Here is a 72089-nt window from a genome sequence, read left to right on the forward strand (position 1 = left end):
CTGTTCAGCTGAGTGTTTTTATTTAAAGATTTTTGATGGGAACTTTGTTTTGGTAAAGTAAAGGAGTGGTCTTAATGAGGTTAAACAATGCTGGTGGGAGTCCGGAGGCTGTTATTGATTGCTACGCCTCGCATAAACACAAAAATGAGCTTAAATCTTGCTTTGTTAAATGCGTTCTAAGACCATTTTTCCAGTTATAAGTTCCTATTGATTAGATAAAGCAATGTGTTGAATTTATCGTTTTTGCTGCAAATTATCGTAATGCCACACCTGGCTTGCTACACCAAAATGGAGTAATTATAAAAACAGAAATCCAAAAATCCTGAAACATTTTTCCTTTCCTGAGTTCTCTTATGTAATGTTTCATCTCTCTTGCCTTGAACCAGCTGGGAGAACAGAGAATTTTTTGCGAGTTCTGATGGAGCTTTTCTCTGGAGGACAAGCCAAAGGGAGGTGTGTTTGCCTGAGGCAAATAAGGTTGAATCTGAGTCCCACTGATGCATTATTGGCATTGAACATCAAACAGAATGTGCTGTTGCTTTGGAAGCAATCACTGGAAGCTAGGCATTGAAGGTTCCTAATGTGTTGCTTTTATTCTACATGGTGTTTTGTACAAATAAATTTAGTGTAATTTAAATCACTATTCATACAGTGTACAAAGCTCCCTTTATTGTCAAAATACAACACACATAGAGTGACATTGGGCATAGATCTGCTGCATGTAAGAAAAATAAATGTCCACACTTATGTTGATTGACAAAAATCTGTGTTGAACATCTTTTCATTTATTTTTTCTTGAAAACTTGATGGCACACTTGGTCGGTACACGTTAACTCCTGCAAGGGAAAAAAGAACAATACATTATTTAGCACATCACCAATGAAATAGCATATTCACAGGGTCAAGCTTGGCTGTGGTACCCCCACAGATGAACAACCCCGAACACATAGGGCAGGATTTTCACTCAGGTGCGGGATGGTGTCGTGTTATCCGCATTTCGTGTTATCCACCCGAATCTAAATGGATGTGGGAGATTGATGCAATTTTAACTTAATTGTCCAATTGATTTCCAACGTGTGGGCACCCTTGGCAAATGGGTTTTTCATGACTGAAAGTTGCCTCCGATGTCATCATTGCTGCTGCATTTAAGGTCTACAGCAAGCCTTGCTTCTTCTGCAGGCTGCCAAGCTTTCTCCGTTTGGTGTGAGAGGGACCTTCAACAAGGATGACAAGTGGGAGGCTCAGATCAGCTCCTCACTTCGACGAGGTGGCTGTGCAGGTATTGGTGGATGGGCTAGGGCCCACAGGGAGGTGCTCTTCCCTTCCTCAGAGAGGAAGAGGCCTCCCAAGCAGACTAAAGCAGTGTGGTTGCAGGTGGCTAAGAAGGTCAACTCCTTGGGAGTCACACAATGAACCTGGAGTCAGTGATGGAAAAGATTTCATGACCTTCAGCGCACTGGAAAAGTGAGTATGAATTTCCCATCACCCTCAATCTGATCCCCATTGCCTTTCCTCACCAGCACTCAGCTTTAGCAATCTCTTCCTCCACATCCCACTTGACACTGACATCCATGTACCCTTACCCATTCCCTCTCTCTCTATGCTCATATTCACGTAACTATTCGACTATGCAGCCCTCAAACTCCCTATCACTGTGATGCTATGAAAACAACTGACAACACACAGGGAGGGCCCTTGGTCTTGCCACCTCACTCCTTCTTTGTCTCCTTCTAAGTATCTATGCTATGCAATCTCAACACTCACTCCTTCATTCTCACTCAACCTCCACTTGTCTCCCTCATTGCAGGAAAAGAGAGCTCACAACAAAGGAGAGCGAGCGAGGACAGGAGGAGGGACAGCCTCAATAGTCCACCTGACCCCTGGGAGGAGGCGGTACTCGAAATAGTGTGAGTCGAGGATGATGCGCACATGGGGGACGGACAGACGGATGCAACACAGCAAGCAGGTGACAGAAAAGTTTCCCATCTCTCTCTTTGACATTGCATGAGTCGCTGATAATGATTGTGAAGTTCTAACAGATGGACTTATAAGCATCTGCAAAAAGCAATGTGCATGTAGCCTTGGCATCACATCTCTGACTCTTTCCTCTACTCCCCCACAGGACCATCACAAGCATCCGTCCCCCCTAGCCAGGAAGAAGAGGCTGAGCAGCCAGACTCCTCAGAGGAAGTTGCAACCTCTGAAGGCGCAGCGTCACCAGAAATCTGCGCACCAAGCACCAGCGCAGACACTCACACCTCGGTGGGACCTTCGGGACATAGAGTAGTGTTGTCACCTGGTGTATCACAGCTCACAAGTGAGCATCAGCAGATTGTGGAGACAGGGACAGCAGTGGAGAGCCCTAGTCGGAGGGCGCAGGACTCTGCCAGCTCGGCTCAGCAGCATGTCGAACCTCTGCCTCTGGGTCCATCCAGGAGATGGACCCAGGCACAGATGCAGGAGTCTCCGGCAGGTTTTGTCTCTAGGGTCGCTGCAAGTGTGGAGTGAATGGAGGAGTCCATAGCGAACATGACCAGAGCCTTTGTGGAGTCATTGGCGCATGAACGCATCAACACGGAAAGGATGGCTACCTCCGTGGAAAGGATGGCTACCGTAGAGGAGAGGATGGCTACGCCCATGGAAGAGCTTAGTCGCCAGGGTATGGAAAACATGGTAATTGTTCAGAATAGAATGACATCTCTTGAGGAGCGATGGGCATCTATTGAACAGAGAAACCAGACCTTCATGGAAGTCCTTCTGAGTAGGACTGCCATTGCAGATACGGGTCCCCATGGCCTCCCTGATGTGCAGCAAGGTGCTCTCCAGCCACTTGCAGGTGCTGAGGGGGACCTGATCCATAAGAGGGAGGTTGGTGGTAGATCTCAAGAAAGTGGGGACTCCTCTCCAAGCGCTCACACTTCCATGCCACTGTAGAGTCGTCAGTCAGAGCCCCACCAGAGTCCACACCCAAGTGAGATAGGCGTCTCAGCCCCTGCACAGCCGCAGGAGCAGCAGACTGTTGACGAGCCCTCACAGGCTCGCAACCCCAGAGGACACCCACCAAAGGTGTCGAGACAGGAGCAGCAGCAAAGTGGGCAAGGGGCCTCCACATCTGCTGAAGCCACAGGGGAGGCACCACGTAGGAGCATGCGTAAGAGGAAAATTCTGCACAAATAGTCACAAGGCTAGTCACTTGGGTGCAATTTTGTGTTTACTGTAAAAATGCCATCACTTCGTTATTGTACATAAAAATTCTGATGGCAAATGTTGCAATTGTGGCGTCTGTCATTTCGCTATTGTGCCTTCCACGTTGAGGGCTTAGGAATACTTGCAACTGTCAGAATGGTGGTCAGAGTGATAGGAATCCTCTGGTTCTTGGCCATTGTCAATGCTCTGGTAAGAAGCTGCGAGGCAGAAGTGTTTGATTGGCTAGGCTAAGCAAATCTGGCCAGGATGAGTGCATTCCTTGCATCCCGGGTAGCAAGGTTCTCGTGTAATGCTGCCGCTGGTTGATGGGCCTCTGCAGGATGTTCGTTTTTGCACTCCTCCTCCTCCTCCTCCTCCTCCTCCTCCTCCTCCTCCTCCACCTCCTCCTCCTCATCTGAGGAGGATATGTGAGGAGCCACTTGCTCCTCGGGAATCTGCAAGCCACGAAGTTGTGCCATGTTGTGAAGTGCACAGCAAACCACGATGATTCTGGAGACCCTGGCTGCTGAGTACTGCAGGGCTCCACCTGATCTATCCAGGCATCTGAAGCACATCTTCAGCAAACCGATGGTTTGCTCGATTATGGCTCTGGTGGACATGCGGCTGGAGTTGTAGCTCTCCTCAGCTTCGTTGGATGGTCTCCTTAACGGCGTCATTAGCCACGTCCTCAGGGGATAGCCCTTGTCTCCAAGTAGCCATCCGTTAAGTTGGTCTGGCGGACTGAATAGCAGAGGCACACTAGACTGGCACAGTATGAAGGAGTCATGGCAACTGCCAGGGTACTTGGCACAAACATGCAAAATTTCCTTCTTGTGGTCACACACCAGCTGAACATTAAGGGAGTGGAAGCCCTTGCGGTTGACAAAAATACCTGGATTGCAATGGGGTGCCTTAAGGGCCACATGTGTGCAGTCAACGACGCCCTGCACCCTTGGAAAGCCTGCCAGATGAGCTACTCCAACCGCTCGGGCTGTGCCACTTGCTCGATCCTTGGTGAAATGGATGTGATTGTGCGCGAGGGCAAAGAGGGCATCGGTTACCTGCGTTATGCAAGTGTGTGCGGCCACCTGGGAGATGCCGCTGATGTCTGCTGCTGATCCCTGGAATGAGCCTGAGGCAAAAAAGTTGAGTGCGGTGGTGACTTTGACGGCCACTGGTAATGCTTTTCCACCTGGTCCTCTGGGCAGCAGCTCTTGCTGTAGCATTGCACAGATGTCAGTCACTACCTCTCGTGAAAGTCGGAGCCGCCTTTGGCACTACTGCTCAGACATGTTGAGATAGCTGACCCTGTGTCTGTAGACCCTGTTTGGGGGGTATCTCCTGCGCTTCCAGGTGCTGGCTCCTTCTGGCCTGTGCAGCTTCAGGTGGGTGAGCAGCAGCCTGGCACTCCTGCTGCTGCTGCTGTTGTTGGTTCTGCTGTTGTTCCTGGTTCTGCTGGTGCCGCGGCTGGTGCTCGAGCTCCTCTAATGCCTAGATGGGAAGGAAATAGATGGCTCCCATGCTTCTGGTATATGCCTCAGTTGAGGACGCGCTGAGTGAAGGTGGCGAGAGGGGTTTCCCAGGAGGTTACACTGGAGATGGGTGTCAGGCTCCAACCTTCCACAGGTGTGGTTAAGCCTTCTAAAAGTTGCCCCAGACCTGAGACCACTAAGTCCTGCCACCTGCAAATCATGGCTGGTCAAATCTCCTCTTTAAAGTTTGACCTGCATTTGATAGTCAACAATCCAATAGTGCTCCCGCCAGGTTTCACATTCGTGTTTCCCACCAGGCGTGTTTCACGTGGGAAAAGGGTTAACATTGCAAGGGCCTTTTAAAATAGGATTATAGAGGCCATTTAGTGCTTGTTAAGGGCCTTAACGACCAGTCCCGCCTGTTGGAGGCGGGATGGAGTCGGGACCATCAGACACACCTGAGTTAAAATTGCTCGGAGTCGGGAACCAGGCGAGGGGGGTGGGGCGGGGGGGCTCCCGCATGCCAGTTTTTGTGATTTTAACCCCCCACACGCCTCCAATCCCGCCTCCGTGGCTCAATGAAAATCCTGCCCATATTGTCTGAAAGATGGCCATTTGGACAAAGTATCAGAAAGTATCAGGGCTCCTGGTGCTAACACAACATATTCCCTTCATGAGAGGACAGGTGACCAAAGAAAATTGGGGAATAAAAACTAATGAAAGAAAAATTATAATCTTTACCACATGGACTGCAGCGGTTCAAGAAGGCAACTCACCACCACCTTCTCAAGGGCAACTAGGGATGGGCAATAAATGCTGGCCTTGCCAGTGACGCCCACATCCCATGAATTAATTAAAAATAAACATTGAAGGGGGAATTTTAACTCAGTAAGTCAGCTGGGCGAGCAGGCAGCCCCCGAGCAGCAGAGAGAGTTTGACTGATTTTAAAGGCCGGGCCTCATTTACATCCCGGTCCACTGCCCATCTGAAATGATCAGGAAGAGGTAGCTTGCTTCGTGTGTGCGAAGTGGGAGAGCCCAGGGCAGCAGAGGCCCAGACTTTCCTTGTGGGGCCCAGAGGAGCACTCCTCCTCCTCCTGGACCCACAAATGAAAGCTTACTACTGACCTCGCTGGGCTTATTCTTCCTGCAGGCCAGGTTTCACTGAGGGGTCGGCCCCAGTCAGCACCCTGCTCAGTCAGCGGTTCAAATGCCATCAGGGTCCTATCTACATCATAGCACCTACATTTGCATACATGTATAAGGCTCCTCCTGATTCAGGTGGATGCCTTGGCCACCTGAAGAAATAGGGGTGTTTAAATCGCTATGTGGCGGGAATGGAGCGGGAAATTAACCCAATCTATTTTAACTCCCACTCTTCCTGATTTTCCCTTATTTTACAATAAGTACTGGGCTATATTTGCTTCCTTTACTGCTGAGGTATGTTATTGCTGGTGAATGTAGCACTAATCCATTTCAGTTGCTTAAATGGGTGGATTTTAACTCACCTAAACCGGCATTAATGGGGCAGTAAGGGCCTCAAATTGGGATCATAGGCTTACTTCATAGCTTCATTAATGCTGACACTCTGGCTACCGCCAATTTGAAAGCCCACCTGATACGAGCACCTGAGCCCACCATCCTCCACTGGTCGGCTGCCCAAAAGTTAAAATCTACTCGATAGTGTCAGCAGCTATTGCTGCCTCATGGGCTAGATGCAAAGTAAAGTCATCTCTACTCTGCTCTGCTCCAATAGTGTGTTTTTACACCAACCTCATAATAGCACTTTCCAATTAACCTGTGTGATATTTTTCCATTTCCCATACTACTTATCCTGTGGCCTTTCTCAATGACGTACCAATCTAATGCCAAATTATGAGCGGTTTTGTGCCCACCAGGAACTGGATTCAAACTGCCAAACTCATTTTACATGGGACTCCTACAGTGAGGAAACACTTTTGGTTGGATTGAAAGGACAGTGCACCAACCTCTTTTATTATTCAGCTCTAACTCACTTTTCTTCTAAAGACACTTTTCCCCTCTCTTATTCTATATTATGTCATTTTCTTCTATTTCCATAACTTTTTTGTGAGGGGGATGTGGGGAAAGCTAGCAAGGCAAGTGCCTCTAGTAAAATTGCCCATCTCGCATTGCCCTGAGAACTCTTTGAACATTGCAGTCCTTGTTTGCCACGTGTGATACATGGTGAGTGATTTATACATCAGTGCCTCTAGTAAAATGAAATTTACAGTAACATTAACGTATATTGTTCACAGAGAGACAACTGGTGAGATACAGACAGCGCATCAGAAGAGATGCAGGAAGCAGAGCCAGTGGCAATGCTTTATTTTTACTCTCTGCAGGTCGCAGCATCCTCTTATCGTGACACGCAGATGTATTTTATATTTGAACTGAAACTATTGGACCATTAATGTCAAAGCAATTGTTCATCCATATTTTATAAGAACACAATTGAATGATTAGTTTTATTTGGCAAAGCATTTGACCCAGCATTCATGTAAATAATATTTCATCACATTACGGGCATGGCTTTAATCAGAGTGCTGTGTAATCATCCTGCATAAGGTTTCCTACCAAGTGCAGTTCATCGCCCTCGATCCAGTGCTTCCACCCTCTGTTGGCCTTCTCACCCTTCTGAACGCAGACCAGCTTGTCACCATCCCACTGCACCAGCGTCTGCAAGGAAACAAATAAGTTTATTATTGGACTTCAAGACTAATGAGTATAATTACTTTGTATAGCTGAGCAATACAGACCAGGAAGGCCCTAGGTTCAATCTCTGGTCTGTACTGAACAAGCTTATCTCAGTTGGGTTGCTACAATTGGCCTCTTTGTCCCTGGGGTAGGGAGTGGAAGTTCAGCCAGGGTTCCTGTTCTTGATTGGTGTCCAGTAACATCTGCTGTGAGCATGCATGTGTGAACATTGGTGAGGATGGGATCAGTATTGGCTCTGATGCCCCTGCAGCCAAATAGTCTGCCTACACTCACTGTCAAGGCTCAATCTTGAATGATGGCCACTTGGGTGAGGGTACCTGGCACTCGTGGAACCATATCCCAACATTTTAGGAGGGGGGAGAAGCATAAGAATTGGGTTTTTTTAATCTAGTTTTGAATTGGTATAAAACTAATCTCATTTACTCCATTGCCACAAATGCCAGCTGGACTCCAGAACACCAGTTCACCAGTAAGTATTGGTAAAAATGTTGCAGCCATGTGTTCAAAATCGCATTTGGTGCCTGACTTTACCTCACCAATAAAAACCACAGATATTTCCAGTCATTGATACCTAAACCATCGATAATAAAGAGGCATCAAACATGTTAGGGGTTTCTCTCTCCTTCCAACCTAAAAAATGTTTTGTTTGGATGGTAAGTGACTGTAGAACCTGTTCATTTGGACTTTAAATTACAGTAGTTCCTACACCTGTTAATTTGGATAGCTGAAACTTATTGAAGAGGTTTTGCCAATGCTGAGGCATAGGTAACATACAAGTCAGTATGGTGGGGTTTTTATTTATGGACCTTAACTAGAGAGAGTGATATGATTCCTACAGTAGATTCGCCTATACTAAGCAGCAATGGTAATAACTATTGACATTAACATATGAAGGAAAATAAAGAAGTGTGGGATGATAGGAAGCCTGCATTCAGTTTTTGATAGAGGCTTACAGAGGATAGGATATAAAACGTCTTTACCTTCTGGAATTTAGGGGAAGGATGGTGAAGGTCAACATTAATCATAGCTGCCTACCCCGCTTTGCCACTGGGATCTCGGAGCGACACCCTGCTCTGAGCAAGCATGGATACCATGGGAACTAACAAGCCTAAGTTGGGCAGGATTTCTGGGAGAGCCCACAACATGTGACCAAACTGCTGTCAGCACACTGGGAGGCCAGGCAGAAGAAGCGTCCGCCCACCCTCCCCCAGGTTGTGATGTTCATCTTAACTTAAATGGGGTAGAAGCCTGGAAAATCTGGGTTCCACCCCACATCGTGACTCCCCTGGCACAACTACACTGGAATTATGCCCCCCGGGGACAGACCTTCTAACCTAACATATTTATATATTGTAAACTTGTTTAGCAAGAGCAACTAATTCATAAGCATCATTGTAGAATAAAACCTTGTAAAGTTCTTGTAAAGTCTGTGGGTTGTATAGCGAAGTGATACACAGACTACAAGAGTAACTTAAACAGGACTTTACTATTCGAAGGTCAGGGCGAATCTGCCCAATAAATCCTGACACAGCACTTATATACTGGTGTGGTCACCGTCGTTATTACAGTATACAGCAGCCAAGATAAAGTAGTGCCACACCTAAAATAGTTCTCTTAAAGGTGAACGGTTACATACAATAGTTCTCTTAAAGGTAGAACAGTTACATACACTACAATCCTCCCTTTTTAGCTTACAACATACTTATTCCCCATTAACCATATCATTAGAACATATATACAAATTATGTAAAACAGTTCACAGATTCAGTCTCTCTGGAGGTCTCCTGACTCTGTCCGGATAACGCCTCGGTGGTGCAGTAGTTTTCGGTGGGGTAGTAGGTTCTTCCGGCAAGGCCGATTCAGCTTGAAGGACAGTGTCAGGATCATCTGATTCCAGTATTACCAGATCGGAGGTAGGTGCTCTGGGTATCTCTGTTTCTACATTAGCCGTGTAAGGTTGTGGAGTAGGTTGGCTCTTTGTGGATGACCCTATGATCTGGTCAACATGGCGCCTTATTATGCTGTCACCAATGTCCACTGTATACAGCAGCGGCCCTAGCCTTTTTACAATAGTTCCAGGCTGCCATTTCTCGGTACGGTAGTCCCGGGCCAAAACTTGTTGACCTGTCTGAAAAGATCTAGTTGGCCTTTCATTCATGCCCTGGAATTGCTGGTTCTCTACGTCCCTTCTGACATTTGGCTTAATCAAATCCAGCCGGCATCTTAGTCTTCTATTGAAAAACATCATGGCGGGAGTTTGATTTGTGACCGCATGTGTTGCATTCCTGTACGCCAACAAGAAGTTATCTACCTTATGTTGTAAGTTGATGTTCTCATTACCCATGGCCTTTATGGCCTTCTTGAAGGTCTGGACAAACCTTTCAGCTAAGCCATTGGTGGCGGGATGGTATGGGGCTGACGTGTAGTGCTTGACCCCATTGCTTTTTAAGAACTTCCTGAATTCTTCGGACACAAATTGTGGTCCATTATCAGAACAGACCTGTTCCGGCAGCCCATTCCTGGCAAACATGGTCCTTAATACTGTGATGGTTTTTTCCGTGGTGGTGGAGGACATCTTTATTACCTCCGGCCACTTGGAGTGTGCATCCACCGCTATTAGAAACATTGAGTCCATAAATGGACCAGCAAAGTCGATGTGTACCCTTTGCCAAGGAGATGAGGGCCACTCCCATGGATGCAGAGGAGCTTGTGGTGGCGCGTTTTGGACCTTCTGGCATCCTAGACAACTCTTGGTTATTTCCTCGATGTCTCCATCAATACCTGGCCACCACACAAACGCTCTTGCTAGGTTCTTCATTTTCACTCCACCCAGATGCCCCTCGTGAAGTTCCTTTAGCACCTTATGCTGAAGTTTGGGTGGAATCACCACTCTCGATCCACACATCAAGGTTCCTTGGCACACTGACAGCTGTTCTTTCCGTTGCGAAAATGCTGGCAGTGTTGGTTCGCCATGTGCTGGCCATCCCTCCACTGTTAGATCGTAGACCCGTGAGAGAGTCGGGTCATTTCTTGTTTCATTCTCGATCATCGAATTGGTTACTGGTAGACATTCTACTATGGATGAGTGGAACATCTCTACCGGGTCCATTGTAGCCGCCTCTTCTACTATCGGCAACGGTAGGCGCGATAACCCATCAGCATTTCCATGCTGTTTGGAGCTTTTGTATTCAATGTCATATTGGTGTGCCCCAAGTAACACGGACCACCTCTGTAACCTTTGCGCTGTCATAATGGAAACGGCCTTGTTAGGGTTGAATATGGACACCAACGGCTGGTGGCTGTCAGTAATGTGAATTTCTTGCCCTGCAGGTAATGATTGAATTTCTTTACTCCCCACACAAGGCTGAGGGCCTCCCTGTCTATCTGAGCGTAATTTCGCTCCGCGGAGGTCAACGATCGGGACGCAAATGCGACTGGCCTTTCTGAGCCATTTGGTAACTTGTGTGAAAGTACTGCTCCAATTCCATAAGGGGAAGCATCACAAGCTAGACGAAGGGGTAACGTTGGGTTGAAATGAGCCAACACTTCCTCAGAAGTAATCAACGCCTTGCTTCTGCGAAAGGCCTTTTTACAGTCCTCACTCCACTTCCATGGCACTTCTTTCCGCAACAGAGCATTCAGCGGATGTAGCACCGTGGATAAATTTGGCAGGAACTTGTGATAATAATTAATCAACCCCAGAAACGATCTCAACTGTGAAACGTTTTCCGGAGCGGGGGTCTTCACGACAGCTTCTATCTTGTCAGGCGACTTGTGCAGCCCCTCTTGGTCAATGACATGACCGCAGTACGAGATCCGTTTCTGGAAGAACTCACATTTCTGGCGATTAACTCGAAGGCCATATTCCTTCAACCTGGTGAGCACCAGTTTCAAATTTGTGAGGTGTTCCTCCTCGTCTTCTCCCGTAATCAGGATATCGTCCAAGTAACACTGCGTGCTTGGAACACCTTGTAAGACCTGCTCCATTGCCCTCTGCCAAATTGCTGGAGCCGAAGCTACTCCAAAAACCAGTCTATTATAACGATACAAGCCTCTGTGCGTGTTGATTGTGAGATACTGGCGCGACTCTTCCTCGACTTCCATTTGTAAGTATGCCTGTGCCAGGTCTATCTTGGTGAAGTGTTGCCTGCCAGACAATGAAGCAAAGATATCCTCAATCCGCGGAAGCGGGTATTGTACCGTGTGAAGCACCGGATTAACTGTGATCTTGAAATCTCCGCAGATGCGGACCTTCCCCAGTCCCCCTGGCTTGTTACTTGATGAAGACTTCATGACGGGAACAATGGGCGTGGCCCACTCACTCCAGTCCACCTTAGACAGTACCCCTGAATGTTCAAGCTCTTCCAGTTCTGCCTCCACAGCAGGTCGTATCGCGTAAGGTACCGATCTGGCTTTGAAAAATTTTGGGCTTGCATGTTCTGCAATCTTGATTTTTGCTTTAATTCCTCTCAGTGTTCCCAGTCCTTGCTGGAATACCTCTTTAGCTTCGTCCAATATTCTGGACAACCGTTCAGGTTTGACCTCTTCCTTCCCGGAATCTACCGTCATTGTGTTTAGTGAATGCCAGTCTATCTTTATTTTCCTGATCCACTCCCGTCCCAGAAGTGGTGGACCTCCCTCGGGCAGCACATACAAGTCCATCCTTTGGTGATCTTTGTCTTTGTATCTCACCTTGACTTCTATCTTTCCGATGGGGTATACTTTGTGCCCCGTGTATGTCTGCAATACTATCTCCGTATCCCGTAGGGGAATATGTTTGAATAACTTTTTGTAATCATGCTTATTCATGACCGTCAACGCCGATCCGGTGTCCACTTCCATCTTCACTTGGACTTTTGCAATCTGTAGTGTGATCCAGATAGTTTGTCGGTCAGCTTCTTTACTCACATTATGAATCCTCAGACTACCCAGTGCCTTGCTGTTGGAGTCTGAGTCCGAATTCTGTTCATCTGGACTCTTCCCAGTCACCTCATGTACCTTTCTGTACTTCTTCTGCGGTGACTTATTATTGTTGTTCTTCTTTCCTGACCGGCATACCTTAGCTATGTGGCCAAGCTTGCCACATTTCCTACAGTCCTGGTTTTTAACCCAGCATTGGTTCTGGTCGTGTGTTGTCTCCCCACAACGAGAACATTTCGTTGTACCCGAAGTCATTTGATCCACACTGAGTACCGCTGTCTTCCGCTGCATTTCCGCCGTGCCTCTCGCTGCGGCTTCGTGCGATGCTGCAGTAAGGACAGCCTTATCAAGTGTAAGATCGTTCTCTTCGAGTAGTCGTTTTTGCGTTCCTTCCTTCGACAATCCACACACGAACTTGTCTCGCAATGCCTCTGTCAGATTTCCTCTAAACTGGCAGTATTTCGCTAGTCTACGCAGCTCGACCAAGTACTCCACGTTGCTTTCCTCTTTTCGTTGCGTTCTCCCATAAAATTTAGATCGTTCCGCTAACATCAGCGGTGCGGGGTTAAAATGATCCTTCAGGACAGCAACAATATTATCGAAAGACTGATCCGCCGGTTTAGCTGGTGATAGAAGATGCTTCAATAACCCGTATGTCCTTGCACCCATTGAGTTTAATAAGGTTAGAGCTTTTTCATAATTTGCTATCTTATTAGCCGTACAATATATCTCGATGCGTTCTACATACGTGGGCCAGTCTTCCACCTCGGCATTGAAACCGTTGCTGTTACTATGCTTAGGCATCTTCACACTCTTCCTGAGAAACAACAACAATATTCTTTAACTTTCTTTTTTCCAGATGGCTGTTTCCCGCGCTTATCTTCTTTCCCCGCCCACTTTAAAAATGGCGGTTCCCGCTTCTGTCTTCTTCCCCGCCTACTGGCGGCTTCCCGCGTTTCTTCCCCTGGCAGGAGGGGTAAGCTTCCCTCGGGCGACGGCCGCTGGCTTTCGGGTTTGCAGCCTGCGCGTCGGCTTCAGCGCGTTCCCTTCTCTCGGCAGGGCAGCCGGTGCTGGGTACAACCCGTTGGCGGCGAACAGTTTCAGCCGCTGGGCTGGATCTCGCTCAGCCTTCCTCGCTCGGGCTCTGTCTCTCCCGCTCGCTCGGGCTCCCAATCGCGCCTCCAGCCCTCTCGCAGTCCGGTGCTTCCCTCCCCGGCTGCGGCTACGTTCTCCGCGGTTTATTTATTTTATATCGTCCCGCGCCTTACGATCCGGTCGCAGCGCTTCGTGGCCTCAATCACTGTCTGGCCTTTTTCACCCCAATCGCGCCTCCCAGCTTCTCGCAGTCCGGTGCTTTCCTCCCCGGCTGCGGCTGAGTTCTCCGTGGCTTATTTATTTTTATATCTTCCCGCGCCTTACGATCCCGGTCGCAGCGCCTCGTGGTCGCGGTAGTTGTCCGGCCTTTTTCGCCATCGCGGTCTAGCCGTCTCACGACGCTCCCCAGCCCGCTTGTACCGCGGCTTCTGCTCCACGCTGCCCCAGTCTCAGCGCCTCTGGGCCCGACTTCTGTCCGGCTCCTTTCCCCCTCGACCGTGGTCGAGTGCACCGCCCTTATCCTCCGTTTATTTGTTTCTATTTTCCCTTTACTCACAGTCACCGTGGCCGACTTGCTTCTCGTGTTGATCGGCTCACTCACCACCGTGGCAGAAGGGACAATCCGTGCCTGTTGCTGATGGAAGACTTCGTGTTTGAAATCTTCCTCCTTTCTTGGTCTGCAGACTCGAGTTTTCTCTCAGCAAAACGACGAGGGCGGGTGCCTCTTTTCGACGCTCGTTTACTTCTTCAGAAGTATTGTTGCCGCAGGGTAAGATCGAACTCGTCGCCACTGTAAAGTCTGTGGGTTGTATAGCGAAGTAATACACAGACTACAAGAGTAACTTAAACAGGACTTTACTATTCGAAGGTCAGGGCGAATCTGCCCAATAAATCCTGACACAGCACTTATATACTGGTGTGGTCACCGTCGGTATTACAGTATACAGCAGCCAAGATAAAGTAGTGCCACACCTAAAATAGTTCTCTTAAAGGTGAACAGTTACATACAATAGTTCTCTTAAAGGTAGAACAGTTACATACACTACAGTTCTCAGTTGACATTTCTTGTTTTTAAAAATAACCCATTTGGGAGTGACATGATGGGGCTAATCATTAGCGTGGGCATTCCTTGGTACTAGTGCTTGATTTAAAAGGGGCATTAGTGTTAGCCTGGAAACAGGTCACACATCCTCCCTTTCAGTTGCAAGGTGTTAGGCCAAGCAAATGACGAGAAAAAAGGCAAGAAAAATACAAAAAGATAGAAACACCCAGAAAAATACCCTCATTGAAAAACAACATATACCTTGACTGTTCTATCATCTAGGCCTTTTGTGTGTTCCTCGAATTCTTCTCCAATTGTGTAATCCAGGCTGTAGTTTCTGAAGGTACTTAGAGATTTAGTGACAAATTTGTCTCCTTCCTGTTTGATTTCCTTTGTCTGCTTGAGATGAATTGCAATCTTCCTAGTGGCAAAGTCTATGTCTGTATTGGAGAGACAGGAGTCAGTTCAGCATGAGGAATCTAAAGCTCTTGTTACAGTTTTATTTAAGCTCACTGACTGCTTGAAATGCTGTTATCAGGGTGAAGCATTTATATCAGAGTCTTATAGACAGTGACATGGCATTATATACAAATAGGAATGACACTTCAGGCCTACAGAGGTAAGCTTTTCCCCTGAGGGAAATGATCAAGACTCTATTTGGTGAGAACATTATTACACAGCTGAGGTCCCTTGTATTATATATGGGCAGTGATTTCACAGTTACAGTTAGAAAATTGCAGTCAATAATATTTGTTTCATTTTATCTGTGAGCTAGCTGACTTTTTTAAAAAATGGAATATTTTTGCCCAGCCCGGCACTGTGATCAGCTTTTACTCAGAGAACAGCTTGTGCTATGTTGTTTCCAATGAAACATGGTCGTGTTTAGGCTGTAGCTGATATCACATTGAAGACCATCACCAGCAGATGTCAGACAATTGGCAATAATGAAAAACTACTATCTTAAGTGATGAGGGCTCATTATCCAATCATACTTAGTAGCCTAGTTGAAGAATATAATAATTGGGAATCTTGTGCCTCTAGGCTATAATAGAGACCTTTTGTCACTGTCTGCTTATTAAGCTACAGCTGTTGGTACAACAGGACTGTCAGCGAGCTGTGCTAAGGGTACATTTTAGCTGCAGTAACCAATAAATCTGATAAAATAAGGGTTGCAGTTATCCTGAATCAATGCAAGGTTTTGTGTCGAGTGATCACGATAGTACAACAGAAATCCCCAACATTCAGTCACACCTGTAATCCACTTTAAAACTATTTACCTCCATCAGGAGCCAAAATTTAAAAGTATTTTTAATTATATATAGAATAAAGAATACCCAGGAATGATTACAAGGCAAGAATCCAGTGGAGCTACAATAAGTTTCAAGGTTGAAGCTTGAGCTGTATATATACCTGTCATCTGAAACCCAAGATTAGACTTGAGTCATTCCTGTCCATAATTTTTAAAAATCTTTGGGGGTGATTTTCCCAGCCCTGAGGAGGCGGAATTGGAGGCGGGATAGTTGGCAAAATGGCAAAAATTGAGGGCAGGTTTGGAACTCGCCTCCAACTCACCTCCGCGCAATTTTGCTGGTGGCGGGTTTGATGAGTGCAATTAGGTCCCGCCTCCATCAATCGGGAGAGGTAGTTAAGACCCTTAAATAGTAATTAAGGGCCTCTATAATCCTATTTTGACAGGCCTTCATTAATTTATCACAGTTTCAGCATGTTGCACGACCCTCCTAAACCATGCCAGCTAATCCTGGCGGGTTGACAAGTGGGTGGCCTCCTTGTTGTGTATTTTGAATGTTGTATTTGAATTGTCCCACATAGCTTACCGTAGTTGGGATGTGCAATGCACTATGGGAAATTGAGTGCATTAAGTTGAGAAGATTCTCTGGAAAGATGGCTGTTAACTGAACTCTCTCTCCTGTGTACTCTTTTAATTGTTATACAAGTAAGGTTATTAAACTCTTGAGATATAACACTCCTCACAGCTGCAGCTCCACCATTAAAACTGAGCTTTCATCAGGGAGTAGTTGCAGGTGGCAGAACATTTGTTCCAAAGGTCTTTCAGCACTTTTAGCAGGCCACCGAAGTCAGAGGTGCTGTAGCTTCTAGCTCTCAACTGTGGGGCCCCCTTGGAAGACCCTCTCCCTGCTTGGACTGAGCGCTTCCCCAATGGAGGTATCTGCCAGCAGCATGGGAACCATTTATTTCCTTTCACCATGGACTTCAGATTCGGATGAGGAGCAGCCACGTCAGCAGCAGAACCAGGCAGCTCAGCAGCAACAGCAGCAGGAGCCTCAACCTCCTGCTCACCCACCTGATGCTGCACAGGGCAGAAGGCGCCAGCGCATGGAAGCACATTGTGCAAGGAATGCACTCATCCTGGCCAGATTTGCATAGGTTGCCCATTGTGGCACATGTGTTTGGCTTCTTCTTAACACATGATAGACAATGGACATGACTCTCTGGCCTCCTTTCACTCTGACCACCAACCTGACCACGCAAGTGTCACGGAGCCCGCAATGTGGAGCTGCCTAAGCCGAAATAACAGATGCCATCACACCAACAGTTTGCCATCACCTAATTTTAATACATTCCCACAGGGATGGCATTTCATCAATAAACAGAAACAATCACCCAATCTGCACACAGATCTGGAGGTTATATCCCTTGCCAGCTGGACCCACACAGCCTTGGTTTCTTTGGGAGGCCTCTTCCTCCCAGATGAGGGGAAGAGCACCTCCCTGCTAGCTCTCACCCCCTCAACCAGCATACCCAGCGCCTCATCCGAGAACCTCGGGTAGGCCCTTGTCTTGGAGCTGGCAAGGAGATAACAGCTTGGAGGTGGTGCAGCATCGACCAAAAACCAGTGGAATGAGCCAAGACAGCAAGCAGCCTTTAAATGAAGCTGGATAAGTGACGTCACCAGAGGCGAGTTTCAGTCCCAAAACACTAATTGGCCCAGGGGAACCTACACCTCTGAAATCAACTGGCCAATTAGGGGAAAATTGCAAATTTTTCCCACCTCTCAGTGGAGGCGGATTTGGAACCCACCCAAACCGAAACCCGCCTCCAACCCGCCTCCATTGGGAAAATCGCCCTCTATAGTTTCATTTTATGTTGAAGTTTTATTAAGTTTTTAATCAATTTTTGAGCCAGTTGGCCACACATTGTTAATATGTAATGCTGCCAGGCATTAATAATTGGGTAGGAGTCAAAAATCCTAGGCCAACCTGTCATTTCTTATTAGGAAATTCTATAGCAAGTATACCTCACAGCTGAATGAACCATGAGCACTAATGGTTCAGTTGTCAGTAATATGAAAATGCAGAAATCCACTGCTTAAATACTGAGAAAAGGCTCTCAAGACAGCCTCAGTTACTTCCATGAGTTAGTTTTTATTTTTTAGCTGTTATTCAGAGTGCTTTAAATAAACTTCAAAATTATTGTATTGTACTGCAAGTTTTTTTGAGAGTTATTTAGTTGACTCCTTCACCTTTGTGGATTTAAATTATTCAAGAATAGACTTATTCAATGACTCAGTTATTTTCAACCAGAAATGCTGCAGTAAACTCCAACTAAGTTGCAGTGATACTTTGGGCTCGATTTTCCAAGCCCCGAGGAGGCGGGTTTGGAGGCGGGAGTGGTGGGGAAATTGCAGAATCGGGGGGCAGGAACCCATCCCGCCCCCAACCCGCCTCTGTGCCAATGTCCCAGGAGGCGGGTACCCGAACTGTGCTGGGAGCCGCCTCCCCGAAGCGGGAAGGGGATTAGTGCCAATTAACTGCCTATTAACAGGTAGTTAACAGGCAGTTTTTTGCCTAATCCCTATTTTTAGCCCTGAAGTGTGGGTTGTCCGATGGCTCCAAACCATGCCAAGTTAGCGAGGCGGACCGTCGGTCTGCAGGGGTTGGAGGGGTCGCGATGTCCATTGTGCAGGTGAGTGATGGGTGCATGTGTGCAGAGGTAAATGTGTGAAGTAAGTGCAAAGTGTTTTAATAAGTTTTACTTACCTTTACTTTCTCCTGCAGGCTTCATTCCTTCAGTTCTCGGGAGTCCCTCAGCTCACCGGCACAGAAAGCAAAATGGTCGCTGAACTGTCAAAAGCTGCAGCCTCTGCTCTCTGGTCTGGAGAACTCTCTAACTGAGTCTGAGTAGAAGGACTCAAGTTAGAAGACAGATTGTCAGTGTTTGACAGCTTCACAGAGCTGCCAAATGCTGATTTTTCATCTGTCAAAAGCTCTTGACAGATGAAATGTCAATCGCTGACATCACCAGTAACCAGGTGTCCCTTAGTTGGCCTGCTAAGCCCGCTGGGCGGGCTTAACAAGGTCAATCAAGGGTAAATAGCGTGGGTTGACTACAAGTCGATGGAGGCGGGACTATAACCCAAAAAGTAGGAGTCCCGCCTCCAAAAGCACCCCATTGACAAAATTGAGCCCTTTATCTCTGCTGTACAGCCACTTCATTTTAAGTTTGTTACAGCAGCTTCCATTTGTCACCAAATGTGACCATTTTGATACACCAATAAATTCACCTCTGACCATGAGGCACTGAGACAATTCCTTAAATTGCTGAAGGAATGATGATGGTTCAGCACAATGATGTTCCAACTTGTTGTGTCGCTGTGCTGTGTGGGGGAAGTTCTAAGTCAAGGATGTGGATACTCTGCCACAAAGAATGAAAGAAAAATCATGCAACGAGAGGTTTTTTGTCCTTTGATTTTTTTCACCTACTTCCCTAAGAGCATTGAATCATTGCTGCTATTTGGTTCCACAGATGTTGAAACCCTTCAGTACCTTGCCTGTGTGACCATTTTTTAATGATGTGCCTTATCAGCGAATTCCAGCTGACTATTTTATCAAGGAGAGCATCACAGCTGATTGCATCCTCACTTGATGCCCAACCATCTATACTTTCTAGCAGGAGCCATTGGATACTGATTTTTGCTTTCATCTACACTGCCATCTTTGTGACATGGCAAATTTGGATATATGACTTTCTATGCCATCATCTAAGTCGTTAATAAATACAGTGAGTAGGTGAGGCCCCAACACAGAACCCTGTGGGACACCACTAGTCACTGTAATGATCAATAACATGTCATTCTATAGTGGACACTAGGTGGAGCCGTAGAGCTGTGTAGAGCTGTATATAAGACTACACTACCCAGCTGTATGCATATTAAGACTACATTACCCATGAGGCACTAGGTTACCCACAAGGCAGTAGTCAAGATGGAAGCCTCTACAGATACTGTACCTAGTCCACATGTGCTCAGTAAAAGTGTCTAGCAGAAGCTAGCTGTGTTCATAATAAGAATGTCTATTTATTAATGAACATAAGATTCACCTCCTGCCAATTAGAGTACCTACCCATTATCCCTACTGCCTGTCTCCTGACGCTCAGCCAATTTCCTAACCAGGTCAATAATTTGCCCTCAATTCCCTGGGCTTTTACCTTAGTTAACAGTCTCTTATGTGGGACTTTATCAAATGCCTTCTGGAAGTCCATATAAATAATATCCATAGACATTCCCCTGTCCACTACTTTAGAAACCTTCTCAAAAAATTCAATCAGGTTTGTCAGGCATGACCTACCTTTCGCAAATCCATGCTGGCTCTCTCTGATCAACTGAAAATTTTCAAGGTGTTCAGTCACTCTATCCTTAATTATAGACTCTAGCAATTTCCCGACAACAGATGTTAGGCTAACTGGTCTATAATTCTTTGGTTTCCCTCTCTCGCCATTCTTAAATAGTGGAGTGACATGCACAATTTTCCAATCTAAAGGAACGGTTCCTGAATGGAGAGAATTTTAGAAGATTATAGTTAGGTCATCTGCAATGTGCTCACCTACTTCCTTTAACATCCTGGGAGGGAAACCATCTGGTTCTGGGGATTTGCCACTCTTTAGTGGCATTATTTTCTTCATTACTGTTATTTTACTTACATTAATTTTATTGCGTCCCTGTCTCTGATTCAATATTAAGTTCCATGGGATTTCTGGTATGCTATCCTCTTCCTCTACTGTAAATACTGACGCAAAGTAATTATTCAACACGTCTGCCATTTCCTTATTATCATTGACAATATCACCGCTTTCAGCTTCTAAGGGGCCAATATTGCTCCTGACTACCCTCTTTTTCCTAATATAATTGTAAAAATTATTTGTGCTGATTTTGATATCCCTTGCAAGTTTCTTTTCATACTCCCTTTTTGTAACTCTTCCTATCTGTTTTATGACCCTTTGCTGTTCTTTGTATCTTTCCCATTCGCCAGGATCTGTGCTATTTTTTGCATTTTTGAATGCTTTTTCTTTTAGTTTTATGCTGTCCTTTACCTCTTTAGTCGCCCATGGCTGGGTTTTTTTGGCAAGTAGAGCTCTTGCCCCTCAGGGGTATAAACTGATAACATGACTAAACCTGAAAGCTTCCTGTTCTGTATGGCACACTATCACACTATGCAGTGCATCTAAGTGAGAGCTTCACAGATCCCATCACCAATCAAAATTGCACTTAATGCTTCTTCTGTTTCAAAACCATCACGGGCATTCCCACATATAAAAAAAACTTGCAGCAGCCAATAACAGAGCCAATCTGATCCTCAAGACAGTGATGGTTTGTGAACTGCACTTTGATGGGGTAAAGCTCAAATGTTGTGCTCAGCTGAGAATTCTCTGCGCTCTGTCAACAGATGATAACATTGATTAGTCAGTAACTGGCTGCTGCTGTTAAGTGTTTTTTCTGGACCACTTATTACTGTGAGGAATTGTCCACATAAAAACATGGGGCTGTTATTAGAAAGGAGGAGAGCAAAATAAACAGAGCAAAGATTAAGCAAAGATTAGTGGAGGGTATATTTTGCTCTGTATGTTAGTTGAAGAAAAATTCCCATTTAGTAAAATAATTTTTCTTTAATTTTACACACAGAGCAAAAAAGTTAAAGTAAAGGAGAAGATATCCTCCGAATCCTATTTATAGCAAAATAGTAAATGGCCCAGAAATTCGTGTTGGGGGCTTCCCGCGGGTGCAAGCCCCAGACCTACACTTACCTAGCGCACCAGCAGTTGAGGCCTGGGTCTGCGTGCATTTCCTCTCTGTGGCCCGGTCCAGCTCCCGGCATGCTGTGCTTGCGTGATCCAGCGGCGTACTTAGCGCGATGCGTCGGCTGGGATCACGTGAGCACTGGGCAACCAATCGGAGGAGGGAAAAGTCCATTCATGAGTTTGACAGAAAGAACTGTCAAACTCATGAAAACTCCGGGCGCCCAAAACAGTACTTAACCTTAAAATAAATTTGAAAAAAAATCACACTATTTAAATCAACTATAAATAACATTAAATAACTATTTTAAACAATAATTTAAATTTTTGAAAAAAATAATTTTATAAAAAATCAGGGCTAAAAATACACTTACCTTACTGTAAAGTATTTAAAAATAATAAACCTGTGGAAAAAATGTTCTAATTTTAATTAATTGACCACTTACCTTTTAAAATGAAGTTCTTATGCCTGGCTTTTAAATGTGCAAAAAGTAGAGGCCTTCACGTACGGGCAAACCTGTAAAAAAAGAGGAAGTTCAACGCGCACGCGCAGACTCCTGCGCGCACGCGTTTGACCTCTGAACCCCTTAGTTCAGAGGATCAGAAATGCCGGTTTCCCGCGCATGCGTAGTGCTTGCAAGAAACCGGCACTTCCATCGGGTCCACGCGTGAGTACTCCATCCGTACTCACGCGTTGGGACCTGAATTTCTGGGCCAATGTGTTTATAAAGAATTCCTTTATGATTCCAACAAAATTGCACAAATATTAAATTTCCCTATAAAACTCTGAGAGACTGAATAGAGGTTTGGAGAGTCAGTTTTTCCATATTTACAGGAATTCTTGAATTTTACCAGAAAATTTAGTTGTACACAGATACATAAGTCATAAAAATAAAAAAAAGATCATTCCGAACCTACCCTATCCATGTACCAAATGCAGTTAGCATTTTCATTGATTTATCCTAATTGTTTCAATCAACAACCATAGCTAAAAGGATGAAGTTATGTGTCATTTCTGTCTAACCCCTACTGTATTTGAATGAAACTCAAAAATATCAAAAGAAAATCACAACCTGTACTATGTAACAATTACCATACACTTTCCACAGATGTCTCATCCATTGACTCGGATGCACAGAATTCATCATCTTCCACAGGGCAAATGTTCACTTACATCTATACTTATCTGCACAGTATTTACTTCAATCCTAAGAAGAATGAATCATTATTAGTTGGAGTCTCTTTAGCTATCCGCACTGTGGGTTATCTCAATCTCGAATGTGGCTTATTTTAAGAAGAAAAATAATAAAACTTTGTAATTCCACAGGGAAAGTTGAGAGGTTATGATGGCCTTGAAAGAAAACAAGAGAGTATTTGGGTGAAATTCAACTTTGGCGGGTACGCAAAATGGGCGATAGCAGATTGGCCACCCGTTATACATTCCGCCCGTTATACACTCCGCCCGAATCAGGCAGCATAGCTGATTCTCGGCCACCCATTTTGTACTCCGCCAAAGTTGAATTTCCCCCCCCCCCCCCCCAACCCCTATATATTTTCATGTGTTTTATTTCTTACAGGGACAATCTTTTTAAGAGGAGACTGAAGGCTGCAATCTACTTTATCAAAGGTTGGCATCTGTGCTGCATGCATTCATATTATTTTGGCAGTAGTTTAGTTTTGGTGCTCGTGTGTCAGATTAGCACTGATGCAGCAGAAGATACATTCCAAGTTGCACTTGAGTATGTCAGTAAAATTCCAGCCCATGGTTCAGTTGGTAAAGGCAAGATGTAACTGACCCAAGCAGAAAAGAAAGTCTCAGGTTTGATTTCTAATCTATCCTGAGTTAGCTGATCTCAGACAACATGGCAGCTGAGGTGCTAAAATTGGCCTCAATGATCCTGGACTAGAGAAGGGAAAATGAATGAGGATTTCCACTTCCAGTGGCCCATGCTGAGGAAATGAGTGAGGACAGGATCAAACATGGCTACTGCCCATGGTCAAATAGCCTGTCTAGGCTCAAACTGTGAATAATGCAGAGGCAGCACAGAGTGACTGATACCCATGGAACCATACTCCAAAAGGAGTTAGTGCCTCTAGGAAAAGAGGAGGAAAAAGGAGGGAGGAAATTGGCAACAAAATAATTCCTGAGCATTTTGTTGAAATACAAATCTCCGAAAGATATACGGAATATTTTTTAATAAGCAAGTTTTCCTAACCTTGAGCAAATGACTCATAATGCAGTAATGAGATACTGAATGACTCACTGATAGCAGTCATACTATTGCTCTGATTGTACTGGCACAGACTGGCTCCAAAATCAGATGCACTTCGACCTCCAACATGGCATATAATACGTTCAAATTGGTGCTAATTTCAACCACACCTGCCTTGTGAGTTAGGTTCATACCAGTACTAATTCAGATGCATATTAGTCCCTTTTGACAGTGGACTTGATGACAAATCCTCTTTCAAAATCATGCAATATATTTTTCCTTATTTATTAAAAATATTCTTAACTATATGTAAGTAGATGTAGCACATGTGTACATATGAATTGTGCTATTGTTAAGTTTCCCAAGAATCTAATTTCAAAGGAATTAAGTGCTTAAATCCAGGTACTGAAAAAAGTGTTGCAATTCTTATGATTTCCAGTAATTGTGCAGAAGGTTTACATTTAACTCCATATCTGTGGGAGATGTTTCAATTTACACAGTGCTAATATTGGAAGTGTTACAATGGCCCGGAATTTTCTGGCAAGTATCGGCATAACTACAGCGGTGCACCATGTTTTTTGCTGTTGAGGAAATTCGCATGTAACTGATTGACAACAGTTTTACGCTATAACTTCCCAACAAGCAAATTTCCTTGATTGTTTGCACCGCTTCTGAGCTACGTCCGGCAAAACCCTCTGCTACTCGTTTACATAGTCCCACTCCCATGTAAAAGATCTGCTCACATGAGTATACTGGATTTACGCAAATAATGCATTGGTGTAGGTTTACTCCTAAAAGGATAGGCGCAGCATGGCCCAAAGTCACCTGAAATATTATTCACGCTCTTTTGGTTGTACGAACTGCCCGAGTGAGAAGGTTGGAGAGGGGGAGTATTCACCTAGCATCATGCCTGCATCCAGATGGTAAGGAAACTGCAAAATGAACACAAATTCTCCAAGATTCCCACTATAGGGTTCTAGTCCCTGCTCGTGTACTACCAGGGGTGTAGTGGAGGGTACACCAGAGTATTCTGAGTATACTCACTGACTCTGGCCTTATGTGCAGCCCTCCCCCACTTCGTCGCAGCATTGGATCCTGTCTTCAGCTGGCTAGACCCCATACTCCGGAGTTGCCTCCCTAAAATCCTCCACCTGCCCACCTCCCTCTCCTTTTTTTAGGTCCTCCTTATAACCCACCCCTTCAGCCAAGTTTTTGGTCACCCTTTCTAATATCTCCTCTTTGTCTCAATGTCCATTTTTATCTGATTATGCCTTTGTGAAGCATCCTGGAACATTTTTCTGTGCTAAACATAGAAACATAGAAACATAGAAGATAGGAGCAGGAGTAGGCCATTCGGCCCCTCGAGCCTGCTCCACCATTCAATGAGATCATGGCTGATCATCCAAATTCAGTACCAGGTCCCTGCCTTCTCCCCATATCCCTTGATCCCTTTAGCCTTAAGAAATATATCCAACTCTTTCTTGAATATACTTAATGAACTGGCCTCCACCGCCCTCTGTGGCAGAGAATTCCACAGGTTCACCACTCTCTGGGTGAAGAAGTTCCTCCTCATTTCAGTCCTAAATGGCTTACCCCTTATCCTTAGACTATGACCCCTGGTTCTGGACTCCCCGGCCATCAGAAACATCCTTCCTGCATCTAGTCTGTCCAGGCCTGACAGAATTTTATAGGTTTCGATGAGATCCCCTCTCAATCTTCTAAACTCCAGTGAGTATAAGCCCAATCGACACAATCTCTCCTCATACGTCATTCCTGCCATCCCAGGAATCTTCGCTGCACTCCTTCCATGGCAAGAACGTCCTTCCTCAGGTAAGGTGACCAAAACTGCACACAATACTCAAGGTGTGGTCTCACCAAGGCCCTGTATGTTGTTGTTGTTGTTTTATTTTAGAGTTGTTGTTTTATTTTAGAGGGTAAGGTATGAATGAGGATTCAACATAATGTGTTATGCTTGATCCTCACCAACATATCTTGCACATAAAAATACACACTGGTTCAGATTTTCTATTCCCCTTTGATTGGGAGACATCCCCACCGGGGCAGGGACTCTGCCTGCCATGGACATATGCCCATGACCCTAGATGAATGTTCAACCTCAGGGTCATTTACATTTTGAAGGCAGGCTTTCTGGCCTAGCTGGAGAGTCACACCAAAATGGATGTGGAAAATTCAAGGGCCCGGTCACAGTGGAAGGATATAAGGAGCCTCCAAGCTGCCTGAATAAATATGCCAGTAAATATGTCAGATGGCATATTTTTCTCATTTGCATTTATTTAACATACGGCTGTCACATATGGGTGGACTCTAAGAAATGGGGGAAGACACACAAATACGGTGGTATGATGGAGGGCATATCTGAGCAAATTTCCAATTGCGCCTGCTCTAGATCTGCTGAGGTGGGAGGGGCAGATTAATCTAGGTCACTATGTTTAATTTTCATTCCTACATTGTCCCCATTATCATCCTTTACTACTTGTAATCCTTATTCATATATATTCTATATTTCCCCCTCATCTACATAATTATTATTAATGCAGTTAGGTAAGAAATCCCATCCCACTATTAAATGGATAATGATTGCATAAATTTATCTTTCCCTACTTATTGTTCAAATCTGGCATTTGATCAACTATTTGGGCACAGCTCACCTTAGCCTATATCAGTCCTCCTTGGAAGACAAGATTCTCATTATTTAAGATTTTTGCAGATGAAGCAAAATTGCCCACTTTTAATTTTGATCAAACTCCCTTGACATTCAATTCATCATTTCACATGACTGAATTCAGCTTATATAATTTTGAAGATTTACATATTAATGAGGAGACAGAATAATTATATGATGAGGAATAAAAAGAAATGACAATAGGAGAAAAATGTAAGAAATACATTCTTAATATTCGCTCATGGAAAGGTTAATAATATGAGTGATTTATCATGCATTTTGTTATTTGACAAGTTCGGACTTGGGTGGAAGATGGTGTGTACACAATCACATGATGACTCAAGTAATGTGAGAACGTCACTATAGGGTTTGTTCACATCCTGATAACTTCAGCCTGGAATATTAAATAACTTATCAACTGTCAAGAAAGAACAGGTAGAGCTGGGCCACGGCAGCTTTAACCTGTTAGTTGGTAAATAACCTAATTGTTGGCATTAGGGTAGATTTTCTGAGTTCCTTGTGGTGAGGTATTTTGGATGCCATGAACACACATTGGAAAATAACGAGCAGTGGACCTGTGGTTTACCGATGCATGTTTTTGGCATGTGAGGTACCTTGCCACAGGAGAAGATTTGGAAAATCTACACTTACAAATACAGGAATGTCCATAATGACGGCAAGAACTTAGAAGCCCAAATTCAGGTATTTTGCATTCATTCTTCGGATGTGGGCATTGCTGGCAAGGGCATTTATTGCCCATCTCTGGTTGCCAAAGTGGTGTAGTTCCGACCGGCATAAGCTAGAGTTACACACATTCCAAAATACATACTAAAGTGTGGTAGAATTGGCTGCTGGCAGAATATGTGCCCACCTGAAAGTGGTGCATGTATGCAAACAGGATAATGAAGGCAATAGGTGCTGTCTCCGAAATTCTGTCATTTACATTGGACTTAAATACGCTTGTCGAGAGTCATGGGGCAGGATTTTCATTGGGCCGTGGAGGCAGGATTGGAGGTGTGTGGGGGGTTAAAATCTCGAAATCAGGGGGCACGAACCCATCCCTCCCCCAACCCGCCTCCATGCCAGTTTCAAAGGAGGCGGATGCCCGACCTGTGCTGGGACCCGCCACCCCGAGGCGGGAAGGGGATTAGTGCCAATTAACTGCCTGTTAACAGGTAGTTAACAGGCAGTTTTTAGCCTAATCCCTATTTTTATTGCTGAAGTGTGGGATTCCCGATGGCTCCAAACCACGCCAAGTTAGCGAGGTGGGCCGTCCGGCTGAAGAGCTTGGAGGGTTCGAGATGTCCAGTGCTCAGGTGAGTGATGGGTGCATGAGTTCAGAGGTAAGTGTGTTTGGTGTGTGTAAAGTGTTTAAAGAAATTTTACTTACATTTACTTACCTTTACAGCCTTCCTTCAGGTCTCGGGAGTCCCTCATCTCACCGGCACAGAAAGTGAAATGGCCGCGAGCTGTCAAAAGCGGCAGCATTCAGCTTTCTGTTCTGGAGAGATCTCTAAATCAGCCTGAGAGGAAGGAATTAACTTAGAGAACAGATTGTCAGTGTTTGACTGCTTCAAACAGCTGTCAAACGCTGATATTTCATCTGGCAAAAGCTTTTGACAGATGAAATGTCAATCTGTGATATCACCTGTTGTTGGGTGGCCCTTAATTGGCCTGCTGAGCCCGCTGGGCGAGCTCAACAAGGTCAATCAAGTGAAAATTGCGTGGGTTGGCCACAACTCAATGGAGGCGGGATTACAACCCTGAAAGTTGTAGTCCCGCCTCCTACACGCCACCTCAATCAAAATCCAGCCCATAGAGTTTTACAGCAGAGAAAGAGGCCCTTCGGCCCATCGTGTCTGCACGGCCATCAAGCCCTGTCTATTCTAATCCCATGTTCCAGCACTTGGCCCGTAGCCTTGTATGCTATGGCGTTTCAAGTGCTCATCTAAATGCTTCTTGAATGTTGGGAGGGTTCCTGCCTCTACCACCCTTTCAGGCAGTGAGCTCCAGATTTAAACCACCCTCTGGGTGAAAAAGTTTTTCCTCAAATCCCCTCTAAACCTCCTGCCCCTTACCTTGAAACTATGCCCCCTGGTTATTGACCCCTCTACTAAGGGGAAAAGTTCTTCTATCTACCCTATCTATGCCCCTCATAATTTTGTACACCTCAATCAGGTCCCCCCTCAGCCTTCTCTGCTCTAAGGAAAACAATCCCAGCCTGTCCAGTCTCTCCTCATAGCTGAAACGCTCCAGCCCAGTTAACATCCTGGTGAATCTCCTCTGCACCCTCTCCAATGCAATCACATCCTTCCTATAGTATGGCGACCAGAACTGCACACACTATTCCAGCTGTGGCCTAACTAGCATTTTGTACAGCTCCATCATAACCTCCCTGCTCTTATATTCTATGCCTTGGCTAATGAAGGCAAGTATCCCATATGCCTCCTTAACCACCTTATCTACCTGTCCTGCTGCCTTCAGGGATCTATGTACATGCACACCAAGGTCCCGCTGATCCTCTGTCCTTCCTAGGGTCCTACCACTCATTGTGTATTCCCTTGCCTTGTTAGTCCTCCCAAAATGCATCACCTCACACTTTTCATGGTTAAATTCCATTTGCCACTGTTCTGCCCATCTGACCAACCCGTCTATATCGTCCTGTAGCCTGAGGCTTCCCTCCTCGCTATTTACCACTTCACCAGCTTTCGTGTCATCTGCGAACTTACTGATCATACCTCCTACATTCATATCTAAATCATTAATGTACACTATAAACAGCAAGGGACCCAGCACCGATCCCTGCGGTACCCCACTGGACACGGCTTCCAGTTACAAAAACAACCTTCAACCATCACCCTCTGCCTCCTGCCACTAAGCCAATTTTGGAACCAATTTGCCAAATTGCCCTGGATCCCATGGGCTCTTACCTTCTTGACCAGTCTCCCATGCGGGACTTTGTCAAAAGCCTTACTGAAGTCCATGTAGACTACAGCAACCGCACTACCCTCATCCACACAACTAGTCACCCCCTCGAAAAATTTAGTCAAATTGTTTAGACATGATGTCCCCCTGACAAAGCCATGCTGACTATCCTTGATTAATCCTTGCCTCTCCAACTGGAGACTAATTCTGTCCCTCAGAATTTTTCCCAATAATTTCCCTACCACTGATGTTAGGCTCACTGGCCTGTAATTCCCTGGTTTATCCCTACTACCCTTCTTGAATAATGGTACTACGTTAGCTGTCCTCCAGTCCTCTGGCACCTCCCCTGTGGCCAGAGAGGTTCTGAAAATTTGTGTCAGAGCTACTGCAATCTCCTCCCTTGCCTCACACAGCAGCCTGGGATATATCTCATCTGGGCCTGGGAATTTATCCACTTTTAAGCCCGCTAAAACCACTAGTACCTCCTCCCTCTCGATGCTAATTTGTTCAAGTATATCACAATCCCCCTGCCTGATTTCTATGCCTACATTGTCCTTCTCCATAATGAACACAGATGCAAAATATTCATTTAAAACCTCACCTATATCTTCCGGCTCTACACACAGATAGCCACTTTGGTCCCTAATGGGCCCTACTCTTTCCCTGGTTATCCTCTTGCCCTTAATATACATATAAAAAACACCTTGGGGTTTTCCTTTATTTTGCCCGCCAGTGTTTTTTCATGCCCCCTCTTCACTCTCCTAATTTCTTTTTTAAGTACCCCTCTGCACTTTCTATACTCCTCTAGGGCTTCCACTGTTTTTAGTCCTTTGTATCTGCGAAAAGCTTCTCCTTTTTTCCTAATCCATTCTTGTATATCCCTTGACATCCAGGGTTCCCTGGACTTGTTGGTCCCACCCTTGACCTTTACGGGAACATGTTGGTGCTGTACTCTCTCTATTTCCTTTCTGAATGACTCCCACTACACTGATGTGGATTTTCCTACAAGTAGCTGATCCCTGTCCACTTTGGCCAGAACCTGCCTTATCATATTAAAATCGGCCTTCCCCCAATTTAGAACCTTTAATTCCAGTCCATCTTTGTCCTTTTCTGTAGTGTATGTGCCTTTAAGTCAGAACTACTTTTACAGCTCCTGTATACTGTAGTACCGGCAGTGACCACACCGGTATATAAGCTTTGCGCATGCCTCTGTACCCCCAGTCTAGAGATTACCCTCCTCCAGTAAAGACCTGTTATTTGTTAATGTACAGCATCCGTGTGATTATTTATCCATTGAACCACGGATCCAACAGCGGCAACGAGTGTCGATTCGAATCTACCTGCAACATAAAAAATAAAAAAAATAGTCGAGGCCAGGAACACGGGCGTTGACCACGAGCAACCGCCCAGCAGTCAGGGAGAGATCCAACTTCGCAGGGGAGGCTGTGGAGAGCCGGGCTTGGTTCCCCAGCCACAACAAGCAGTAAGAGACCGACGACAGGTCCAGCGCAGACCCTTCCCGAGCAGTGGCGGCTGGAGCCGACCGACGGTGGAGAGAGAGCCGAGCAGCGTCGACGGGGTAAGACAGAGGGTGAAGAACGCAGAGCGCAGCCAGGGGTTGAACACCGAGCGGCGTCGAGGAAAATAAAACAAACCGGAGAGAGAGAGGGTAAGAAACAGCCGGGTTCTAGACTGAGCGGCGTCGAAAAATATCAAAAGAAGAACGCGCAAAGCACAGCCAGGGATCACGGGCTGAACAGGGTCCGCGGGGCGAAGAAAGGGGAGACGCCATTGAGCCGCGGACAAGAAGGAAAAGCGCGGGAGGCGCCATTTTGAGAAGTCGCAGCGGAGAAGAAGGGCGAGCGCGGGAAGGAAGGAAAGCGCGGGAGACGCCATTTTGTGCCAGCGGAGAAGAAGGGGAAGCGCGGGAGGCGCCATTGGTGATAGTTAACGCACACCCAAGGATGCCGAAGAGTGTCAGTATCTCTACGTTCGACAATGAAGTTGAAGATTGGGCGACATATGTGGAACGTATTGAGGTATACTGCAGGGCGAATGAAGTGCCAGATGCTAATAAAGCACTGGTTCTGTTAAATTCCATGGGTGCAAAAACCTATGGGTTACTGCGAAATCTAATAACCCCAGAGAAGCCGGTAAACAAGAATTTTGAAAGCATAGTAGAAATCCTACAGGACCACTTAAACCCCACACCGCTGCTGATAGCAGAACGATTTAAGTTCCATAAAAGGAACCAACACAAAGACGAAAGCAATGCTGAGTACCTAACAGAACTGCACAAGCTATCGAAACACTGCCAGTTTGGAGCGGGACTAGCAGACACGTTAAGGGACAAGTTTGTGTGTGGGCTACAAAGTGAAGGAACACAGAAACGGCTTCTATCAGAAAAGGACCTTACGCTGGACAAAGCTTTCAGTATGGCAGTATCACACGAAGCAGCCGCAAGGGGCGCTGCAGAGATACAACGGAGACCGCAAGAATATGGCACCAATGAAATGTCCTATGGAACAGGGAAGTGCTATCGCTGCGGCAGAACAACACATGACCAGAAAGATTGTTGGTTCAAGGACCAAGTGTGCAGACAGTGTGGGAAAGCAGGGCACATAGCAAGAGTCTGCAGGTCTGGGAAGAAAACCAACAGTAAGAAATCTCCACAGGAGAAGTACAAAAAGGTACACCAGGTGATGGACAATGGTTCAGACGAACAGAAAAGTGACACAGACTCCGGAAGCAAGGAGCTGGGTTGTCTGAAACTACATAAGGCAACCGAAATGGAGGATCACCAGACTATCTGGGTTACACTCAAGATAGACGGAGTCCAAGTGGAAATGGAATTGGACACAGGGTCAGCTCTAACAGTCATAAATCAAAGAGACTACAAGCGGCTATTTTCACACATACCCTTGAAAGCTACAAAGATTGTCTTGAAGACGTATACGGGGCAAAAAGTCTACCCCAAAGGAAAAATAAGGGTGAAAGTGACATATAAAGGCCAGGAAATACCTAAAATGGATATATATGTATTGCCAAATGGAGGACCACCACTACTAGGATGTGAATGGATCCGGAAGATACAATTCGATTGGCATTCCATACAGGCACTGAAGGTTGAGGCCAAAAAGGATGACGACGACACACCTGGACGACTGTCAAAAATGCTAACTGACGCAAAAGAAGTGTTCCAGGAGGGACTAGGAACACTAAAAGGAATAACAGCAATGATTAAAATAGAGGAAAATGCAAGCCCAAACTTTCTGAAGGCCAGACCAGTGCCTTATGCGATCAGACCAGCTGTTGAAGCAGAGCTGGAAGGGTTGGAACGTTCAGGAGTACTGTCAAAAGTGGACTGGAGCGAGTGGGCTACACCCATCATTCCTGTAATGAAGAGGTCATTGAGTAATACGCCTGGGGAACCAAAGAATGTCCGCATCTGTGGGGATTTTAAGGTGACAGTGAACCCAGTCCTTCACACGGTGCAATATCCGCTTCCACGAATTGAGGATATTTTCGCCTCGCTATCTGGAGGTGAACGCTTCACCAAAATTGATCTAGCCCAGGCGTACTTGCAAATGGAGGTAGAAGCAGCTTCGAAACATTACCTTACGATCAACACTCATAAAGGTCTCTATCAATACAACCGGCTGGTGTTTGGAGTAGCCTCGGCTCCGGTTATCTGGCAAAGGGCAATGGATCAGGTCCTGCAAGGGATTCCAGGGACCCAGTGTTATTTGGACGACATCTTGGTCACGGGCGAAAATGACGGTGATCACCTCGCCAACTTGGAGAAGGTGCTCACCAGATTAAAGGAGTATGGGCTACGAGCTAATCGCCACAAGTGCGAGTTTTTCCAGAAGCAGATCTCATATTGTGGCCACGTCATCGATGAAGAGGGGTTACATAAGTCCCCTGACAAGATTGAGGCAGTAGTCAAGGCTCCAGCATCGGAAAATGTGTCACGACTGAGGTCGTTCCTCGGGCTGGTAAACTATTACCACAAGTTCATACCAAATTTGTCTACGGTATTACACCCGCTGAACACCCTACTGCAAACAGGGGTACCATGGAAGTGGGATGACGAACATAGACGAGCTTTCCAGAAGTGTAAAGAATTGATCACATCAAAAGAAGTGTTGGCCCATTTCAACCCAGCACTAACAATTCGTTTGGCATGTGATGCATCACTCTACGGTATTGGAGCGGTGCTGTCGCACAAATTCCCAGACGGGTTGGAGATGCCAGTAGCTTTTGCGTCTCGGTCACTAACCTCAGCCGAGCGCAACTACGCCCAGATTGACAGGGAGGCCCTCAGCCTAGTATGGGGAGTAAAGAAATTCAACCACTATCTGCATGGGCAGAAGTTCAGCTTGCTGACTGACCACCAACCACTTGTCTCCATCTTTAATCCTAAGAAGGGCATTCCAGTAATGACTGCACAGCGGTTACAAAGATGGTCCCTGTTTCTAGGGGCGAATCAATATGAAATAGAATATAAAGGCAAGAAACAGCATGGGAACGCTGATGGGCTATCGCGCCTGCCGCTGCCTACTGTGGAGGAAGCACCAGCAGTGGACCCTATCAAGATATTTTATTCGTCGATAATTGAACGATTGCCAGTAACAAACGCGGATATAGAGAAGGAGACCCGCAATGATCCGACGCTGTCCTGGGTATATGAATTGACGGTGAGGGGATGGCCAACACATGGCGACTCACTGTTGCCAGCATTCTCATCCAGAAGAGAACAGCTGTCAGTATGCCAGGGGACAGTGATGTGTGGATCCAGAGTGGTGATTCCACCCAAGTTAAGGGAGGGAGTGCTAAATGAGCTACATGAAGGTCATCTGGGGGGTGTGAAAATGAAAAGCCTTGCTAGGGCTTATGTGTGGTGGCCGGGAATCGATCAACAAATCGAAGACCTAACTAAGATCTGCTTAGGATGGCAGAAGGTCCAAAATGCACCACCACATGTCCCTCTACACCCATGGGAGTGGCCCTCCTCTCCATGGCAACGGGTGCATATTGATTTCGCTGGTCCATTCATGGACTCAATGCTCTTAATAGCAGTGGATGTTCATTCAAAGTGGCCTGAGGTGATAAAAATGTCTTCAACCACTACAGAGAAAACGATTACAGTCCTACGGACCATATTTGCCAGAAACGGTTTGCCAGAGCAGATTTGCTCTGATAATGGACCACAGTTTGTGTCCGACGAGTTCTAAAAATTCATGAAAAGGAATGGGGTAAGGCATTACACATCTGCCCCGTATCATCCAGCCACAAATGGATTGGCTGAGAGGTTCGTACAAACCTTTAAGAAGGCGCTAAAGGCCATGTGCGATGATGAAATTCCACTACAGCATAAGATGGACAATTTCTTATTCGCCTACCGAAACGCGACACATGCAGTTACCAACCAGACCCCGGCCATGATGTTCTTTAACCGAAGGTTGAGATCTCGTCTGGACTTGCTCAGACCAAATGTGCGAAGAAATATTGAGGACAAACAATTCCAGCACATCAATGAGAAGCTGACAAGGAGCTTCAATGTAGGGCAACCAGTCTTGGCCCGTGACTATCGAACAGAGAAGTGGCAACCCGGAACGATATGTACAAGGCAGGGGCCATTAATGTACACAGTGGATGTCGGGGAGAACATTGTGAGACGCCACGTCGATCGGATCTTAGCATCCCAGGAACGCGTCAACCCCATGTCTCGAGTACCTGGGGATGAACCCGACACACCGGTAGCATCTACTTCAGACCCAGTAGCAGTGGAACCCGATGAACTACCCGATGAAAAGGGGTCAGAATCGCCTCTGCACCAAGAACAAGAACCTCTGGAAAGGCGCTATCCCGAAAGGGTCAGGAAGCCGCCCCAAGACTGAATCTATAAATGGACCTTTGTTGTTTAATGTACATGTAAAAATGTTAATTGTTATTTGAATATTAGCGGGTATTGTTAATCTAAAAGGGGAGGAATTGTAGTGTATGTGCCTTTAAGTCAGAACTACTTTTACAGCTTCTGTATACTGTAGTACCGGCAGTGACTTCACCGGTATATAAGCTTTGCACATGCCTCTGTACTCCCAGTCTAGAGATTACCCTCCTCCAGTAAAGACCTGTTATTTGTTAATGTACAGAATCCATGTGATTATTTATCCATTGAACCACGGATCCAACATTTTCCATGACTACCTTAAATCTCACTGAATTATGGTCACTGTCAGCAAAATGCTCTCCTACTGACACTTCTACCACTTGCCTGGCTACATTCCCTAGAATTAGATCCAGTACCGCCCCCTCTCTTGTAGGACTTTTTACATGCTGGCTCAAAAAGCTCTCCTGCATGCACTTTAAGAATTCCGCACCCTCTAAGCCTTTCACACTCTGACTATCCCAGTTAATATTGGGGAAGTTGAAATCCCTTACTATTATTACCTTATTATTTCTACACTTCTCTGAGACTTGCCTACATATCTGTTCCTCTATCTTCCCCTGACTGTTTGGGAGCCTATAGTACACTCCCAGCAAAGTGCTTGCCCCATTTTTGTTTTTAAGTTCTACCCATATGGCCTCATTAGAGGAACCTGCTAAGATATCATCCCTCCTTACTGCAGTAATTGACTTCCTTGATTAATATTGCGACACCCCCTCCTCTTTGACACCCTCCTCTCTCTCGCCTGAAGATTCTATACCCTGGAATATTGAGCTGCCAGTCCTGCCCCTCCCTCAATCATTTCTCTATGATAGCAACAATATCATACTCCCATCAACACCTTCAATTCATCTGCCTTACTCGTAAGACTCCTTGCATTAAAATAAATGCCTTCCAGCCTTGCCATGCTCCCTTGTGCCATTACATATTTGCTCTGCCTTCCAGACTGACTTGTTTTTTCCTCTATGTTTGGCTATGCATCACCCCCTACTATAGCTCCACTCCATATCCCATCCCCCTGCCAAGTTAGTTTAACCCCCCCCCCCCACCCCAACAGCACTAGCAAACCTCCCCGCAAGGATGTTGGTCCTGTTCGGTTCCGGTACAACCTGTCCGACTTGTACAGGTCCCACCTTCCCCAGAAACAGACCCAGTGATCCAGGAAACTAAAGCCCTCCCTCCTGCACCAACTCTTTAGCCACGCATTCACCTGCTCTATCCTCCTATTCCTATACTCACTTGCACGTGGTACCGGGAGTAATGCAGAGATTACAACCTTTGAAGTCCTGCTTTTTAATCTGCGACCTAGCTCCCTAAATTCTTGTTGCAGGACCTCATCCCTCTTTCTACCTATGTCGTTGGTACCAATGTGAACCACGACCTCTGACTGTTCGCCCTCTCCCTTCAGAATGCCCTGCAGCCGTTCAGTGACATCCTTGACCCTGGCACCAGGGAGGCAACATACCATCCTGGAGTCACGTCTGCGGCCGCAGAAACGCCTGTCTGCTCCCCTCACAATTGAGTCTCCTACCACTATTGCCCTTCCACTCTTACTCCTCCCCCCTTGTGCAGCTGAGCCACCCACAGTGCTGTGAACTTGACTCTGGTTGCACTCCCCAGAGGAACCGTCACTTTCACCGTTTTCCAACACAGAAAAACGGTTGTTGAGTGAGATGCACTCTGGGGCTTTCCTGAGTGGAAAGGTAAGTTACTAACAGGAATTGCTAAACCAGGAAGTGGTTGAGTTCAGAAGTTTTGAATATCCACACTCTTTGTCCATAAGATCAGTTTGGACTGAAGTGATTAGAAAGATCTGTTCTTAGCTGTGCAACTAAGAAAGGATTTTGCAAGCTTCCTTTCAGCAGTTTCAGGAAAGAAAATCATGTTCTTCCCACCCTCCTGTCATGGAGCCTTAACCATGAGGTTCATTATGGACATTCCCACATTTGTGTCCTTATAATGGAGGTAGACAAGAGCAGGAGGAAGATAAAATGGCGGAGACAGGCAGAGTAATGCTGTACCAAATGAGAAAGAAGACCAACTAGAAGTTTACAGACCATACAACTCTCTCAAGGTCTACAAAAGGAGGCAGTGCTGACAACGCCCACATCCCGTAAATAAACAATAAAAAAAAGAGAAAATGCCAAGCGTTATGGATCATGTGACTGGAGTCCATTGATTAATCAAGAGCATGCCATGACAGTTATGGGCCCACAAGTAACCACGTGACGAAGGGTATAAAACTTTATTAATTTGATAAAAATAGAATTGTTGTCATGTTTTCTGTGTGTAGGCTCTCAGAAGAAACACATTTGAAGTTAGGCTGCCAGAACACTTCAGAAAATGGTTTATTCATGTGGTTTCAATCCCTAAAAGTCAAGTTCAGACTCAGAATTATTCTTGTAAAGTAGCTGCCTGTCAGTCTTGACAGATTATCACACGTTCCCACTCTTACAGCTTTTCCCCTCTGCAGTCTTCTTTCCCTGTGAAAAAAGCCTTTAAAGAAAGCACACCACAAAAGCCTTTAAGGTGCTTAGCTTGTGCATCGTGTTCACTACCTTATGTGCATTAGGGGAGACAAGAAAATGAGCATAGAGAAAAGGTAATCTACATCTGCCTTTTCATAAGCATAATTTTAAAAAGGACATGTTGCTTCCTTTCCTACTGAGTGCTCACAGTAGATGAAAGGCAAAACAATGCCATTGATTTACTTGTAAATACAAATTTGATTAAGCAATTTATTATGATCATCGGATAACATTTAGTGAATGAAGCAATATTTTGTCAATACCTTTTGCAATATAACTGCACTCCCAGTGTATCAATACAGGAGTTCAGCTTATTATGTGCAATAAATTATGCAGGAGACATGTTCATTGCAAAATGGGACATTTCAGACAATTGAAGCATTTTGTGTGAATTTTAAAAGGGTAATCTTTTCAAATAAGCACCTATTGTCATATACACCCTGCTCCAGTAACAGAACATATGGCCTGGCCTAACCTTTGTTATACTAAAAGCTTGCATGCTTGGTCTGGCAGGCCTGATCTACCAGAAAACATTCTTCCTAAAATTTTAACAAAATCAAAACCAGTATTTTTCTTTCAATATGACAGACTCATGGGATTATTCACTTTTGTATTCTGACTGTATTAGGGATGCACAAGGGGCAGTGACCAAGGACATGCTGCCAAGTTTGCAGGAAGGTGAATGATCCATAACTACAATATACATAAATATCAACCTAGAAAACTAACAAGTAGCTTCAAGAACACAGACACAGCCTGCAAAAAGTTGACAACTCAAGATCAGACTGATTATAAGCCTAGGCCATGTGAAAACATGTGAATACAGGGGCTTTGTAACCTAAGCTGTAGAAATACACTACTGTATATTCCTTCCATGTATTGGAGAAAAAAAAATGTAAATGAAAATTGGAATGAGAATCCAAATGTTGAAGGCACAAAATAGGCTGGACATTTCTGGGGGGTGGTGGGGTGGTGGCGTGGGGGGGCAGGGGCCGCATGGGGTGGGGGGGTGTGTGGGGGGGGGGACGCATGGGGGCGTGTGGGGGGTGGGGGAGAGAGGAGGGTCAGAGGCTAAGCTCCCCAGAACATTTTATAACCTGGTCAATTTTAACAATTTTTATACTTCACAATCATTGATTGGTAGATTTTTAATGCTCCCGTGCCCCAGCTGCCCTTGTCCTTCTAGGTGGCAGAGGTCACGGGTTTGGGAGGAGCTGTCGAAGAAGCCTTGGCGAGTTGCTGCAGTGCATCTTGTAGATGGTACACACTGCAGCCAACGGTACGCCAGTGGTGGAGGGAGTGAATGTTGAAGGTGATGGATGGGGTGCTAATCAAACGGCCTGCTTTGTCCTGGATGGTGTCGAGCTTCTTGAGTGTTGTTGGAGCTGCACTCATCCAGGCAAGTGGAGAGTATTCTATCACACTCCTGACTTGTGCCATGTAGATGGTGGAAAGGCTCTGGGGAGTCAGGAGGTGAGACACTCACCGCGCTACTCACTTCAGACCCAGTTCGCAAAGATAACATACATCGTCCAACTCCCCAACTTGTCACAGACCTTCTCCAACCCTCAATTCAAACTAGTACTCTTCTTCCCTCTTTCCCAGAGTTCAACCTGGTAGTCTTTCTTCTCAGCCCTCACAGTTCATGCTGGCACTTTCTCCCCCCTCCCCCCACCTCTTTAACTCAACGAATTACTGCTCCCTCAGGAGGCAGGAATTCCTGTTCTTACAAAAATTCCCACCTGCAGTATACAGCGATGGGAATTACTTCTATTAGCAGTGTCAACTCAAGTAACGGTGCTCAGGGGAGTGTATTCTAGTTTGCAGACATATTTGCTGGTAAATGGAGATATGTGGATACGGCTGCCAAAATGCTAATGGTTGACTTGTATTAAATTAGAAGGAAAGAACTTTTTATAGTGTCTTTCATGTCGTCAGAACATCCCAAAGTGCTTCACAGCCAATTACTTGCTTTTATGAAGTATTGTCACTGTTGTTTTGTAGGCAAACATGGCAGCCAATTTACACCAGCAAGGTCCCACAAACAGCAAATGAGATAAATGATCACGAAGTTTATCATTTTATAAACCGATAATTTAACTTGACTCACAAGTAGATTACAACGTGGCAACATTTTCTGTGTAACACTAATAAAATACCTGTTTAGAAGATATATGCACTGGTTCTTTTATTACCTATATAAAAACTCCTGCCATTGCTCTTGATTACCCACACGCTGTTCACCTGTACAGGCAGATTATCACAAAATGCAAGGCATTTTTCATGAAGAGAAGCAACAATTAAAGGAACTTGTATTACAGACATTAAACAAAATTGGTGGCATTGATCACTTATAGGCACATAAAAGTCTTGAGTTGTAATAACAACAGAAAATGCTGGAAAAACTCAGCAGGTCAGGCAACATCCGTGGAGAGAAATTTGAGTTGACGTTTCGGGTTGGACCCTTCTTCAAAACTGGAAAGAAAAGAAACTAGATCGGAGGCAGGGCTGCGATCGGACAAAAGAATAAAAGAAACAAAAGAAGTAAAAGAGATTAGAAGCTAGACGAGATGGTAATAGGCTGGGATTAGGTGTAAAGTGTACTGGCAGGGCAAAAGATAGCTGCCAGGTGTGAGAGAGAAACAAAAGGAAAGGGGGGGGGAAAAGGAGTGGAACAATTACAAGAGAAAATGAAATGGGGGCCGAGCTTATGATCTGAAATTGCTGAACTCGATATTGAGTCCGGAAGGCTGCAGACTGCCTAATCGGAAGATGAGGTGCTGTTCCTCGAGTTTACGTTGAGCTTCCGTGGAACAATACAAGAGGCCAAGGACGGTGAGGTCCGAGTGGGAATGGAGCGGTGAATTAAAATGACAGGCGACCGGAAGCTCGGGGTCACCCTTACGGACTGAACGGAGGTGTTCCGCAAAGCGGTCACCCAATCTGCGTTTGGTCTCCCCAATGTAGAGGAGACTGCATCGTGAGCAGCGAATACAGTATACTAGATTGCGAGAAGTACAAGTAAATCGCTGTTTCACCTGGAAGGGGTGTTTGGGGCCCTGGACAGTGGGAAGGGGGGAGGTATAGGGGCAGGTGTTACATCTCCTCCGCTTGCACGGGAAGGTGCCAGGCGAAGAGGAAGGGCTGTTTGAGGTGATAGAGGAGTGGACTAGGGTGTCTCGGAGGGAGCGGTCCCTGCGGAATGCTGAAAGGGGAGGGGAGGGGAAGATACGTTTGGTGGTGGGATCACTTTGGAGGTAGCGGAAATGCCGGAGGATGATCCGTTGAATGTGGAGGCTGGTGGGGTGAAAGGTGAGGACAAGGGGAACCCTATCGTGGTTCCGGGAGGGAGGGGCAGGGGTGAGGGCAGAAGTGCGGGAGATAGAACTGACACGGTCGAGGGCAGTGTCAACCACAGTAGAGGGGAATCCTCGGTTGCGGAAAAAGGAAGACATGTCTGAAGCACTGGTGTGGAAGGTGGCGTCGTCGGAGCAGATACGGCGGAGGTGGAGAAACTGGGAGAATGGAATAGAGTCCTTACAGGAAGCGGGGTGGGAGGAAGTGTAGTCCAGGTAGCTGTGGGAGTCAGTGGGCTTGTAGTAAATATTGGTCGATAACCTATCCCCAGAGATGGAGACGGAGAAGTCGAGGAAGGGAAGGGAAGAGTCCGAGATGGACCATGTGAAGGTGAGGGAAGGGTGGAAATTGGAGGCAAAGTGAATGAAATTGTCACCCCACCAGCCTCCACATTCAACGGATCATCCTCCGGCATTTCCGCTACCTCCAAAGTGATCCCACCACCAAACGTATCTTCCCCTCCCCTCCCCTTTCAGCATTCCGCAGGGACCGCTCCCTCCGAGACACCCTAGTCCACTCCTCTATCACCCCAAACAGCCCTTCCTCTTCGCCTGGCACCTTCCCGTGCAAGCGGAGGAGATGTAACACCTGCCCCTATACCTCCCCCCTTCCCACTGTCCAGGGCCCCAAACATCCCTTCCAGGTGAAACAGCGATTTACTTGTACTTCTCGCAATCTAGTATACTGTATTCGCTGCTCACGATGCGGTCTCCTCTACATTGGGGAGACCAAACGCAGATTGGGTGACCGCTTTGCGGAACACCTCCGTTCAGTCCGTAAGGGTGACCCCGAGCTTCCGGTCGCCTGTCATTTTAATTCACCGCTCCATTCCCACTCGGACCTCATCGTCCTTGGCCTCTTGTATTGTTCCACGGAAGCTCAACGTAAACTCGAGGAACAGCACCTCATCTTCCGATTAGGCAGTCTGCAACCTTCCGGACTCAATATCGAGTTCAACAATTTCAGATCATAAGCTCGGCCCCCATTTCATTTTCTCTTGTAATTGTTCCACTCCTTCCCCCCCCCCCTTTCCTTTTGTTTCTCTCTCACACCTGGCAGCTATCTTTTGCCCTGCCAGTACACTTTACACCTAATCCCAGCCTATTACCATCTCGTCTAGCTTCTAATCTCTTTTACTTCTTTTGTTTCTTTTATTCTTTTGTCCGATCGCAGCCCTGCCTCTGGTCTAGTTTCTTTTCTTTCCAGTTTTGAAGAAGGGTCCAACCCGAAACGTCAACTCAAATTTCTCTCCACGGATGTTGCCTGACCTGCTGAGTTTTTCCAGCATTTTCTGTTGTTATTTCGGATTTCCAACATCTGCAGTATTTTGCTATCGTAAAAGTCTTGAGTTGTGTCCCTCTCACATTATAATGGCTTCAAGTTTACAACCTACAACTCCATTATTCTGTGTATAGATCTCGCACCAAAATAAAAATGAGAAAATTTTCATCTTCGTGATTGCCAGTCCTTCAGTAAATTCTATCGAACAATCAAAACTTACCCAAAGCTTTCAGGTAGCCTTCAAAATTCTCATTTTCTATCATTTCCCATGTACCGTTGTAATCTGCTGGCATTTTGTCTGTTTTCTGAAGCAAAGACTCAAGGAAAAGCAAATGTTCTTTGTTGAAAGATCTATTAAGGTAGCATAATGAATGCTCTTGCTTTTATACTGTTCCTAGCAATCTCAGGAAGGACCATAGTTCAACAGATTAGGGAATATTATCACATAAGGGAAGTGCAAAACTATTACCCATTGCACAAGCTCTTTTCATCTTTGCTTAAGTGGCAAATTCATAAACCAACTTAACTTAAAAAGACTAGCTATTTTAGTTAATTTAACACAACTTTAGAATGTAACTGAGTTAGAATTGCAATGTGGGTAAATCTTCTAAAGTAAAGCAGTTAAATAATCAAAAGGGAAATATAGATATTATGGCTATTAATATCTGTGACAGAGGCGGAATTGTTTTAGAAACATAGAAGATAGGAGCAGGAGTAGGCCATTCGACCCCTCGAGCCTGTTCCGCCATTTAATGAGATCATGGCTGATCATCCAAATTCAGTACCCTGTCCCTGCTTTCTCCCCATATCCCTTGATCCCTTTAGCTTTAAGAAATATATCTAACTCCTTCCTGAATATATTTAATAAGTTGGCCTCAGCTGCCTACTGTTGTAGAAAATTCCACAGGTTCACCACTCTCTGGGTGAAGAAATTCCTTCTCATCTCAGTCCTATATGGCTTACCCCTTATCCTTGGACTGTGACCCCTGGTTCTGGACTCCCCCGCCATTGGGAACATCCTTCCTGCATCTAGTCTGTCTAGTCCTGTTAGAATTTTATAAGTTTCAATGAGATCCCCTCTCATTCTTCTAATCTCTAGCGAATATAAGCCTAATCGACCCAATCTCTCTTCATATGTCATTCCTGCCATCCCAGGTATCAGTCTGGTGAATCTTCACTGCACTCCCTCCATGGCAAGAACATCCTTCCTCAGATAAGGTGACCAAAACTGCACACAATACTCAAGGTGTGGTCTCACCAAGGCCCTGTACAACTGCAGCAAATCATCCTTGTTCCTGTACTCGAATCCTCTCGCTATGAAGGCCAACATACCATTTGCCTTCTTAACCTGCATGCTTACCTTCAGTGACTGGTGCACAAGGACACCTAGGTCTCATTGCACTTCCACTTTTCCCAATCTATTGCCATTCAGATAATAATCTGTTTTCCTGTTTTTGCCACCAAAGTGGATAACCTCGCACTTATCCACATTATACTGCATCTGCCCAATCACCCAACCTGTCCAAATCATACTGGAGTTTTTCTGCATCCTCCTCACAGCACACACACCCGCCCAGCTTTGTGTTGTCTGCAAACTTGGAGATTTTACATCTAGTTCCCTCGTCTAGATCATTAACATATATTGTGAATAGCTGGGATCCTAGCACCGATCCCTGTGGTACACCACTAGTTACTGCCTGCCACTCGGAAAAGACCCATTTATTCCAACTCTTTGCTTCCTGTCTGCCAACCAGTTCCCTATCCAAGTCAGTACCTTACCCCCAATCCCATGTGCTTTAACTTTGCATGCCAATCTCTTATGCAGGACCTTATCGAAAGCCTTCTGAAAGTCCAAATACACCACATCCACTGGTTCTCCCTTATCTATTCTACCAGTTACATCCTCAAAAAATTCCAGTAGATTAGTCAAGCATGATTTACCTTTTGTAAATCCATGTTGACTTTGTCCGATCCTGCCACTGTTTTCCAAGTGCTCTGCTATTACATCTTTTATAATGGACTCTAGCAATTTCCCCACTACTGATGTCAGGCTTACTGGTCTATAATTCCCCGTTTTCTCTCTACCACCTTTTTTAAATTGTGGGGCTACATTAGCTACCCGCCAATCCATGGGAACTGTTCCAGAGTCTATAGAATTTTGGAAGATGACCAGCAATGCATCTACTATTTCTAGGGCCACTTCCTTAAGTACCCTAGGATGTAGATTATCAGGCCCTGGGGATTTATTGGCCTTCAATTTCCCTAACACCATTTCCCTACAAATACTGATTTCATTCAATTCCTCCCTTTCATTAGACCCTATGTTCCCCGACATCTCTGGAAGGTTATTTGTGTCCTCCTTTGTGAAGACAGAACCAAAGTATGTATTTAATTGATCTTCCATTTCTTTGTTCCCCATTATGAATTCCCCTGAATCTGACTGCAAGGGACCTACGCTTGACTTCACCAATCTTTTTCTCTTCACATATCTATAGATTGGAATGTTCAAACTGTGTCGCTAGCAGATGGCCTAATTAATTTAGTTAGAAGGGGCTACCTGTGACATATAAAATCAAATTTTAATCTGGAGCAGGAATCGGGCAGATGGGCTGCGTGCCAGCATGAGGCCCCAGATGCTCATCCAATAGCAACCTGCCCATTGGGAAATGAGCAGCCTGCCCATTTTTGCGATGAAATTTCTAGGAGGCTGCCCGAGGCCTACTTAAAGCGGAAATGCACCTTTAAAGTGAGGTTGCATTTACTGCTGTCAGATTTTTGGCAACCCTATGGACATAATTCCCTTAGCAGTAATGAGTTGTAGGGCAGTCCCTCAGTCTACCTGATGTCTTCTGGAGGTCCTGGTGTAGGAGGTCAGGGCAAGGAGGGAAATAATGTTCCCTAGCATTTGCAAGATGATACCTAGGACTAATACCCAGCAGGCTTAGACAGAGGTGACTAAGAGAATCAGTGCCAGGAGCATCAGCCCCAGGACTGGGGTTCAATGTAGGAAGAGGTTTAATGACCTCACGAGAGCAGCAAAGGTGAGTTCAGCTCTTCATCTCTGCATTCCTCTCAACAACACCTGCCAACACTCCTTTCACCTCTCCACTAGCACTCAACAATTCACTCCCTTCCATCACCTCATTCAGCATTAAATCACACTAGGGGAGTGCTTCATAGGAGTAGTAGTTACTCTTCTTTTATGAAAGGCACCATGGGTCAACACAAGGATGAGAAATGATTTCAAGGCAGTTATTGTGTTTGGCATTAAATTAATCATCTTGATCACATTTGCCACTTTGGTCTGCTGTGATTTTATAGCAGCTTCTGAGTCTGCATTGTTAGTACATCATTGATATGGAAGGTGACTGAATGGTTTCAAAGCTGTTTAATGTAGGATTAAAGGAGTGGTAAATGTGGTCCACCATCTTCTGCTCCATCCTCACCTTCATCATGGACTTCCTCATCCAATGAAGACTGCAGCTACTGCTGAACCTCCTCCAAATGCAGTCCTCTCTGTGTGGCGAGGTTGTGCAGCATGCAGCCCACCATGATGATGTGCAAAACTCTTTTGTGAGGCATAATGTAGAGAGCCCATAGTCCTGTTGAGACACCTGAAGCTATGTTTGAGGAGCCCTATAGTGTGCTCAATTCTGATCCTGGTGTGCCCATAGCTCTGATTATACCTGTGATGCACTGCTCTTCAGATAAATCCTTGAAACTCATTCTTGGTCTATAGACCCTGTGGAATGAGTATGGCCTCCCACAAGCGCACCCCCCTCCCAACTGCTGTTCGTCCTGGGTGTTGAGGCTGCTGCTGCTCTTCTTGCTCCGCCTCTCCCTCTATCCAAGTCAAATGGCTATAATGGCACCCATGATAAGCTGTGAAAGCTTAATCAGGGTAAGGCAAAACATGTCAGAAAGAAGCAATCTGAAAGCTAGAAACTCTCCTGGCAATACAAACAATGGCACACATATCCCGGCTCAAAAACTGGTGTGGGAGAAATGGGTTTCGATTTGTGGGGCACTGGCACCAGTACTGGGATAAGAGGGAGCTGTTCCGTTTCGACAGGCTTCACTTGAGCCGTGCTGGGGATAGAGTCCTGGTGAATCAAATAACTAGGGCTGTAGAGAGGGCTTTAAACTAAATAATGAGGGGGGGAGGACCCAGGTGAGCGGGAATTTAAAAAGTCAATGAGAAATGAGAAAGCAATAAAGCAGGATAGAGATGGGGGAAATAATAACCAGAGTGTGACAGGAAGGGACAGAATGTTTAAAAATAAGAGTGCAACAGAAAATGGGGCCAAAACAAGGGGAAATGGTAAAAAGACAAAGTTAAAAGCTCTATATCTGAATGCATGCAGCATTCATAACAAGATAGATGAGTTGACGGCACAAATAGATACAAATGGGTATGATCTGATCGCCATTACAGAGACGTGGTTGCAAGGTGACCGGGGCTGGGAACTGAATATTCCAGGGTATTTGACAATTCGGAAGGATAGACAGAAAGGAAAGGGAGGTGGGGTGGCTTTGTTGGTAAAGGATGGGATCGGTGCTGTGGTGAGAAGTGATATTGGCTCAGAAGATCAAGATGTAGAATCGGATTGGGTGGAGATAAAAAATAATAAAGGGAAAAAGTCTCTGGTGGGCATAGTCTACAGGCCCCCGAACAGTAGCAATACTGTTGCACGGAGTATAAATCAACAAATAATGGAGGCCTGTAAAAAAGGTGCGGTAATAATCATAGGTGATTTTAATCTCCATATTGATTGGACAAATCAAGTTGGCCATGGTAGCCCTGAGGAGGAGTTCATAGAGTGCATCCAGGATGGTTTCCTAGAACAGTATGTAATGGAACCAACCAGGGAGCAGGCTATCTTGGATCTGGTACTATGTAATGAGACAGAATTAATAAATGATCTCATAGTAAAGGACCCTCTAGGAAAGAGTGATCATAGCATGGTTGAATTTCAAATTCAGTTGGAGGGTGAGAAAGTTGTATCTCAAACCAGTGTCCTGATCTTAAACAAAGGCAATTACAGTGGTATGAGGGCAGAACTGGCTAAAGTGGACTGGAAAAATAAATTAAAGGGTGAGACAGTTGAAATGCAGTGGCGGACATTTAAGGAGATATTTCATAGCTCTCAACAAAAATATATTCCAGTGAGAAAGAAAGATTTTAAGAGAAGGGAGCACCATTCGTGGCTAACTAAGGAAGTAAAGGATGGTATCAAATTGAAAACAAAGGCATACAATGTTGACAAGATTGGTGGGAGACCAGAGGATTGGGAAATTTTTTAAAACCAGCAAAGGATGACTAAAAAAATAATAAAGAGAGAGAAGATGAATTATGAGAGTAAACTGGCAAGAAACATTAAAACAGATAGTAAGAGTTTCTACAGGAATATAAAAAGGAAGAGGGTAGCTAAAGTAAATGTTGGTCCCTTAGAGGATGAGACTGGGGAATTAATAATGGGGAACAGGGACATGGCAGAGACTCTGAACAAATATTTTGCATCTGTCTTCATGGTAGAAGACACTAACAACATCCCAATAATGGATAATCAAGGGGCCACAGGGAGGGCGGAACTAAAGACAATCACTATCACTAAGGGAATAGTACTTGGTAAAATAATGGGACTAAAAGATGACAAGTCCCCTGGACCAGATGGCCTGCATCCCAGGGTTTTAAAAGAAGTGGCTGCAGAGATAGTGGAAGCATTGGTTGCAATATAACAAAATTCCCTGGACCCTGGAGAGGTCCCAGCAGATTGGAAAACTGCAAATGTAACACCCCTATTTAAGAAAGGAGGGAGACAAAAAGCAGGAAAATGCTGGAGTTCTTTATTAAGGAAGCAGTAGCAGGGCATTTGGAAAATCATAATGCAGTCAAGCAGAGTCAGCATGGTTTTATGAAAGGGAAATCATGTTTAACAAACTTGCTGGAATTCTTTGAGGATGTAACGAGCAGGGTGGACAAAGGTCGACCAGTGGATGTGGTGTATTTAGATTTCCAGAAGTCATTCGATAAGGTGCTACGTAAAAGGTTACTGCATAAGATAAGAGCTCACGGAATTGGGGGTAATATATTAGCATGAATGAATAGAGAATTGGCTAACTAACAGAAAGCAGAGAGTCGGGATAAATGGGTCATTTTCCGGTTGGCAAACGGTAACTAGTGGGGTGCCACAGGGATCGGTGCTGGGGCCTCAACTATTTACAATCTACATTAATGACTTGGATGAAGGGACCGAGTGTAATTTAGCCAAGTTTGCGGATGATACAAAGATGGGTGGGAAAGCAAGTTGTGCAGAGGACTCAAAGAATCTGCAAAGGGATATAGACAGGCTAGGTGAGTGGGCAAACATTTTACAGATGGAGTATAATGTGGGAAAATGCGAGGTTATACACTTTGGCAGGAAAAATTATTATTTAAATGGCGAGAGATTACAAAATGCTACAGTTCAGAGGGACCTGGGGGTCCTTGTGCATGAAACACAAAAAGTTAGCATGCAGGTACAGCAAGTAATCAAAAAGGCAAATGGAATGTTGGCCTTTATTTCAAAGGGGTTGGAGTATAAAAGCAGGGAAGTCCTGCTACAACTATGCAGGGTATTGGTGAGACCACACCTTGAGTACTACGTATAGTTTTGGTCTCCTTATTTAAGGAAGGATATACTTGCTTTGGAGGCAGTTCAGAGATGATTCACTAGGTTAATTCCAGAGATGAGGGGGTTGACTTATGTGATGAAATATTCCATTCATCACTGCCTGTGACTGTGGTTGGTTTCAGGTTTCCCCTCACCATTGTATTGCCTGTGACTGTGGTTGGTTTCAGGTTTCTCCTCACCATTGTATTGTATATTGGAATGTATGGAATGTGTTGTGTGTAGGGCTCCGCCCATACCTGGCCTCGATGTAAGCCAGCTCAGTCTGGCCTCATATCCAGTACTGCAGAGCTCCAGATGGAAGATACCTCTCTCCACTGCGTGTTATCTTCTAAGTTAATAAAAGCCTTGTTTTGTTCCGCCAACATCGAGTCTCGGGATTATTGAGGCACATCAATTTTATTAACTTATTTTTCAACACAATGGATCAACTCCTGAAACCCGAACGTTTGGATTTGGATCAGCATGCTCTGGACGCATCAGCATGCTTCGGACACTGGTTTATGTGTATGGAATTCTTCCTGGACAATTCCGCAGCCGTCAAAGACGCTACGGACGCTGCGAGTATGAAACTCGGAATTCTGCGGAATTGGGTAAGCCACCGGGTTTACCCCCTCATCCAAGACGCCGACACGTACCTGGCCGCCTGCGACATCTTAAAGGCGCATTACCAGCAGCCTACGAATGAGGTGTATGCTAGGCATCTGCTCGCCACTCGCGCACAGCGACCTGGGGAATCGGTGGAGGAGTTCCTAGGCACCCTGAAAATGCTTGGCAAAGACTGCAAGTGCCGAGATGTAAAAGCCGCAGTGTACACCGACGAGCTTGTTCGCGATGCCTTTATCACAGGCCTCAGCTCCACTTACGTCCGGCAAAGACTGCTGGAAAAAACGGGATTGGACCTGAAACAGGCTGCGGACACCGCGCGATCCCTGGATGTGGCCCAGAGAAACTCGGACGCCTACTCTTCAGCGCGCGCCGTCCACGCCGCCACGTGTGCACCAAGGGCGCCGCCATCTTGGAAGGCACCTTCCCCGCCCGGCAGCCCGACACCGTCGGGGCCCCGCTCTCCCCCCAGAAGCCCTACGACAGCCGCGACGCGTCGGGGACCCAACTGCTACTTCTGCGGGCAGCCAAAGCACACCAGAAACCTGTGCCCGGCGAAAGGCACCACCTGCTTTAAGTGCGGTAAGAAGGGGCACTTCGGGAAGGTGTGCAGAGGGAACCCCGCGGAAAACCAAAACCCGCCACCGCCGCGTGTGCGCCGTGGGAGCGGCCATCTTGGACGCCATCTTGTCTCGATCAGGGCCCTACAGTGGCATCGGTCACAGTGGACCAGACCAGGCCCCACCCGCTATCCAAATCAATGGTGGACATCGAGGTAAACGGGTGCCGGGTTAAATGTTTAATTGACAGCGGAAGCACGGAGAGTTTTATCCACCCTGAACTGGCACAACAACTCTCCCTAAAGGTGGTCCCTACTCGGGGTACCATCTCTATGGCTGATAAAACCCAGACATCGACCATTCTGGGTTACTGCACGGTACAATTGTCCGTTAACGGGACTGTATACGATAATTTTAAAGTATTAATCATGAAGAATCTATGCACGAGCGTGATCTTGGGCCTGGATTTCCAGTGCAACCACCAAAGCATCACGCTCAAGTACGGTGGGTCCCAGCCGCCCCTCACAGTGTGCGGCCTGGCTACCCTGAAGGTAAAGCCGCCTTCGCTATTCGCGAACCTTACCCCTAACTGCCGGCCAATAGCGACCAAAAGCAGGAGGTACAGCTGGGAGAACAGGCGGTTTATCGCGACCGAGGTAGACAGGCTCCTGAAAGAGCGCATTATTGAATGCAGCAATAGCCCGTGGCGCGCCCAAGTGGTGGTGGTAAGGGGTAGCGAGAAGAAACGGATGGTGATCGACTATAGCCAAACGATCAACAGGTACACCCAACTAGACGCCTACCCGCTACCCCGCATATCAGAAATGGTGAACCAAATCGCCCAATACCGGGTGTTCTCCACCATCGACCTCAAGTCAGCGTACCACCAGCTCCCTATCAGACCAGAGGACCGCCCGTACACCGCCTTCGAGGCGAACGGACACCTCTACCAATTCCTCAGAGTCCCCTTTGGGGTGACGAATGGGGTCTCGGTCTTCCAGAGGGAGATGGATCGCATGGTTGATGACCACCACTTGCAGGCAACCTTCCCCTACCTCGACAACGTCACCATCTGCGGTCACAACCAGCAGGATCACGACTCGAACCTCGAGAGGTTCCTGAAAACCGTACAAAAACTCAACCTCACCTACAACGAGGACAAGTGCGTTTTCAACACCACGCGCCTCTGCATACTAGGCAGCGTGGTGGAGAATGGGGAAATCGGACCAGACCCCGATCGATTGCGCCCCCTACGGGAGCTGCCCCTGCCCAACACTCCCAAAGCCCTGAAATGGTGCCTGGGGCTATTTTCTTATTATTCCCAATGGGTCCCCAACTACTCCGACAAAGCCTGCCCCCTCTTGAAAGCATCCTCTTTTCCGTTCTCTGCTGAGGCCCACGCCGCCTTCAAAAGCATTAAGCAGGATATTGAGCGGGCCACGCTACAGGCAGTGGACGAGAACACTCCATTTCAAGTGGAAAGTGATGCGTCTGACTTTGCCTTGGCGGCCACCCTCAACCAGGCGGGGCGGCCCGTAGCTTTCTTCTCGAGGACCCTCCAAGGGCCCGAGATCAGACACTCCTCCGTGGAAAAGGAGGCCCAAGCCATCGTGGAGGCAGTGCGCCACTGGCGCCACTACCTAGCCGGCAAACGCTTCACCCTACTTACCGACCAGCGGTCGGTAGCGTTTATGTTCAATAATAAACAGAGGGGGAAGATCAAAAATGATAAGATTCTTAGGTGGCGGATCGAGCTCTCCACCTTCGAGTATGACATCATTTACCGGCCAGGGGCCCTTAACGAATCCCCAGATGCCCTCTCACGAGGGATGTGTGCCAGCGCCACCGGGGATCGGCTACAGACCCTCCACAACGACCTCTGCCACCCAGGGGTCACGCGGCTGTTCCACTTCATAAAGTCCCGCAACTTACCCTACTCGATTGAGGAAGTTCGGTCTCTGACCAGGAACTGCCGCACTTGCGCTGAGTGCAAGCCTCGGTTCTACCACCCTGATAGAGCCCACTTAATCAAAGCTACACGGCCCTTTGAGCGGCTCAGCTTAGATTTCAAGGGCCCCCTCCCGTCCGTCGACCGCAATGTTTACTTCCTGAACATTGTGGACGAATACTCCCGGTTCCCATTCGCCTTCCCCTGCCCAGACATGACCAGCGCCACGGTCATTAAATGCCTCAACAGCCTGTTCTGCCTGTTCGGTATGCCGAGCTACATCCACACGGATAGGGGGGCGTCCTTCATGAGTGAAGAGCTACGCCAATACATGCTGTCCAGGGGTATCGCCACGAGCCGTACCACCAGCTACAACCCCCGGGGTAACGGTCAAGTGGAGCAAGAGAACGGGACAGTATGGAAAGCAGTCACTCTAGCTCTAAGGACCAAGGGCCTCCCTATCTCCCGCTGGCAGGAAGTCCTCTCAGATGTGCTCCATTCGATACGGTCGCTATTGTGTACTGCCACTAATGCCACGCCTCATGAACGAATGTTTAGCTTTCCCCGGAAATCCACCTCAGGCGTATCCATGCCGTCATGGCTCTCCACCCCAGGTCCGGTATTCGTGCGAAGGCATGTGAGGGGCCATAAGACGGACCCTCTCGTGGAGCCAGTGCACCTACTCCACGCCAACCCCCAATACGCGTATGTCCGGCACGCCGACGGAAGGGAGGACACCGTGTCAATAAAAGACGTCGCCCCAGCCGGTAACGACAACAACCACGGCAATAGCAGCAACAACGACCACAGCAACTCTTACCCACCCACTACTCTTTCATCACCCCCGGAAGAACATCGACCAACGGCACCCCCACCAACTACCCCTTCAACAACCCTGGCGGCACCCCCGGCAGAGACCCAGGAGGCCACCGGGGACACCCAGCCGACACCCGCGACACCACAACAGCCACGTCGGTCGCAGAGGACTACCGATCCCCCGAACAGACTAAATCTATAGAAGGGGTGAATGTGATGAAATATTCCATTCATCACTGCCTGTGACTGTGGTTGGTTTCAGGTTTCCCCTCACCATTGTATTGCCTGTGACTGTGGTTGGTTTCAGGTTTCTCCTCACCATTGTATTGTATATTGGAATGTATGGAATGTGTTGTGTGTAGGGCTCCGCTCATACCTGGCCTCTATGTAAGCCAGTTCAGTCTGGCCTCATATCCAGTACTACAGAGCTCCAGATGGAAGATACCTCTCTCCACTGCGTGTTATCTTCTAAGTTAATAAAAGCCTTGTTTTGTTCCGCTAACATCGAGTCTCGGGATTATTGAGGCACATCAACTTATGAGTAAAGGTTGAGCAGGTTGGGCCTATACTCATTGGAATTTAGAAGAATGAGAGGTAATCTTATTGAAACATATGATACTGAGGGGGCATGACAAGGTAAATGCAGAGAGGATGTTTCCCCTCGTGGGGAAATCTAGAACGCGGTGGCAGTTTTAGAATAAAGGGTCGCCCTTTTAGAACTGAGATGAAGAGGAATTTCTTCTCTCAGAGGGTCGTAAATCTGTGGAATTCTCTGCCCCAGAGAGCTGTGGAGGCTGGGTCATTAAATACATTTAAGGTGGAGATAGACAAATTTTTGCAAGATAAAGGAGTGAAGGGTTATGGGGAGTGGGCAGGGAAGTGGCTTTGAGCCCAAGATCAGCTATGATCTTATTGAATGGCAGAGCAGGCTCGAGGGGCCAAGTGGCCTATTCCTGCTCCTATTTCTTGTGTTGTTGTGTTCTTGTGTGTGCAGCTGAATGGCCCTTTAAATAGTGCTTCCAGTGGCTCTGAGACCAATATATGATAGATTTTACTAATGGGTTGGGCACTAGGTGGACTGCCATGATTTTGCATTCAAATTGCATTGTAGTCCTAATGACACCATAGGACCCTGATTTACATATAATTATGAGGGTCCCGCCTGTTTCTGGTGGGTACCTTGGCCTACTAAACAAAAATGCACAGTTAAAATGGCGGTCAGCAAGAAAGCAGCGGGAAGGGGTTGCTAAGTACTCTGAAGCAGTTCTAGCAGCAGGCCAGCCCTGTTCCTGCCGGATAGGGTGAGTTAACCTTGCCCCTGTAGAGTGTTTTTTTTCAATAGTAAAAACAATCATCCAATAAGCCCATTCATCTTGTACATGTGAATTGATTTTATCTCTCACCAGGCACTCTTGGTATTTGTACAATGAGTCTACCATCCTTAATTGGATCTACACATGAAGTATTGCTTGCACAACCAGTTTACTGTCTCCTATGTCACCCAGAAAGTTGTACTAAAGTGTTTGATTCCTCTGAGAACCAATACATCTGCAGTTGACAGAGGTATTGTTTCCTTAACACATAAGAGGCTTTTAAAGCATAGGGGCTATCACAAAAGCTGTTGGGAGAGATTGTGAACACTCTGGCCAGAAGATTGTGCCAGAGTTTAAAATGGAAGCTGAATTTACAACATAGTAACAAAAGCTTAGTTCATCAATTTGATACAGACTATTGAACTAAATCAGAATTGTGCTTACAAAGGATAATTAACCCATTATGCATATTCTCACTGTGCTTATATTATACTAACATAAGAACTTAAGGAATAGGAGCAGGATTAGGTCAAACGGCCCTCGAGCCTGCTCGCCATTCAATAAGATCATGGCAGATCTTCTACCTCATCTCCAGTTTCCCGTACTATCCCCATATCCCTTGAGTCCCTTAGTGCCCAAAAATCTATCGATCTCTGTCTTGAATTATACTCATCAACTGAACATCCATAGCCCTCTGGGGTAGAGAATTCCAAAGATTCACAACCCTCTGAGTGAAGAAATTCCTCCTCATCTCAGTCCTAAATGGTTGACCCCTTATCCTGAAAATATGACCCCCCAGCTCTAGACTCTCCAGCCAGGGGAAGCAGCCTTTCAGCACCTACCCGGTCAAGCCCTCTAAGAATTTTATACGTTTCAATGAGATCACCTCTCATTATTCTAAATTCCAGAGAATATAGGCCCATTCTACTCAATCTCTCCTCATAGGACAGCCCTCTCGTCCCAGGAATCAATCTAGTAAATTAACCAATCTAACATTGTTCTTTAGGTATTTGCCATTTCTTTTGCTTTATATATATAATTTTTTTTTCTTTATTCATTCTCAGGACATGGGCGTTGCTAGCAATGCCATCATTTATTACCCATCTTTAGTTACCCAGGTTTGAGTGGCTTGCTTGGCAACTTTACAGTGCAGTTAAGAGTCAACTATGTTGGTGTAGGGCTGGAGTCACATATAGGCCAAACTGGGTAAGGACGGCAGGTTTCCTTCTCTAAAGGACATTAGTGAACCAATTGGAGTTTTACGATAATCCAACTTTTAATTAATCTGGAAAAATTGAAAAATCTGAATTCAAATTCTCAAATATGAACTCACATTCTGTGGATCATTAGTCCAGGCCTCTAGATTACTAGTCCAGTAACATAACCACTACACTACCACACACCAGCTATTTGTTTGTAAATAAAGTTACTAATTGCTTAGTCTAAACATCTAGTTTAAGTAGTAATATCTACCATTTCAAAGAGAGGTTTGTGGTGCGGTACAAAACAACATAAAATCTAGTATGCAGATTCTACATGTGGGATCATTGTTAGGCCTCAGCCTGCAGGGGCAGTATATATTAAAGGGTACAGCTTCTGGAATGTAGAAGATAAAAGCCTGGTTACGGGGACAGCTTTAGATATTTGAGAGAAAAGATGGCCAAAAGCATAGCATGCCCTTCAAACTGAAAGAAAATTGATGCATTTTAAAACACTAGAGCCGCCGTTATTAATGTGGAGTCGGGGAGGGTGTGGGGGAGTGTGATAGCACGGGCAAAATCCGGCAAGGATGGAAATGTGGGGTCCCCGCCGATCTTAACAGATATGTGCAATTACTTTGAACTTAGAATCATAGAATCTTACAGCACAGAAGGAGGCCATTCGGCCCATCATACCTGTGCCGGCTCTTTGAAAGAGTTATCCAATTAGTCCCACTCCCCCACTCTTTCTGTTCATTTTATATCAGATGTGGAATCATTGTGTGGTTATGAAATAGTTTTGACATTTTGGAGAGGCGGATATTGAAAGTCTGTCCTCTGTCTGACAGTGTATGCAAGACATCAACTAATTAGTAAACATAACTCACAAAATGATGTTTGATCGTTTTAAAATACACTATTGCATTTACATTTGTTAGAAATGGATTGTAACCTGACACAAATACTGAACCTGACTGACAACTCAAAAGGACTTTGAAAGATGATCGGTAACTTTCAGTTTTGCTGGGGTAATTGCTAACCAGATAAACACAGGGCGTACTCAGGATGATTTGATACAGTTGCATTTCATGCAGATGCACAGGCTTCAATCTTGCTCGACAACATCGAACTTTGTAATTGCTTGGCCACGCAATGCCAAAGACACAGTTCAGTTGTGCAAACATCACTGCCGTTTACAGTTCAGATGACAACTATTACTTTTCCATGGACTTTAACCCAAGAGGATTTATTCAGCTCTGCCCTTGACTTCTACCTCATTACAAATAGATTATTTGCCATTGTTCTGAGACTGGATATTAAGGTCAGAGACCTCAATAAATTAAAATTGCAGTAAGACAAATGCTTTTCATATGGGGACTCCGTAGACCTGTCACATTTGATCAAATCTGTCAAAACATTTAATCAAGTCATTTAATGTGGGTTATTGCTTTCCAAAACCTATTGTCAGGTGGGATATAATTGACTGCGGATAAACATACACATCTGGTTTAAGCACGGAATGTCAATGTACCAAACCAGTTACTGTCATTATACACAATTCCCAATTGAGACAGAACACTTCAATATGTAATTTCAATCAAAGAATAAAGTATTCCCCAGTTATTCACATTTTCAGCTTCTAATTGCTCAGCACCAGGGCTATCATTCCTGCACGTCAGTCATCTGCTACACACAAAGCAGGCAGAATTTGATTTTTACTACTTGTGTCAACAGTAGCGCCCCATAAGTGCTAAAAATGTATTCTATTCCATAGGTGTAAAGTGGATATTAGTGCAACTGGATGATAGCTTTTATTCAAATTTAATGTTCTTTAAGCACACTTCACATTGCCACAGTATAACTTCACATTGCCACAGTATTATTACCATTTTGGATTTAACTTTAGCTGGTAGGGTTTTGCACACCTTGCGAAACCAGACGTCGACGACGAAGTCCAACACCGCCTTCAGTGTGCCAGTGCAGCCTTCGGTCGCCTGAGGAAGAGAGTGTTTGAAGACCAGGACCTCAAACCCGGCACTAAGCTCATGGTCTAAAGGGCAGCAGTGATACCTGCCCTGCTGTATGCCTTAGAGGCATGGACCATGTACAGCAGGCACCTCAAAGCACTGGAGAGGTACCACCAATGCTGCCTCTGCAAGATCCTGCAAATCCATTGGCAGGTTAGGCGCACCAACGTCAGTGTTCTTGCTCAGGCCAACATCCCCAGCATCGAAGCTCTGACCACACTCAATCAGCTCCGATGGACGGGTCACATTGTCCGCATGCCCGATACGAGACTCCCAAAACAAGCGCTCTACTCGGAACTCCGGCATGGCAAGAGAGCCCCAGGTGGGCAGAGGAAACGCTTCAAGGACACCCTCAAAGCCTCCTTGAAAAAGTGTAACATCCCCACCGACACCTGGGAATCCCTGGCCCAAGACCGCACAAAGTGGAGGAGAAGCATCCGGGAAGGCGCCGAACTCCTCGAGTCTCTTCGCCGGGAGCAAGCGGAAGCCAAGCGCAGGCAGCGCAAGGAGCGCACGTCAACCCAAGCACCCCACCCATCCGCCCCTTTAACCACCGTCTGTCCCACCTGTGACAGAGACTGTAGGTCCCGCATTGGACTCATCAGTCACCTGCAAACTCATTTTTAATGTGGAAGCAAGTCATCCTCGGTTCCGAGGGACTGCCTAAGAAGAAGAAGAAGAAACCTGCCAGCGAAAGCAAGGTGAGGACTGCTGGATCGAGGAGGTCTCCTTGATCCAGGGCCCCTGCCTAGCGCCACCCCCCGCAATTGGAGAGTCCCCCGCCATGAGGCCTCCGACCGCACCCCCTCCCCAGCCCTGCCACCCTCAGGCCTCCGATCACACCGGCCAGGCTTCCCCCACCCAGGGCCTTCATCACTCCCTCCCCCCCACAGGCCTTCGATTCCCCCATGAGGCCTCCCCCACCGGATCTTCTTGAGACAGCATCCCCGCTCATCCGGCCGGCCCACGATCTTGTTGACCACCACCCGCCGTGCTCCTCTGGCTGTTCCCAGCACCCACGTGATCCCTCTCTCCCTCCTCTGTGCAGCCAAGTGCCACGGGTCAGCCAGCCTCTCAATCTGGCTGGCTGCGGGTAGGAAACAGAGGCTTCGCATTCATTAAATTTGGCAGGGCCTGCAGGAAACCGCCTCCACCCCCCCGACCCGCCTTCACCATTAAAATTCAGCCCAATGTTTCAAGTCGATGGGCAGGATTTTCATTGGGCCGTGGAGGCGGGATTGGAGGCATGTGGGGGGTTAAAATCTCGAAATCGGGGGGCACGAACCCATCCCACCCCCAACCCGCCTCCATGCCAGTTTCAAAGTAGGCGGATAACCGACCTCTGCTGGAACCCGCCTCCCCGAGGCGGGAAGGGGATTAGTGCCAATTAACTGCCTGTTAACAGGTAGTTGACAGTTTTTAGCCTAATCCCTATTTTTATTGCTGAAGTATGGGATTCCCAACTGCGCCAAACCATGCCAAGTTAGTGAGGCAGGCCATCGGGCTGAAGGACTTGGAAGGTTCGAGATGTCCGGTGTTCAGGTGAGTGATGGGTGCATGAGTGAAGAGGTAAGTGTGTTTGGTGTGTGTAAAGTGTTTAAAGCAGTTTTACTTACATTTACAGCCTTCCTTCCTTCAGGTCTCGGTAGTCCCTCATCTCACCGGCACAGAAAGCGAGCTGTCAAAAGTTGCAGCATTCAGCGTTCTGTTCTGGAGAGATCTCTAAATCAGCCGGAGAGGAAGGAATTAACTTAGAGTACAGACTGTCAGGGGTCGATTTTCATTCAGCAGTCAGGAAGGAGGCGGGACTATAACTTTCGGGTTTTAGTCCCGCCTACATCAACGTCCGGCCAATCCACGCGATTTTCCCTTGATTGACCTTGTTGAGCCCGCCCAGTGGGCTCAGCAGGCCAATTAAGGGCCACCCGGCAACAGGTGGCATCACAGACTGAAATTTCATCTGTCAAGACGTCTTGACAGATGAAATATCAGTGTTTCACAGCTGCTTGAAGCTGTCAAACACTGACAGTCTGACTTCTAACCTGAGTCCTTCTCCACAGACTCAGTTAGAAATCTCACTGGCACTGAAAGCTGAAGGCTGTCACTTTTGACAGCTCGCAGCCATTTTGCTTTCAGTGCCGGCTGAGTGATGGACTCCTGAAACCTAGAGGAAGAAAGGCTGTAAAGGTAAGTACAGGTAATTTAAACTTCTTTACACACTTTAGACGCACCAAACACACTTACCTTTGCACTCATGCACCCATCACTCACCTGAACACCGACATCGCGACTGTGGTAAACCACTGTTGTTAGTATTGTTGTTCACCACTGTTGTTAGTACTATTGTTCACTGTTAGTACTGTTGTTCACTCTTGCATATTGTTGTACTTGTCTGTGCATGCCTCAGCTGACTCCGCCCCTGGCTCCACCCTCATGGCTGGGTATAAAGGTCGCTGCTCAGAAGCCTCCGGCCCTTTTGGATACCAGGCAACCACAAGAGGCATGCTCTGTTCTTTGGTAATAAAAGCCTGTTTAGTACTTTCTCAATCTCCAGTCTTTTGTAGCAATTGATAGTGCATCAATTTTATTACCAAAGTTAAATGTTGGCTGCGGATGCTGATCAACCGATGGCGCAAAACGCTGAGCAGCAGGCGCTGCTGCGAGCCCTCAGACAACATGCCTGGACCTAGACCCCCAAGAAGCGGGTTCGTCGACTAAATTCGCACAATGGCTGCGTTGCTTTGAGGCGTATCTGGAAGCCTCGACCGTGACTCTTGATGAAAATAAACTGAAAATCCTGGCCTCGAAGGTGAGCCACCAAGTCTATACTTTAATCCAAGATGCGACGACCTACGCGGCGGCTATTGACCTACTGAAAGGGCAGTATGCACGCCCGGTTAACACGGTCTATGCCAGGCACCTTTTAAGATCTCGCAGACAGCAGCCCGGGGAATCGGTGGAAGCCTTCCTACAGGCACTGCGGGTACTCGGACGCGGCTGCGACTGCAAGGAAGTATCGGCCGCGGCACATGCGGAGGGACTGATACGAGACGCTTTCGTTGCGGGTCTAAGGTCCGACTACTCCCGGCAGAGGCTGCTGGAGAAGGGTGAAATAGACCTGACAAAGGCAGTGTCCCTCGCGCTCTCGCTCGACGCGGCCCACAGAAATATGGACGCTTTCTCCCCTCATCGCCCCGCGCCGTGGACGCCGCAATCTTGGGCCATGGGACCGCCACCTCTGACTGCTGCAGCGATGTCCAAGGCACAAAAATGCTATTTTTGTGGCCAAGCTAAACACCCTAGAGCACGCTGCCCCGCGAAGAATGCTACCTGCTCCGGCTGCGGGAAGAAAGGTCACTACGTTAGCGCCTGCAAAGGGAAGACCGCTAACGCCAGCAGCGCTGCGTGCGAACCGTGGGCGCAGCCATCTTGTCCGCCATCTTGGGCTCCCCCAGCCACGTGGGGATCGGGACCGTGGGCGCCGCCATTTTGTCCGCCATCTTGGACGCCTCCGACTTCGGTTATGGGGGACCCGGACTCCACCACCGCCTCATCGGACGACCGCATCGACACACTTGAACATACGCTGGCTTCCGTGACGCTGGATCAATCTCTCCCGCATCAACTGTCCAGGTCCATGATGGACATTACGGTAAACGGCCGCGCCACTACCTACCTTTTTGACAGCGGGAGCACGGAGAGTTTTATACACCCCGACACGGTGCGCAGTTACTCTCTCCCGGTCCTGCCGACGCGTCATCGCATCTCTATGGCTTCCAAAGCCCAGTCAGCGGACGTCGGTGGCTACTGTATGGTGACTCTTTCAGTGCGGGGTACTGAATACAAAAATTTTAAACTTCTGGTCCTGCCCCATCTCTGCGCTGCCGTCCTACTGGGGTTGGATTTTCAGTGCCACCTTAAGAGTGTCACTTTAGCGTATGGTGGACCCCTCCCCCCTCTCACAGTCTGCAGCCAGCAGTTTTTAAATCACCCGCCGCGCGCCATTTGCAGCCTCTCCACCCTTAAAGTCTCCCCCCCCTCCTTGTTTGCTAACCTCACCCGCGACTGTAAGCCCATCGCTACCAAAAGTAGGCGTTACAGTGCCGGGGATAGGGGTTTCATTAAATCCGAGGTAGCGAGACTCCTGAAGGAAGGGATTATCGAGAGCAGCAATAGCCCATGGCGAGCACAAGTGGTGGTGGTGAAGGCTGGCGGCAAACAGCGCCTAGTTATTGACTACAGCCAGACGATCAACCGCTACACCCAGCTGGATGCATATCCACTCCCCCGCATATCTGACATGGTCAATCAGATAGCACAATACCGGGTGTTCTCAACGGTTGATCTGAAGTCGGCATACCACCAGCTCCCCATCAGGGCTGAGGACCGCCAGTACACAGCTTTTGAAGCTGACGGTCGGCTCTATCACTTTCTCAGAGTTCCCTTCGGCGTCACCAACGGAGTTTCTGTCTTCCAACGGGAGATGGACCGGATGGTTGACCAGAACGCGCTCCAGGCCACTTTCCCATATCTAGACAACGTCACCATCTGCGGCCACGACCAGCAGGACCACGACGTTAATCTAGAGAAATTCCTCTGGACGGCCCAGCGGCTGAATCTCACATACAACAAAGACAAATGTATGTTTCGTACTACGCGCCTTGCTATTCTTGGCTGCGTAGTGGAGAACGGAGTCATCGGCCCAGACCCCGATAGAATGCGCCCCCTTATGGAGCTCCCCCTCCCCCACTGCCAGAAAGCACTGAAGAGATGCCTGGGGTTTTTCTCTTACTATGCTCAGTGGGTGCCCAACTATGCGGATAAAGCCCGACCCCTCATCAAGTCCGCCTCCTTCCCCCTGACAGCAGAGGCCTGTGCAGCCTTCACTCTCATAAAAGGAGACATTGCGAAGGCCACAATGCACGCTGTGGATGAGTCCCTCCCTTTTCAAGTGGAGAGCGACGCATCCGACTTTGCCCTAGCTGCAACCCTTAACCAGGCGGGGAGACCCGTGGCCTTTTTCTCAAGGACCCTCCAGGGCCCCGAGATTCGACACTCCTCTGTCGAAAAGGAGGCCCAGGCCATTGTGGAAGCCGTGCGACATTGGCGGCATTACCTGGCCGGAAAACGATTTACCCTGCTCACTGACCAGCGTTCAGTGGCTTTTATGTTTCGTAATAAGCAGCGGGGCAAAATCAAGAATGACAAGATCTTAAGGTGGAGAATCGAACTCTCCACCTACAATTACGATATCTTGTACCGGCCCGGGAAACTCAATGAGCCCCCAGATGCCCTATCACGTGGTACGTGCGCCAACGCGCAGGTTGATAGACTACAGACCCTCCACAATGACCTCTGCCACCCGGGGGTCACCAGGTTCTTCCATTTTATCAAATCCCGTAACCTGCCCTACTCCATCGAGGAGGTCAGGACCATGACCAGGAACTGCCAGATCTGTGCCGAGTGCAAGCCGCATTTTTATAGGCCAGACAGAGCGAGCCTGATCAAAGCCACGCGCCCCTTCGAGCGGCTGAGCATCGATTTTAAAGGGCCCCTCCCCTCCTCTGACCGCAATGTGTACTTCCTCAATATAATTGATGAGTACTCCCGTTTCCCGTTTGCCATCCCTTGCTCGGACATGACCAGTACCACGGTCATTAAATGTCTGAATGACCTCTTCGCCTTGTTCGGTTTCCCTAGCTATATCCATAGCGACAGGGGCTCATCTTTTATGAGCGACGAACTTCGGCAGTACCTGTTCGCGAGAGGCATTGCTACAAGCAGGACCATCAGCTACAACCCCCGGGGTAACGGCCAGGTGGAAAGGGAGAATGCGACAGTCTGGAAGGCAGTCCTTTTAAACTTAAAATCTAAGGGCCTTCCGACCTCCCGCTGGCAGGAGGTCCTCCCTGCGGCGCTCCATTCCATTCGGTCGCTGCTCTGTACACCCACCAATGCCACTCCTCACGAGAGAATGTTCTCCTTCCCCAGGAAGTCCACGTCGGGGATTTCGCTACCAACATGGCTGACTTCTCCAGGTCCCGTCCTACTGCGGAAGCACGTGAGGACCCATAAGGCGGACCCCCTGGTCGAGAGGGTGAGCCTCCTCCACGCCAACCCGCAGTATGCTTACGTGGTGTACCCGGACGGGCGGGAAGACACAGTCTCCATTCGAGACCTCGCACCTGCAGGTGCTCCTGAAACACCCTCTTCGCCACCCACCGCTACTCCTGCCTACCCCCAGGACACAGTCCCCGCATGAGACCTCGCACCTTCGGGTGCCTCTGAGAGACCACCATCGCTACCTCCCATTACCCATGCTCTGACCCCTGTAGACGGCATGCAGCAGCCCCAGGGTCCGCCACCTGCTACACCTCCTCTGAACGAGACACCGGGTTCACCGTTGGATGCTGCACCATCACCGCCGCTGCTGCGACGCTCAGGACGGCTTACAAGGCCTCCTGATAGACTTCAGTACACAAATTTTTAGTGCACTTCACCCCGCCGGATTCAATTCTAAACAAGGGGTGAATGTGGTAAACCACTGTTGTTAGTATTGTTGTTCACCACTGTTGTTAGTACTGTTGTTCACTGTTAGTACTGTTGTTCACTCTTGCATATTGTTGTACTTGTCTGTGCATGCCTCAGCTGACTCCGCCCCTGGCTCCACCCTCATGGCTGGGTATAAAGGTCGCTGCTCAGAAGCCTCCGGCCCTTTTGGATACCAGGCAACCACAAGAGGCATGCTCTGTTCTTTGGTAATAAAAGCCTGTTTATTACTTTCTCAATCTCCAGTCTTTTGTAGCAATTGATAGTGCATCAGCGACCCCTCCAAGTCCTTCAACCCGACGGTCCGTCTGCTCTAACCTGGCGTGGTTTGGAGTCGTCGGGAATCCCACACGACACCCCTCAAAATAGGGATTAGGCTAAAAACTGCCTGTTAACTACCTGTTAACAGGCAGTTAATTGGCTCTAATCCCTTCCCACCTTGGGTCGGCGGGTCCCAGTGCGGGGCAGGTACCTGCCTCCTGTGAAACTTACGTGGAGGCGGGTTTTGGGCGGGATGGTGTCGGGACCCCCGAATTCGGGATTTTAGCCCCCCGCATGCCTAAAAGCCCGCCTCAGGGCACACTGAAAATTGAGGTCTCAGTGTTTGACAGCTTCAAACAGCTGTCAAATGCTGATAATTTCATCTGTCAAAAGTTCTTGACAGATGAAATGTCAATCTGTGATGTCACCTGTTGCTGTGTGGCCCTTAATTGGCTTGCTGAGCCCATCGGGAGGGCTCAACAAGGTCAATCAAGTGAAAATGGCGTGGGTTGGCCACATCTCGATGGAGGCGGGACTACAACCCCGAAAGTTGTAGTCCCGCCTCCGACACGCCTCCAGAATCAAAATCCAGCCCGATGACTTCTCGACAGAACTGGAAAAAGTTAGAGAAGTAACAGGTTTTAAGCAAGTACAGAGGCAGGGAAAGGGGGAGGGGTGGAAAGAACAAAAGGGAAGGTCTGTGATAGGATGGAAGGCAGGAGAGATTAAAAGACAAAAGGGATGATGGTGCAAGGCAAAAGGAGATGGTAATGGGACAAGTAAAGAAACAAAACGGTGGGTCTGGAGAAGGATCTGCTATTCCCACTTATACTTCCTCTAGACCAATCTTTTGATCCATTCTGATGCATAGTCATCGACCTGAAACGTTGGCTGGAATTTTTCTGCAGGTAGGCGGGCTGAGGAAGGGTAGCCTCCAAAGGTGGGCGAGAAACCCGGGAGGCTGGGTTTCCCACAGGCCCTGCCGACTTTAACAGTCAGGTCTGATTTGCATACGAGGCCTCAGTTCCCCACTTGCAGCCATCCAGATTGAGAGGCTGGCTGACTGCGGGTGGGTAGGCCTGCAGCTGCAGAGAGGAGCGAGGGTTCGGTCTGGGGAAGAATGGGGGGATGGGGTCAGGGATCGCGGGGGGCGGCCAGGGATCGTTGGGGGAGGGTCGGCTGGAGGATCGGTGATCCGTGATGGGTCAGCCGGAGAATCGGCGGGAGTCGGAGGTCGGCCAGGTATCGGCGGGGGTCAGAGCCTGGGGAGGTGATCGGAGGCCTCGTGGTGGGGTGTCCGATCGTGGGGGGGTTAGGTAGGGGCCCTGGATCCAAGAGGTAGGTATAAAGCCACTTACCTCCTGGATCCAGCAGTCCCCGTCTCGCTTTAACTGTCGGGTTTCACGAATTGTGTGAAACCGGTCCACATAACAACATAAGAACATAAGAAATAGGAGCAGGAGTAGGCCAATCGGCCCCTCGAGCCTGCTCCGCCATTCAATAAGATCATGGCTGATCTGATCCTAACCGCCAATCTACTATCACAGAACCATCTCCTGAATCTAACAGAATTAGACACACGAAATAGGAGCAGGATCAGGCTACACGGCCCCTGGGCCCGCTCCGCTACCCACAGGGCCATGTCCGATCCGAACCTAGACTCATGTCCAAATTCCTGCCCGCTCCCCGTAACCCTTAATTCCCTTTACTTCTAGGAAACTGTCTATTTCTGTTTTAAATTTATGTAATGATGTAGCTTCTACAGCTTTTTGGGGCAGCATATTCCATGGACCTACCACCCTCTGAGTGAAGTAGTTCCTTATCTCAGTTTTGAAAGAGCAGCCCCTTATTCTAAGACTATGCCCCCTAGTTCTAGTTTCACCCATCATCGGGAACATCCTCCCCGCATCCACCCGATCCAACCCCTTCACAATCTTATATGTTTCAATAAGATCGCCTCTCATTCTTCTGAACTCCAATGAGTAGAGTCCCAATCTACTCAACTTCTCCTCATATGTCCATCCCCTCATCCCCGGGATTAACCGAGTGAACATTCTTTGTACTGACTCGAGAGCAAATATGTCTTTTCTTAAGTATGGACACCAAAACTGTATGCAGTATTCCAGGTGCGGTCTCACCAATACCTTGTACAACTGAAGCAATACCTCCCTATTTTTATATTCTATCCCCCTAGCAATGAAAGCCAACATTCCATTGGCCTTCTTAATCACTTGCTGCACCTACATACTAACCTTTTGAGTTTCGTGCACCAGGACCCCCAGATCCCTTTGTACTTCAGTACTTTCCAGTTTCTTGCCATTAAGATAATAACTTGCTCTGCGATTTTTCCTGCCAAAGTGCATAACCTCACACTTTCCAGTATTGTATTCCATCTGCCAAATCTCTGCCCACTTACATAGCCTGTCTATGTGCCCTTGCAGGATTTTTATGTCCTCCTCACTCACTACTTTCCCTCCCATCTTAGTATCATCTGCAAACTTTGATATGTTACACTCGGTCCCCTCCTCCAAATCGTTAATATAGATTGTAAAGAGTTGGGGACCCAGCACTGACCCCTGCGGAACACCACTAGTTACTGATTGCCAGTCTGAGAATGAACCATTTATCCCAACTCTCTGCCTTGTTAGATAGCCAATCCTCTATCCATGCCAGAATATTACCCCCAATCCCATGATTTTTTATCTTAAGCAATAATCTTTTGTGTGGCACCTTGTCAAATGCCTTTTGGAAGTCTAAATACACTACGTCCACTGGTTCCCCTTTATCCACCCTATATGTTACTTCCTCAAAGAACTCCAGCAAATTTGTCAAACATGACTTCCCCTTCATAAAACCATGCTGACTTTGTCCTATTAAATTATGATTATCCAAATGTCCTGTTACTGTCTCCTTAATAATGGACTCCAAAATTTTACCTACCACAGATGTTAGGCTAACCGGTCTATAGTTTCCAGCCTTCTGTCTACTGCCCTTTTTAAATAAGGGTGTTACATTAGCAGTTTTCCAGTCTGCCGGGACCTTTGCTGAGTCCAGGGAGTTTTGGAAAATTATTACTAATGCATCCACAATCCCTACCGCCACTTCCCTCAAGACCCTAGGATGTAAGCCATCAGGTCCAGGTGATTTATCCGCCTTGAGTCCCATTATTTTACCGAGTACCACTTCCTTAGTGATTTTGATCGTGTTTAGCTCCTCCCCCCCTATAGCCCCCTGTTTGTCCAGTGTTGGGATATTCTTAGTGTCCTCTACTGTAAAGACTGATACAAAATATTCATTCAGTGTTTTTGCCATCTCCATATTTCCCACCATTAATTTCCCGGTCTCATCCTCTAAGGGACCAACATTTACTTTAGCCACCCTTTTGCTTTTTATATAACTATAAAAACTCTTACTATCTGTTTTTATATTTTTTGCAAATTTACTTTCATAATCTATCTTCCCTTTCTTCATCAATCTTTTTGTTATTTTTTGCTGTCTTTTAAAGTTTTCCCAATCCTCTATCCTCCCACTAGATTTGGCTACCTTATATGCCCTTTTTTTTAGTCGAATACTATCTTTAATTTCTTTACTTAGCCATGGATGGCTGTCTTTTCTTTTACACCCTTTTCTTCTCAGTGGAATATATATTTTTTGGAAGTTGTAAAATAACTCCTTAAATGTACACCACTGATCATGTATTGTCTTACCCTTTAATCTATTTTCCCAATCCACTCTACTCAATTCCACTCTCATACCTTCATAGTCTCCTTTATTCAAGCTTAGCACGCTTGTTTGAGATCCAACCTTCTCACCCTCTAATTGAATATGGAATTCAACCATGTTATGGTCACTCATTCCAAGGGGATCTTTTACTAGGATATTTTTAATTAATCCTGTCTCGTTACACAGGACCAGATCTAAGGTTGCTTGCCCCCTGGTTGGTTCAGTGACATACTGCTCAAGAAACCCATCCCTAATACACTCAATGAACTCATCCTCAAGGCAGCCCTGCCCAATTTGATTTGTCCAATTAATATGATAGTTAAAATCCCCCATAATTATAGATGTTCCCTTATTACAAGCCTCAACTATTTCCTGATTGATACTCCGTCCAACAGAGTTGCAACTGTTCGGAGGCCTATAGACTATGCCCACTAGTGTTTTTTTCCCCTTATTATTCCTTATCTCCACCCAAACTGTTTCATTATCCTGATCTTTTGACCCAATATCATTTCTCTGTATTACAGTGATTCCTTCCTTTATTAACATAGCCACCCCACCTCCCCTTCCTTCCTGCCTGTCCTTCCTGATCGTTAAATAACCTGGTATGTTTAATTCCCAGGCATTGTCACCCTGCAGCCATGTTTCTGTAATGGCCACAAGATCATCCCCATATGTAGTTATTTGTGCCATTAACTCGTCTATTTTGTTACGAATGCTACGTGCATTCAGATAGAGAACTTTCAAATATGTTTTGTGACACTTAGTTCCTGCTTTTGCCCTTTTTATTACTTTACCTTTTACTGCATACCTTCTGCCCCTTCCTGACACGCTCTGGTTTTTAATTTCCCCACTGCTACCTAAGTCTATGACCTTCTCTGTTGTCATTTTTATTATTTGCTCTCTAGGAACCTCCCCCCCACGAGTTAGTTTAAAGCCCATTTAAAGCACATACAGTTAAATTCAAAATGGAGGAGAAAAAAGAGGCTTCCAGCCTCATTATAATATTTAAATTGACGTCCCACCTCCTGGGAGCGGGTTGGTCGCCCGCTCCCCGTCCCGCTCCGTTAAAACCGGAAGTGGGCGGGTTGGAGGCGGGATCAGGTCGTGAATCTCATTTTTAACAATTTAACTGCCCCCATGCTCCAAACCCACCTGTTTTTAGTGGAAAATTCCGGCCGTTAACTCTGTTTCTCTCTCCACAGATGCTGTCTGACCTGCTGAGTATTCCCAGCATTTTCTGTTTTTATTTCAGATTTCCACCATTTGTAATATTTTGCTTTTGTAGTAAGGCATGTATAATACTGAAAGTTTGTTACTAACATTTACCATACAGCACTAATGTGTGTCCCCAATCCCCTTCATGGCAATGTGTGGTATAATACAACAACCTTGCTTTATCCCTTTGGGAAAGCAATTAACATATAACGCTTTGGTGTGGATCATGAGCATTCGTGGCATGAAGCATGTGTTAACATATTTAGCAATGACCACAAAAAATAAATCTTGTCATAAAAGACTTGGAAGAGCTATAATGAAGAGATTTTCCAATTTAGTTGAAATCAAATGGACCGAAGTACAATACTATAAATTGGTCTTTTATAAACAACCTATAGAAATTCTGATTTAAGCTTACAGTGCCTTAGCAAACTGTCGATACGTTTAAATAGAAATGAACTGTAACAGCAACAAAGATCAATCTAACATTCAAGTGCTGAACTAATGCTGTTGAAATATGCTGACTAATAAAATATATTTACTTGTAATTCATTTATGTTGCAAGGTTCAAGTCACAAAAGCAGGGGAAAGTGCAGTTCTAAGGATAAAGTGCACCACATTGGGAAATGGGGGCGAAGATCGTGTTTCCAACAAGGCAGTTCTAGTAAATGATTCCCTGATCTGCACTGACCGGAGTGGGTGGATTAGGAGTGAGAAGAAAAAGAGAGATTTCCTTTACATTCACACAATTGAGTGGGTGAATGAGGAGAACATGAGTAAGAAAGAGATTTGAAAACAAGAGAACGATAGAAAAAGAGATAGACAAGAAGAGAGATAGAAAGAAAGATAGGAAAAGAGGGAGATAGAAAGAGTGATAGAGATAGAAAAGAAGATAAAAGGAGTGAAAAAGCACACACCACAGAGGAAACCTTGTAAATTCAAACACAATGTTCAGTTTAATAAACATTAATTGTAGAAAGACAGAATGAGACAACTAACAGATCAAATTAGTTTTCAATCAAGGAGTAATATATTTGGACAAGTCACTGCTAATAAAAAATGGCATTTAAACTACTGTAATATTTTAAAAGGTGACCATGTTACTGTCTCCACTGATATTATGAACAGGTTTAGTCTTCATATTAAAGGGTATAGAGGCTTTAGAGATCCTCCAACTTTAGTCAACATCGCTCCATTGTTTTTTGTCTCCAGTCACATGCTGAGGTTCTTCACTGCACTTTCTTAAAGACTTGTTTACTTGTTACATCTCCAACCCGCAGTTCCTGGAAGGGGGTGAGGAAGAGAGCAAGAGGGAAAATAAAACAGTTAAAATTAATTGATTTCTTTAAGCATTTATAAAATGTATTTGGAAGATCATTTGATCTAGGATATTACATATACTTTTAAACAATAATATTTTGGGGTGCTCCCTAATTGGCCAGAGAACAAATTCACTGCATGATGTCTATATTAGGGTGAACACATTTCCTAAACCGAATCTAGGGACACATAGGGTGAGAGCACAGCGAAGTAGCCATGTAGGTTGTGCAGCGTAGCAAGGTAAAATTTTATTAACAGCCAATATTTTAACAGTTGCACGTATACACTACAACTGCAAAACAAATGTGCATATAATTACCGTGGATGTGACATCACACTATTGAAGCGCATTCAGACACTGTTTATAAATAATACAGTAACACTGTTCAGGAACGCCAGTTTTTCGTACTCACTGCCTATATGGCCTATTCAGAAAATCTCTTTGTTCACATCACTGCCCAAGTCATTTATTGCCCTGGCACAGTAAGGGTAAAGGGTCCTCCTGTCACAAACAGACTGGGGAAGAAGGCGGGGGGGGGCGGTCACCCTGACACAGAGATGGTTAAGGTGGTGGTTACTATGCTGCATGCCTATGGCAGTATTATAATGGAAACGGGGTGCAGCAGTTCCGCTATCCTCAGACATAATATACACATACACACAGAGACATGTTTTAGCCTCAGACTGGCACTGTTCTCATAGGACTTAGTGAGACTGAGGTATCGAGCCCTGTCTGCCGGGTTACAGAGGCAGACACTAAAACCCTTCCACTCCGCGCATTAACACACCTTCAGTGTTACCTGTCCCCGGGTTCCAGCTCACACAGACAACACCGCCATCACACCTCCCGTGCAAACACAGCCGCCCTCACCCCCCACTCTGTCCTTTCATTGGACCAAACCGAATCCAATCCAGTCAAAGCAATTCAGCAGACAACAAATGGTGATCCTCCCTTTCATTTGTCCATCACTGCCAATGGGGTGGGAATCTGTCAATCAACAGTGGGCCCGGTTGATCGGTCCATCTCTGAGTCCCTGAGTGTGGGCATGGATTTACATGAGCTGCAATTAGGCTAAATGGAGCTTATTCGAATAAAATGGCAGCAAGGGTATTCGGGGATGAGTTTCGTGAACTGGAGATTCTTCCGGGGCTATTGTTTGCCCAGGGACACAGTACCTCATCCGGGGACTGTCCCCAGAAGACGGGGACGTATGGTCACCCTAGTCTATATCAGGAGGATCCAGGATCTGTGCTGGTCTTGAATCCCACTGTAGATAGCAAAGCTTCAGACAAGGCAATGGAGTACTGAAATTGGGAACTACAAGAGTTTGGGCTTGCACAGATGATGCCAGATTCTCTTAGATTGAATAAGACACATGAACGATAAGAATCTGGTATTGAACCATACAGTTCAGGTGGGTCTTAGGTTTGGTCCCTGCTC

At 46.5% G+C, this 72089-nt stretch overlaps 2 protein-coding genes across 2 annotated transcripts in view; both read right to left on the minus strand.

Annotated features, from left to right (window-relative positions):
* Positions 1-649: 649 nt before the first annotated feature.
* On the minus strand, positions 650-42801 carry LOC147115876 (retinol-binding protein 2-like). Its single transcript, XM_085990518.1, has 4 exons — positions 42661-42801; positions 14712-14890; positions 7253-7354; positions 650-836 (listed from the first exon to the last, which is right to left on the minus strand). The coding sequence occupies exons 1-4, from the start codon at positions 42731-42733 to the stop codon at positions 786-788; spliced, it is 405 nt and encodes a 134-aa protein (XP_085846644.1). The 5' UTR covers positions 42734-42801; the 3' UTR covers positions 650-785.
* A 27455-nt stretch (positions 42802-70256) lies between these two features.
* The window catches only part of rbp1.1 (retinol binding protein 1, cellular, tandem duplicate 1), a 17166-nt gene continuing 15333 nt past the window's right edge, over positions 70257-72089 (minus strand). The window contains exon 4 of the mRNA XM_085990520.1: positions 70257-70611. Within this exon, the coding sequence (XP_085846646.1) occupies positions 70558-70611 (54 nt within the window). The 3' untranslated portion in view covers positions 70257-70557. The remainder of the gene's footprint in view (positions 70612-72089) is intronic.

This window comes from Somniosus microcephalus, chromosome 6, assembly GCF_052327205.1.
Source record: "Somniosus microcephalus isolate GS21.2 chromosome 6, FLI_Smic_1.0, whole genome shotgun sequence".
In the NCBI taxonomy this organism is placed as follows: Eukaryota; Metazoa; Chordata; class Chondrichthyes; order Squaliformes; family Somniosidae; genus Somniosus; species Somniosus microcephalus.

Coding starts and splice junctions, on each gene's coding strand:
- LOC147115876 (XM_085990518.1), bottom strand. CDS start 42,733: ATGCCAGCAGATTACAACGGTACATGGGAAATGATAGAAAATGAGAAT. Junction 14,891..42,660: donor AGGCTACCTGAAAGCTTTGG/GTAAGTTTTGAT, acceptor TCTCCAATACAG/ACATAGACTTTGCCACTAGG. Junction 7,355..14,711: donor TAGATGATAGAACAGTCAAG/GTATATGTTGTT, acceptor GTTTCCTTGCAG/ACGCTGGTGCAGTGGGATGG.